The sequence below is a fragment of the Rhinatrema bivittatum genome, chromosome 12, assembly GCF_901001135.1.
Source record: "Rhinatrema bivittatum chromosome 12, aRhiBiv1.1, whole genome shotgun sequence".
NCBI classification, from domain to species: Eukaryota; Metazoa; Chordata; class Amphibia; order Gymnophiona; family Rhinatrematidae; genus Rhinatrema; species Rhinatrema bivittatum.
Genome location: NC_042626.1, coordinates 55,397,366 through 55,450,892, shown reverse-complemented (window position 1 = coordinate 55,450,892; position 53,527 = coordinate 55,397,366). Strand labels below are relative to the sequence as shown.

At 48.0% G+C, this 53,527-nt stretch overlaps 1 protein-coding gene across 1 annotated transcript; it reads left to right on the top strand.

The window, feature by feature from the left end:
• Positions 1-20,676: 20,676 nt before the first annotated feature.
• On the top strand, positions 20,677-49,180 carry LOC115074535 (all-trans-retinol 13,14-reductase-like). The gene is made up of 11 exons (XM_029574091.1): positions 20,677-20,956; positions 21,407-21,589; positions 23,012-23,241; positions 25,339-25,534; positions 28,657-28,854; positions 38,096-38,215; positions 41,594-41,732; positions 42,413-42,522; positions 45,004-45,170; positions 48,327-48,486; positions 48,754-49,180. The coding sequence occupies exons 1-11, from the start codon at positions 20,788-20,790 to the stop codon at positions 48,897-48,899; spliced, it is 1,818 nt and encodes a 605-aa protein (XP_029429951.1). The 5' UTR covers positions 20,677-20,787; the 3' UTR covers positions 48,900-49,180.
• The last annotated feature ends 4,347 nt before the right edge of the window (positions 49,181-53,527 follow it).

Below are 53,527 nucleotides of genomic sequence, written 5' to 3'. Positions count from 1 at the left end.
AATGGATAGAGGTTCAATTAAAGAGATTCACAAACCACAAAATACAAGCTAGCAGGGTATATTCAGTGGTACAGCCACTCCGCTGAATATACCCGGACATCTTAAAGTTAGCCAGGTATGTATAACTGTCTAAATTTAGGACAGTCCCATGGCCCGGCAGCCACAGAAGGTAAATCCGAATATCGGAATTAGCCAGTTAACTTACGCAGCTAATTCCACTCCTCCCCAGAACACCTGCCCGCCCCAGAATGCCCTCGTCTTATCCAGCTAAATTCAAACTAATTACCCAGCTAGAATTTAGCCGGATAAGCCATGTAGACAGATAATTATTAATATGGCTTTTGAATATGGACCTCGGTGTGCTTGTTGTGTTGTGACTGAGTGTGTGCATGGATCTGGTGCTTACAAATGGGGAAAGTGTCTCTAATGTCCAGGTAAGTGGCTGCCTGAACTCCAGTGATCCTCAGACGCTATGGTTTAATATAAGAGTCCAAGCAGAAGAGGGGTCGCTAGAAAGTCAGTGTCCTGGACAACAGGAACATTAAGGCCTAGATTCATGAAAAAGCTATAAATATAGCAAATACAGCGCCCACGATAAAAGGGGTGGTTGGAGTAATTTGCAGTCTCCCGCACAGGTAAATAATGCACGGCGCGTTGCGCATCGTGTGTTGCGTCACTGCGTGCCGCACCATTTTACACGGATAGTGTAAATTAGGGTATGGTGCGTGATTTTTTTCAGTTTATATATCCCGGCTTCCTGCAGCTGCCTCTTTGAGGGGTGTCAGGCGTGGGCGAGGGAGGAGAGGAGAGTTGGTGAGTGGTTTAGTGGGAGTAGGAGCTTTGTTTGATTCGATTACCTGAGTGCGTTGTCTGGTCTTCTGTTGCCATCTGTTTCCCTTTACCTTGGTCTTTTGTCTTCTTTCTTGGTCAAAGTTTTTGTTTGTCCAGTTTGTCTGTCTTTTGGTGTGGAGGAGTGGCAGAGTGAGGTGGAGTGGTGTGAGTGAAGGAGTAAGGAGTGGTGGTGGAGGAGTGATGAGTGGTGTTGGAGGAGGAGCGGTATGAGGAGGAGTGTGGAGGTTTGTGGTGAGGAGGTTGGAGCAGGAGAGGAGAGGCATGAGGAGGGGGAGGAGAGAAGGTGGGAAGACAAGGGCAGGAGTGCTAGGAGTAGGAGTAGGGACAGGAGTAGAGATAGGCAGGAAGGAAGGGCTAGGAGGAGGTGGGAGGAGGAAGGGGATAGGCAGGCAAGGACGGAGGGAGGAGGATGGCAGGCTAGGGATAGAGAGAGAGGGCAGAGGGGGAAGGGAGTTGGCAGGGGCAGAGAGGGGAGTGGGAGGGAGAGTGAGGAATGAAAGGACACCTCTCTGGAAATGGCACCCCCTTCTGGCAGCCAGGCAGCAGGATACCCTCGTCTCAGGGCTTTCAAGTTCAGTGTCCAGGATAATGAGATGGTCCTTGCAGGGGTCCTGGAGCATTATATGCCGCAGCCAAGGCCTCAAAGGCATCCAATATAGCCCTGGGCATCTCCAGGCACAGTGGAGTACAACGAAGCAGGGAACAGGTGGCCCACAGGCACCAGGACATCAAGGCACAGTTAAAAGCCAAGGTGGTGAGCAGAAATAAATATATACGACGGACCGGAGGAGGAGCCCCTTGTCCCATCATCCTCACCCCTATGGAGGAGCACCTCGTGCAAAGGCTGGGACCAGATGTCTTCGAGGGCGTGGCTGAGCGGCTGGAGCCGCAGCCGGTAAGTTCACGGGTGTACACATCATTTAGCATAAGATGCTCACAATGCTTAAGAAGCAAAGTGCACCTCTGATCCCAAATGAAAAAAGGATACTTTCCTAGCGTGTAGCAGATGGACTCAGGACCAATGGGTATAGTGTACTCCTGATAGCAGATGGGAGACGGAGTCAGATTTCAATGCTACATCAGCCTACATATACCCGGGCTGCATGCTTAGCTCTTCAGTATTTCTCCGTCTCCTAAAGCAGATAGGGAAACATCCACACACTAACATAGTGTTAGCAATTTTAAAACAAAGAAGAAAGAAAATTTACCTTAAGAAGACAAGCCCCACTCTCCTGCGGTGATACCTATGGGTCCCTCCCCTAGTCGAGAATTCCTGAGGGGATTTCCGAGACCCCTCAGAGGTGAGGCTCGGTCCAGTAGCCGGCTCCCGGCGTGGACTTAGCCCCTAGGGTGGCTTGGAGGCAGCTGGGGTTGAATCGAGCACGGCGGTGAAGGTAATTCCCTCTCCCCCCGCAGCCAGAGACCGCCCGGCATGAGACCAGGAAATGCCAAGACCAGGTAAGGTAGAAAACTTTTTCTAAGTCTCCGGTCTCCGAGGCTCGAATTGCCACACAGATCGTCCCTTCCAGAGTCTGTAAAATCAAGTTGAGCAGCCCCATCCGGGCTAGACCCCGATCCGCTGCGAGGGTCCACACACATGGAGACCCTCCGGGGGGGGGGGGGGGGTCACCATCTTGCCCGCATGGTTGTCGGTGCCATTTCCCCCCCTTGATCGCCATATTGTCTGCACAACTGAGCCATGCACACAGCAGCGAGCCGGGCGCACAACTGACTTGTGCGCACAGCGGCGTGCGCACCTAGGCCGTGCGCACAGTGACGCGCACAACAGTGCTGGGCGCATAGCGGCCCGCATAAATGTCCCGAGCACATAAATAGGTCCGTGCGCACATCTCGCCCAGGCGCACAAAGTGGTAGCCTGCGCACGCACCCCGCACGCACCCGGAACGCACAACTAAGCCTCCCGGTGCGCGCACCTATGCGCACAGACGAGTTTGAGCCACTCCACACGCAGAATCTCCTGCAGCAAAGATAGATTTAAGTCATCAATCATAGCATTGTCACTTACAGATCTGGCTTGCTAACCACAGCCTGTACCTTTCCCTGAACCTTAAAGGCCGATTTGCCTAGCCTAAGTGCATGTCATATTGTTCAGGGCCTGTATATGTGCAGGATAGCAGTAGCCAAAAGTAGCTCTCCTCTTCCGGACTACTAAATCGCATCTGGGTATTCCAACAATTGTGTGCCAGGCTCTCACAACAGAGCTAAGGCTACTGGTGTGTAGCAGTCTGCAAACCTTGAAGCAACACATAGGAGCTGCCATACCTGTGTTAGCTGAAAAAACAGTCTCTCTTGGTGTGATTGCGAATGTCCCTGCCAGCTCTGCAGTATGTCCTCCATAGAAACCAATTTGTGAGTCCTGACACAGGGAAAATGTCAGGCCACCAACACGCCTAGGACACTGCCTCTGGTTCAGCTGTGTGAGGGTCAAGAAAAACTGTGTCCGACAATCTGGATGATGCATCACTAACCAGCCACACAATAGCAGCAGTGTGGACATTTCAAGCTTGTGATTAAGCAGTGAGATTTAAATAGCTCCCAATGGCACGATAGGAACAGGGCCATTTTGAAAACCAAGCTTTAGGGTAGGTGCATTGTTTGCCCTCACAAGATTAGCAGGCCTCTGAGGCATGGGGAGAAAAAGCCAGGCCCTGGGGCCTGCAGATGTAACTGTACAAGCCACTTGTCATGGCAGCAATGCTGTTATATCCCTCCCAGCCCCCCACCCCCTCCATGTCGTGCCGTTAGCTACAAACACAAAGCCAGAGATGGAATATAGAAAGAAGTGTCTCTCTTACCTATGAACCAACCATCACCGTCTAGGCCATCCTCAAAATTTTCACACAGACCCGACTGCCCAAGCATAAAGGAATCGTGCGCGGCCACCATGTCAAGGAAGAGCATTCGAGCGTCACAGACCCCGTGCACATTGACGGAGTGGAAGAGCTTTCTGTTGTGGAAGATCTACTCCCTGTCACGGGGTGGGATGATGGCCACGTGAGTGCAATCGATAGCTCCCAGAACATTGGGAAAGTTTGCAAAGGCATAAAAGCCTGTCTTCAAGTCCATCAACTCCTGCCTATCTTGAGGAAATGCTTTGTAGCGATTATTACGGTCAGAGACAGCTGTTATGACCTGGTCCAGACAGCGGGAAAGGTGGTTTGGGACATTCTCCTTACGACCCCTACTGTCATTTGGAAGGAACCGGTGGCCATGAAATGCAGGGTGGCCATCAGTTTTGGTGAGGCCAGGCACAGCATGGGGACCTTTCGGTGACCGGATCCAGATCCCCTCGGATTTCTTCATATAATTCCAGGATAGCCCGAGAGCTGAGGCGATACCTGCAAACCACATAATCCTCTGGCACGCCCAGCAAGGATGTTCGTGGAGGAAAGATGTGCTCCCAGTATCTCCTCCGCTGTGACCGCCCTGTGGGGCCCGTGCCTCTGCCTCCGGTGCAGGGACTTCCCTAGGAGGGCTTGGAACAGGCCGTGCCTGTTCTTGCGGTTATTGTTGTTCCGTTTGTTGTCATCTGTGGCGAATCTCCTGAAGCACGCAGTATCCCCCAACAATTAAACTTGCCACAGACATTATGGCTTTATAAGTTAGGCCAAGTAAGAACAGGTGTTTTCATGGGGGCAGGAAGGCCTGGTAGGTGGGTCCATTATAATTCTTCTTTTTATCGCACGCGACAATACCCACGATCTGCAAAATTGGCCGCAGTAGCGCGATAAATATTTTTTTCACCGTACCGCAAAAAAAAAAAAAAGGTGTAGTTATTTTCGGCGTTAAATCCCATAATAACGTGCGTTACTCTATCGCACTTCGTGCTAGCAGACCCTCATTTCCATTTACTTCGCCCAAACGTTTGCTACTCGAATACTCAATTTTTAATTTGCACACGCATTTTGCATTGTGCTATTTATCGTGCTTGTTACGGCGTTATCGCGCGCAATAAGGCATAACGCGAAATGATAAATGACCCAGTAACTTTGTTAAAATGGGAGGATTCTAAATGAAACCAACTTGATGGCTGACTCTTCCTTTTCAATTTATGGAAGAAGGCTCTGCTAATTCTACTACATCTGTGTCAGCCGTGTGACTGCAAACCTCATTGAGACCATGTTCCAAGGCATCGGGTCGATGACAAAAAGATCCTAGAGTCAGCTTCCTGGTGGTTACATTTGCAAGAGCGCATTCCTGTGCTTTTATCATGTTTTTGTTTTGGGTTTTTTTTCCATCTCATAGTAGGGTTGCTAACTGGCTCCAGATTTTCAGGACAGACCAATCTGATCTTGATTTTACCCCATTGCGCGCATGGCCTTTTCTCAGGGTCATCAATAGGAGCAGTAGGACCTACCACTCTGTGCAAGCAGAACAGTAAAACCAGGATTGAATCAACCTGTCCTGAAAATCTGGAGTCAGCTGGCAACCCTATCTCACAGCCGTTTGTTAAAATCCCATGAGTGCCATCTAATAACCCACAGGAGGGAAAATAATTTGGTTTTGTTTAGATCATTTCTCTAGAAACCCTGCTGTTTAAAAAAAAAAAAAAGAGTTGTGCCCAGGCATAGTAATCTATTATCACAGGCAACGACGACTAGGATTTTCTGTTATACTTTTTAGTTTGACCTCCTATCTGCTTTCAGCTGGCTTTTGTCTAGAATGCTTTGTATATGATTTACAGAGGCTAATTGTTTATACTCATTTTTGGATTATGTTAATCCATTTTCCCCTGGCTGCTATCAATCAGCTTGAGTTTGCATTCCTTATCTGTCGTTCTGTTTATATGCGTTCTTGTTTTATGAACGTTTTAATTGTAACTCACCTTGATCATAAGTGGTAGAGGCGGGTAAGAAATCTGTAAGTCAAATCAAGCAAGCGAATGCCAGGGGGACAGAGAGATGGCACTGCTCAGATAGGGAAGAGAGAAGATGTAGATAGCCCTCATGCTGCAGGAACAGCAGCTTGGTAGGATGAATGGCTGAGGATTTCTTCTGCTCTCTGCAGTCTTACGAAGAAGAAAAAGCGATGTGTCCTCCAAATGTAAAGATTGGGTTATCCACTCTGTCAGCGTACGATAGCATAGATCATAACTTGTCTTGCACAACCACAGCTTGTAATTTCGTGGAGCCAGGATGTCTCTATTTCAGCTTCCCTACTCCATGTACTTACAGGACCGGCAGGATCTGCTCTTATGTGCGAATCTTTGTCCTCCAGATCAGTTTCCTGCAATGTCACGGCTCTTCTCTCTCATTTCCTCAAATTATCCACTCAAAGTAAAGGGATGCATTTTTGTTTTCTAACGAAATGAAAAGCACAACCTAAAACCTCGTTTTATTATAAAACTAAATTAAAAAAACAAAACTCTCCAGTTGCCAAAATCTGGAGGGGATTTTTTTTGTTTTCTTTCATTTTGTAAACAAACCCCCAGCCCTCCCTTCACCCCCAGTGCTGCTGCCATTTAAAAATTGAACTCTCTTCCCCTACCCCCCCCCCCCCCCCAGATGCCTCTTATTCCAACCCTCTAACAGGTCTATCCAGTACCGAGCGGTAGGAAGAGCTGCGTTAGTGCCTGCGGCACCCGCGGTTGCCGCACGCACAGTGCAGCTCACCTACCGCTCGATCCTGAACAATAATTTTATGCAAATGTAAACCGCGTCTAAGAAGGGTCCGTGAAGCGTTAGGCCCGCGCAACCCATTTTACTGGATAGAGCGCCTATACAGTATCCTGGGTGCGCGGGCCTAACGCTTCACGCCACGCTGGTATCTGTCATTTCAAATGTCATTTGAAATGACAGATACCAGGAAGTTGGGACTGCCAGTCGTCGTCCCCCCCCCCCTCCCGAAGCAGGGCGCGAAAAGCAGCCTTGCTCCGGGAGGAGGGGAGAAGGGACTGGCAGTACGAAGCGGCAAAGCGACTTACTTTTTGCACCCCCCTCCGGACATCGGCGGACCTCTCCTGCCTCCAGCTGCTCGCGAAGATGGACGCCTGCAAAAAGTAAGTCGCTTCGCCGCTTCACACTGTCAGTCTCTTCCCTCCTCCCGAAGCAGGGCGCGAAAAGCAGCCTTGCTCCGGGAGGAGGGAAGAAGAGACTGACAGTGTGAAGCGGCAAAGAGACTTACTTTTTGCTTTTACGTTTTTTTTGCTTTTTTTTTTTGCTTCGGGAGGAGGGGAGAGGACTGGGGCTGCCCCGGAGACCGGCACCCGTGATCGCGGCCGGGGCAGGTGAGCGGGGGCTGGGGGAAAGCTTGCCTCCTACCCTTACCCCTGCCTCTACCGCAGGGGTAAGGGTAGGCGGTAAGTTAGCAGGTTAAACGCGCGACAAAACGGCAGGGAAAGATAGCGATAGTCGGGGCGCGGGTTACGGGATGCTAGGGAATAGCTAATTCGCTCGTTTGCATGCAATATACATGCCGCGTGCGGAAGGGGTTGCCCGGGGAATTTAGGACGCGGTAGGAGAAGGTTAAAGGGGATTCGGGATCGCAGGAAGGGATAACGCGGCCGGAAAGTGAGTAGAATGCGGCTTAGGAGCAGGGTAAACGCGGCCGCACTTTACAGGATAGACCTGTAAATGAGGCTGGAGCAGTCCCCAGTTGCTCCTGCCCTGCTGGATCTCATTTTCAAAATGGCATCGGCCATCCTCAGGCGAGCACCATTTTTCTAGAGAAGAAATAAAAAATGGCGCTGGTTTCTGTCTACCAGCGCCATTTTTAATCACCGCACTGGCGAAATCACAGCAGTGCCCCATGATAAACATCAGCTTGGTAAGAGGGTTTGGGGGAACTGGGAGGAGAAGCCTGGGAGTGGGGAGGGTTTGGCTGCATTTTTTTTTTTTTATAACGAAAGGTATGAAAAAAAAATGTTTCTTTTGTTTTAAAAAAAAAATTGAAATGAAAGGTGAAATTTTGTTTCAAATGAACATTACATGTAATCGATTGACAAATGGTCAATGCTGGTTGAGGTGACCAAGCTGTATTGCTGCTGTTGCAGCTACACAATACTACGTCTACCAGAGATGACGGCGGTGGGTCTGTGGCTTATTCATGGCAGTGTGTCCGGAATTCTCCATTATAAGAATATTTACTGTTCCAACGGTTTTTATGAATGGGTTTGCAGTTATCACAGCTTCTTCATTGTAGCTGCCTCATGCAAAATGAATTGAATTACCCAATGGCCATTGTACTCACGGTCTGCTTATTCTGCAATCATGTCAGTAAAACCTGCCGAGATCTTTTTTTTCTTAAATGTGTTTGTGATTCAGGAATGCATTCAGGTACTCCACGCAGTGACGCCAGCTCCCGTATGCCTGAAGAGTAAAGGTCTCCCAACAACTGGCATTTGAAACACAGTGAGGGTCAATCTCCGTGCACGTCAGTGTAATTCAGAATCTCCGGCACGGCAATCCCTCGAAGGCCTGCAGACAAATCTCTTCCAGGAATGCAGGCTTTTGGACAGCAAGAGGTGTTCGGTGTGTTCAGACACTTCAAGTGATAATAGCATTCCCAGCCAAACTTATCATCTTCCATCGGCTTGCTTGCTAGAATATGATCACTGACATCAGCAACATACTTTCATACTGCAGGGATCCCAATATACCAATAGTGAGGGGAGAGCCATAATAGGAACCTTGTAGGTTTGCAGCTCCCCTATGTAGTCGCTAGCACTGGACGTGTTCCTCAGCTTTATATAGCCTGACCACCATTTTGCCTTGCGGATTCCTTTTTGATTTTTTTACAGAGACAGCAGGTCTCGGCTGTTCTTTGATTTTTCTATTAATTGAGCTCCTGTTAATTCGGATGGGGGTTTCTTTCCACCCCTCCTTCTTAAATTGATTACTTTTAAGTTTGCACTACACAGTAACTTGGGCCTCAGTAAAGCTAACTTAAATGTGCTTTATCATCAAACGCGAGAGAAATCTGTGATCATCAAGGTCTAGAAGAGAAGGATGACTTTCAGCCACCCTGTTGAGAGGAGGAGAAAGGAGAGAGGAGGTTCCCCCCCCCCCCCCATCCAGGGCCCATGTACATCTGTTGAAGATTTGGAGGAGAAAAAGGTATCACCCTCATACTGAAAAATGAGAGGAGGAGGAGGACTGTGAGAAGAAGGAGTGAGAGGAGACAACATGGAGAAGGTAGATAAATGAATCCCATCCTTAATATGGGAGGGAAGTCATTACCTTACCCTGTATCCAACGGGAGGGAAGAAAACGATGATTTAGAGTACTAAGTCAAGTGGCTATGACATCTGAACTTGAGAAGGACTGTAAGAAGTCACAGACTTCCTTAAAAGCACTTGTGACATCTGACAGTGAATTAAAGAACTTTAAATCATCCCTTTGCCCCTTATCAGTGAAGAGTAATTAGTTATTTATTTGTTTGCTTGTTTATTTAGTCATTTTACATACCGGCGTTCCAAATGAAGATCACAACGGTTTACGATATCAGCATTCATATTCTTGGTCAACAATCACATACAGTGTGTTCACATTCAACATTCTAGGTTAAAACCACAAGAAATAGATGTCCTAGTTCATATTCATATATATTCTAGGACATCATGACAGTAAGCATATAATCCAGTTCATATTTGTACATTTTTCGGTGGACGCAACAGTAAACACTGATTCTAATTCTACTTACAAAACACTTTCCGTCGTGCATTGCTTATCGCTCTCTCCACTAACATTATCTCTGGGACCGAGGTTGAGATTATCAGCATATTGGTATTTTAAGTTAAGTTGCACGCTTTTCTAAAGAGCCACATTTTCAGTTCTCCCTTGAAGCTCTTTCTTTCTGTTATCTGGCGTATTGATTCTGGAAGAGAGTCCCACAACTTGGGGCCCGCTACGGACAACACGCGGTCTCTTACTTGCGTTCGGTGTGTGTTCCGAGTAGAAGGAAGGATTAGGAGTCCTTTGTTTTTGTGATCTTAGGGCTCTCTGTGGTGTGTAAAGTTGGAGTGTAACTCCCTAATAAACATGGGTTAATATTGTTGATGATATTGAAAATTAGCGTTAATACTTTATAATGAATTCTGGATTGTACAGGAAGCCAGTGCAGTGCACTCAGCAAGGAGGTGATGTGGTCAAATTTCTTTGTCCCTAGTAAGAGTCTAGCTGAGGCATTTTCTAGTAACTGTAGTGGTTTTAATAGTCCTGAGGGTAGGCCTGTTAATAGGGAGTTGCAGTAGTCCAAGTTCAAGAATATTAGTGTTTGTAAGACAGTGCGAAAGTCCTGTATTGTTAGCAGTGGTCTCAGCCGATGTAATATTCTCAGCTTGGCGTATCCTGTTTTGATTAATTTGCTTATTTGATTTTTCATAGTGAAGTTCTCATCGATCTGCATTCCTAGGTCTCATAATTGATCTGAGGGAATAATATTAATTATTCCTAGGTCTAGGGTTGGTGCTGTGATTATTATGTTATATCTTTTTAACCATACAATTTCAGTTTTTTAGGGTTTAGAGTTGGTTTCAGTTGAGAAAGGTTTTGTTGTATGTCCTTCCTGTATGTTGTCAGAGATGATGCAGATTTTTCAAATGTTTTGTCCAAAGGGATGTAGAATTGTATGTCTTCTGCATATAGGAAGAAGTTGATTCCTAGATTTGCTAGTAATGTGCATACAGGCCATTTCACTAGTAGCAGATTTCACATCAGGAAAAAACCTCCCGCTTCTCTCACATCCCTTATTCTCATAAACAAGATAAAAAATATAAGAAAAAAAATTCCCCAAAACAAACCCAACCCTGCTTTTGCTGAAGAGTTTCAATTCCACGTTTTCATTTCTCTCCCCGTGCCGGCTGTTTTAACATGGTGCTTTGTGCACCGGATACACCGCCAGTTCTCTCGGTTTCCTTCAGTCATCTGACCTTCCAACAGAGTCAAGGAACTTCCGAGCCTCCGCCTCAAAAGCGAGCCCGGCCATTCGCCATTACTTTCAGGCGAGCCGGATACATAAGAGCACAAGAATATCCCTTGTTGCGGAGTTGCCTTTTTGACGTCAATAAATGCCGCTCTTTTCTTCTGCACCAGTTGAGAGTAATCAGGAAAGAAAAATATTTTTTGGTTTCCAAACAGGATCTCCTTTTGACGGTCTCGCTTGTTCCAAAATCCGAGCCTTGTCATGATAATAATGAAATTTAATAATGATCGCTCGAGGCCGGGCTCCAGATGATGGAGGGGGTGCCAGCGCCCTATGGGGTAGATTTTAAAATCCGCGCAAGCATGTGCAGGTGGTGTGCGCAGGGGGGGGGGGGGGGGGGCGTGAATTTTAGTAAATTATGAGCAGTGATACAATCAAGCCCTCCCCAGTTCCCTCCCAGTCCGCTCCAATTTAGGAATGGACTGGGAGGGAACTTTCCTATCTCTAACTCTACTCTTCCTACCTCTTCCCCTCTCCACCCCGACCCCTAACCTAACTCTACCTATCCCCATTTTTTTTTGTTTTTTTACTTACTGCTCTGTTGGAGCAGAAGCAACTTCCGTGCGCTGGCCGGCTGCTGGCGTGAGCTTCCCCGGAACAGTGGCTAATGGTCGCTGTCCAGGCCGGTCTCCGTCCCGCCCCACCCCTCTCCACCCAGACCATGCCCCTCCGGCTCACCCCTATTTCAGGGCCCGGCACTTGTGCGCATATCGGGACTTACGCGCATGGCCGGGCTCTTTTGAAAATGTGTGCAGCGCGCGCAGAGCCCGGCCACGCTCTTAAGTCCCAATTTTTACACGCGCGGCCGTTTAAAAATTGGCCCGTAAGCTCTCTCTCGATTTTAATGAATCCATGCTTAGTTTGTAGGCCTAGAACCTCTGGCAGCCATTTTGCAAGGAATCCAGCAGGGTCTTTATCCTCTGCCGCCTCTGGGAGCCCGACTATCCGAATATTTTTTTGACTCCCCCGATTCTCCAGATCATCTAATTTCTCCGTTGCAGTGGGAAGCTTTCTCTCTAACATATGTATTTTTGAGCGCGCACTCATCAGAGAGAGTTCTAACCCTCTTCTCGATGTCTCCTCCAGCCGGGCCGCGTTTTCTTGCACGGAGGAGACTAATTGCACCGCTTTTTCTACCACTACTCCCAACTTAGAGTTTATACTTGCTGTTATTCTGTCCAAGAATTTCTCAATCATTGCTCATAGCAATTTTGTGGTATCTACTGGTGGCGTCTGAAGCTCCGGCTATTCATCTGAGGCTGAGTTTTCCTCGTGCATCACCCGCTCCTCCTCCATCTCTTTGGATGTTTGCATTTTTGCGGCTCAGATATCCAGAAGAGATTTTCTGGACATCTTTGAATGATAGAGCTCTGACAATTTTCGGGTGCAGAACCAGGATGATAATGGATTATTGGAGCCCAGCACAGGGAACTCTTCAAATGTGTGTCCTTTCTCTAGGCTGCCATCTCATGTCCCATCAAGATGGCACAATTTTTAAATCTCTACATTACTGAATAAGAACATAAGAACATAAGAAAATGCCATACTGGGTCAGACCAAGGGTCCATCAAGCCCAGCATCCTGTTTCCAACAGTGGTCAATCCATTAAGTGGCTGCGGGCTGTGCTGTGCTGTATCTGGGTCCCTCAGCCAGCTGTGAGTCCACCTTGAGAAGAGCTCAGTGAAAGGTGTGGATGACTGATACACTCATATTTCCATAACACTGGGAAAAATGCGCCTTGCGCCCAGAATACATGTGCATACACAATTAATGGAATGCGTGCATCTGTGCAGATTATGTTCCGTCATTCTTATGGTGCTTGCGATAGATTCATGAGTGCATCACGCATCACTGATAGCTCTGTTGGTTCTGTTGATTCATTAGTAGGCTGTCCATCGCCACTGTCCTGGGGATACTAGAATAGAATGAAGGGATGAGGAAAAGCAGGCAGGTTCAGGGGCAGTGGTGGCACATTTATGCAAATTTATGCAATTGAGGACTAGGTCAGGTGTCTCTCTTCATCCCAGTCCTTAAGTGTCCTGGCCTGTGTAAATGTTGGCCACCCAGGGGTATGGGGGCGGGGAGAGAAGGAAAGGACCTATGGGCCTTTGCCCCAGATCTCTGAAGTACCTAGCAATACCCTTGCTGTAAATACTCTTGGCAAAAGTTAACTACACCTCTTGAGGGTAATTTACATTTTTTTTTGAGTTAAGGCAAATTGTGAAGCTTTAATATTAATGAACTGATTTGCAAGCAATGCAGCTCAATGTTTTCCTGCATAACTGGATATTTTTGGCATTAATGGTGATGCAACATTTTAGCATGCATTAGATGCCAACACAAACATTTAACATGCGTTAAAGCCATACCGCTCTTCAGCGTTACATTTGGCGGCTCATGGGACTGCCCCATGTGCCTCCGCACTCATCCCAGCTGCTGCCAACGCTGCCGGAGGCCTCCTGTCGCAGCAGAGAGCCGCCATCGCTGCTCGCCGCTGATGCTACCATCCCAGCAAGGCTGCTGCTGCCTCTCCTTAGGTGCACGCAAGCGTGCACATAATATAGGCCCCGCAATGAGAAACTCAAGAGCGGCGCCTCCCGATGATGTCAGCCCTATCGGGCTATTTAAGCAAAGGCCAGGCAGCACTGCCTCACCAAGCAACAGGTCTCCTGCCTTGAGCAGTGTGTGTTGCTCCTGCATTCCTGGTTCCTTGTTCCTGCGTTCCTGTCCTCCAGCCTTGTCCTGGCCTGCCTGCCTCATCCAATGTATCTTGTGTGTCTTCATCCATCCTTGACCTGACTTTCTGATATTGGCTTATTGCTTTATACCTGACCAGGATTGTCTGCCGCTAGGACCTGACCCCTTGCCTTGCATCTGACTATGCTTGCTTACCGCCTGCCCCAACCCTTGGCCTGTCTCAGTATCTCCAGCCTGCTACCTGTCCTGACCCCGGCGTGCCTTTGCTCTCTATACCACCCTTGGGACCCACCTAAATCCTGCTGGATGCCAGAATCCAAGGGCTCAACCTGCGGAGGGAGACGGCTGATACGGGCAAAGCTCCAGCCTGTCCCGCAACAGGGCGCGCTCGCCAGCTGTCGGCATAGGCCTCATAGGTTTGACTATGAGGCTGCGTCAACTACACCACAGCATAAAGGGCTCTCACCCACGCCGGTCGTCACATTCAGTCAGTAGGGGCCACAGTCAATAGGGGCCACAGTAATATAGTAGATGATAGCAGAAAAAAAACAATGTGCCCATTCAACTTGCCCAGTTAATCCTGTCCACATTACTAATGATATCTGCCATTGCCAGCTGTAGGAGCTTGACCACTTACAGGATATCCCTCTGTGGTCTGTAACTCCCCATAGGACAGGCACACACTGGACTCTTCTTATATAAACTTTATTTACAAAAAGTGGCTTAACCCTTCAGCCACAGTCCCACTCGGCATTTGTCTTCAGTATTCACTTCTCAGCCTTTACGTTAAGCATTCCCATTCATTCTTTACCTTTAGTGTTCACCTTCTTGCACCAGCCACCTTCTCCTGGGGGGCCCGGGCTTGGCCCAAACTCTTACTCCTGCTCTCCGGGGATCCGCCCGTCGAGCTACCTATCTCTCTAGCTTTTAAGGTGGACCAGGCTAAATGCCTGCTCCAGCCCTGGTTAAGGAGGGTTCCCAGGGACACTCCTTCACGCGCTCTTTATTCAAGTCATTTTATGTTTGCTTCCTCATTGGTTTTCTAATATCTTGAACAGATAACCATACAAGATCAGATATTTAATCCAAGATCCAGTACCCTCCCGGGTCTTAACACCAAGCTTTGTAATAATTTAGACTAGGACTCGGGTAAACGCATGAAGAAAGCCTCTTTCAACAAAACTTCCCCGATCCCCCAGTGCAGGGGTCAGGCCTGGGGTAACACCAGGGCCAATCCGACAAAGCAAGCACAGGGAGTTCATTTATAATTCCATGCATACAGATCCTGGTGGGCAGTTTGCCCCTGCAAACTCTGGCACGCATTTAAGGACCCACGGCTCCTGCTGGGCACGGGACTTGTACTTGCACATGCTGTAGGGCATCTAAAAATCAGTCCCTTCGCTAGCCAGCACTATTGTATCGTGGCCCACCACAGGAAGGGGGAGCTGAGCCCGAGACCTGCTGGAGCCATGGGGACTGAGACTGAGATTTATCAATTGCTTTTCAGGTACAAAAAAAAAATTGCTCATAGCAACGCACAACAATTCAAGTATACAAAATGACATCATATTACAAAACATGCGTAACACCGCAAACAAACAATGGCAATATTTAAAACTCTGCCCTTGGCTCTACCCACTGCTTGTCTGGCAAACCCTGGGTGATCCTTGGCTCTCCCATCACTTCTTTGCCGTCAGGTATCCTCTGTGCTTATTTCATTTTTTTTAAATTCTGTTAACGTTTTTTTGTCTCCACTGTCACCGCTGCAAAGCTGTTCCACCATCCTTTCAGGAAAAAAAACATTTTCTGATGTTCCTCCTGAGTCAAACACCACCGCCCCCTACAGCCTCCTACTTTGATCACTTGTTCTAGAACATTCTCTCCTTTGAAAAAGGTTTGCTTTTTTGTGTCTGATTTATTTATTTGACGTTTTTTAATGTCTCTAATATATCTCCAGACTCTCTTCTTCTCTTGGGTGCACTTACTTAAGTCCTTCAATGTCTCTCATATGGCTTTTGGTGCACGCCCTTAACCATTTTGGTAGCCTTTCTGTGGATTGCCTCCAGCCTGTCTATATCCTTTCAACAGTGCAGCCTCCAGAATTCGACATAATATTCTAGGAAAGGTCTCGCCAATGCCCTGTACAGCAGCACAATTGCTTCTTTGTTCTCTGTACACCTCAGCCTTCCTCTAGCTTCGCCACCAACTTATCACATTGCTTCGCTATTTTGAGATCCATCAGACCTGATTGTTGCAAGGTCTCTCTCCTGGTCGGTGTGCCTGAGTTTTACCACCACCATCACCACCACCACGCTGGTGTACGTCTCCTCTGCATTTCTGAATCTCAGATGCAAGTCTCTGCACATTTTTTGCACTGAATCTCAACTGCCAAGAATTCAGCCACACCTTGAGCTTTCTTGAACCACTTCTCATTCTGTCTGCTCCTTCAGGGACATTCCCTAGGTTGCAAATCTCATGTGTCATCTGCATAAAGGCAAACTTCTACTTCTAACTCCTCTTCAATATTGCTCACAAGAATATTGAACACAACTGGCCCTAGGACCAATCCCTATGGCGCTTCATAATCACCTTTCTTTCCTCAGAGTAGATTCCATTTCATCACCACCTTCTGTTGCCTATCCCTCAACCAATTTCTAATCCACTTCACCACTTTGGGACCCACCCCCACGGCTGCTCAGTTTATTTATGAGCTTTCTATGTCTGGCAGTGTCAAAAGCTTTGTTGCATTGCAAGCACATCCGATGCACATCCTTGACCTAATTCTCTAGTCACTCAATCAAATAAACCATGCAGCTGCACATCCTGCAACCTACTAAATTTGAGATACTTCACTCTCCTTTCCTTTGGTAGAGTCTCCATTAATTTTCCACCGCTGAAATGAGACTAACAGGCTTATAGTTTCCAGCCTCTTTTCTGTTATCACTTTTATGAAGAGTGGCAACAAATGCCCTTCTCCAGTCACACGGGACCGCTCCTATCTCTATAAATCTATTCTGCAGATCATGGAGTGGATCTGCCAGAACCTTTCAAGGATATATCTCATTGGGTTCCGTGTGCTAGTCCTGCACAACCCTTTCATCCATAAATGATGTGCCATCTAACCCACTACTATATGCCCCCCCCCCCCCCCCCGCCATCAATCATCAGTCCAACTCCAACCCCTTCCTCGGTAAATGCTAAACAAATTGTTCACCTTCCATACAATCTTCTTTTCTACTCTCAGTCTTATAATCCTACCTCTGGTCTTCATTCTTTTACTGGCATTCCTGAAAAAAGCCTTGTCACTTCACTTTACTGTCTTAGCTATCATTTCTTCTGCTCTCACCTTTGTTGTACTGACTACCTTCCCTGCTTCTTCCAGTCTCAGCACCCTATGCTCTTCTTTTTGAGGTCCCTTGTACTATTTGAATGCTAACTTTTTGTTCTTATTTTTCAGTCACCTCTTTGGACAACCATATTGGTTTATTTTTTTCTCTTGCTTGTATTTACTTTCCTCACAGCTAATCAGCAATCCCAAGGAAACCTGCACTTTTCAAAACAAGCATGTGCTTTAGCAATTGTATAGGTAATATGGCACTGATGAAATGAGGATATGTAAACACTTCCATTTTGGCCCAGAAATTCAAAATGGCCACCAATTCCAATATGGCTGGCTGTGCAGCTGCTATTTTGTTTTTATTTTTCATCTGAGGTAAAGATATGGTTGATCTGTTTAAAAATGGTTTTGTAATTACAATTTAATTTTGAAAGAGTCCCACAATATTTGTATGCATCAGTGAGGGTATGATTCCCTGAACTCTGTCACACTTCTGTTTGCATAACAGGCAATGTACATTTTTAACTCTGTTATGGTTCGCACTGAAAAAGGAAATCAGTATGACTTTTTTTGTTTTACTTCATATCTTCAGAATTAACTTAGCTGTGTGATAAACTTGTATGGTTGTCTATGTATTTCAAAGCATTTTTCAGGGAGTCCAATAATTCTAGTTTGTTGCATTTATACTTAGACCAGTTCTTGCTTGTCACAGTCACTTTGTACATATCTTGTCTTAAGCATTTGTATTCTTTGTGTTTTTCAATGATATTAATGCATCTATCCCCTGTCACAGCTCTGGGATGAAAGTGAAACAATTACGTGAACTGCAAAAAAGTTCAAACTTGCACAGGAGGAAGACAGCTCAGGTCAATTAATCGAACCCTTGAGGAGGAGTAGCCTAGTGGTTAGAGCAGTGGGCTATGAACCAGGAGACCAGCATTCAAGTCCTGCTGTTGCTCCTTGTGACCTTGGGCAAGTCACTTTACCCTCCATTGCCTCAGGTACAAACTTAGATTGTAAGCCCTCTGGGGATAGAGAACTACGTACAGTACCTGAATGTAAACTGATGTGATATCTCAGATTGAATGGTGGTATATAATAATAATATGCCAAGAGAAGAGCCTCGGAAGAACCTTGCTATGTCCTGCTTTAAATAAAAACATTGACAGGAATGCCAGGTATGGAAAACTGGCAACAAATCTTGTGATGTTTCAAGAGCTTCAAATCCTTAAAAGTAACATTACTGCCACTTTAGTTCAAAACAATGCAAAAGAGTAAAAATCTTGCTATTTGATGATCAACAGCACTTGATTACAGAAGCTTCAGCATCGCAAAGAGCACATAAGCTTAAGCTGCTGAAAATGGGAGATCACAGCAGTGGGCAGCAGCCTAAGTGTAAGAGGTCAGAAACTCAATTTCCAAATGTATGTTCAGGGTGATCACTTGAGGAATGTTGAAACAAAAAATACTGTAACCCCTGTGATGGCTGAACCTGGATATTAGCTCCAGAGGTCTTATCTCAAATTTTATCTTTTAGATGGAGCACTATTATGCAACAAGATGTAATTCCAGGGTTTCCTGCATGGCGGGAAGGCTTTCTTTCAAGGCTCTTCACAATGCTATTGGATTCTTCCATATTAAAGTCTTTGCACTTAGCATAGATGACAACAGCATAAACGAACATTGTAATCATAATGAAATGAAACAACTATGAGTCTTTGATGGTTTCCAAAAGGAAAACAACACAACTAAACAAAAGAAACCTTGGTATAGCGAGGAGCTAAGACACAATAAACATTAGAGATGTGAATCGGAACCAGTATCGGTTCGGATTCCGGTTCCGATTCACATCGTGAAATTTTTATCTTGCAGTCCGATCGGATTTTTTTTATCGGCTGTGCCCGAGCCGATAACCAAAAAATACAGCCGACTCTTTAAAATGAGTTTGTTAGTATCCCCCCACCCTCCGGACCTCCCCAAAAATTTTTTAAATACCTGGTGGTCCAGCGGGGGTCCCGGGAGCATTCTCCCGCGCTCGGGCCGTCTGCTGCTAGTAAACAAAATGGCGCCAATGGCCCTTTGCCCTTAGCATGTGACAGGGTATCCGTGCCCTTCGCCGGTCCCTGTCACATGGTAAGAGCAATGGGCGGCCGGCGCCATCTTTAAAAATGGTGCGGGCCATCCAGTGCACCCACCATGTGACAGGGGCCGACCAATGGCACCGATGGCACCGATAGCCCCTGTCACATGGTAAGAGCAAAGGGCCATTGGCGCCATTTTGATTAGGGGCAGCCGACAGCCCGAGCGCCAGAGAATGCTCCCAGGACCCCCGCTGGACCACCAGGTATTTAAAAATTTTTTGGGGAGGTCCGGAGGGTGGGAGGATACTAACAAACTCATTTTAAAGGGTCAGGTTGTGTTTTTAGGTTGTGTCCTTTCTTCCCGCCCACCCCCCATAACAATAAGAAAACTCACTAAATTAATCGTGGGGTTTCCTATCGCTATCGGGGACCCCCCCGATATCTGACGATATTGAAAATATCGGACGATATTTTCAATCGTCAGATAACGATTCACATACCTAATAAACAGACCCTGAGAAAATCTGAAAAGCAATGGTAGAAATGTTAATCTATGATCTGTCTAAAAAATACAAATCCTATTAACAAAATCAATAAAGCAAAAAAAGAATACTATGCAAAACAGATTCATGATGTCATTTTTAATTCCAAATTGCTCTTCGAAACAGTTAAAAACCTAATCAAGGACCTATCCTCCTCCATCTCAAATAACTATGAATTAGAAAAAAACCTCATGCAACGAATATGCTACCTCGCTATTAAACAAAATAAATATACTAAAATCACAATTCTCCACCTGCTTACCAACAAAAGAGCCTGAAGATAAATTTGGACAAGTGAAATGGAACTCGTTTGACCCAGTTTCTAAATTTGAAATAAACCAAATCATCACAAAAATGAGGCCTGCTTCCCACTCACTAGATCCCATCCTTGCAAGAACCCTGAAAACAGTAAACAGCGTAATAACGCCAATATTTAAAACCATAATAAACCACTCGTTAGCTGAGGGACTAGTCCCTGAAAAGGCCAAACAAGCAGTGATTAAACCAATCCTAAAAAATACAAATGGCAGAATCGATGATTGGGACAACTACTGACTAATATTCAACCTACCTTTCATCGCTAAAGTCCTAGAAAAAGCACAAATAGAGAACCACCTCGAAGACAACAAACTACTATACCCAAACCAATTTGGATTCAGAAAAAATCACTCAACAGAAACCCTACTCATCTCCTTAGCCAACCCTGTCCTACAAGGGTTTGGCAACAATGAATCTTATATCCTGGTATTAATTGATCTAACAGCAGCATTTAATATAGTTGACCATTCCCTGCTATGCCACCAGCTAAGAGAAATTGGAATAGATGGAAATGTTAACAAATGGTTCTCTGCCTTCCCAAAACAGGTCATTCCAAGTCAAACTGGGTAACCACATTTCTGACACCTTCCCAATCGATACAGGTGTCCCCAAGGTTCAGCACTCTCGGCCACACTGTTCAACATCAGCTGTGTGATACCATGGCCAATAATCTACACACATTGCAAGCCTTTAGGAACGGCTTTAACTCTTCTGTAAATACCGAGTTAAGGGTTCTGTGACTGTGTGCATGTGAGTGTGGTTAAATATGTGAGTGTGTGCTCTCTGTGTCTATTGTTTATTACTCTCTGTGGCTGAATGCGTGCGTGCGTGCATGTCTCGTGACTGTCTTTATTGCTATGTAACGGTGTCCTGTGTGTGTGTGCTTGCAGGTGGGTATTATCTCGGGCGCTCTTTCAGGATTAGCTCAGAAGTAACTGCTCTCTCTCCTTGCCGTTGTACTTTGCCTCTGTTTGTATATTACTTGTAGGGTTCGTGCAGCTGCTGAGCTGCTTGGGCCATGGGATCCCTACCACTTGCACTCCTCTTCCTCCTCCTCCTGCTCCTCCTCGCTCTGCTGTACGCCAAACTCTTCGGCAGCACCGGGAACCCTTTTGCTGTGGACTGCAAAGGACCCCCCAGGCCCTTGGTCCTGGACCAGCAGGTCAGAGATAAAGTTCTGAAGCAAGGTAAGAGGTGAACAGATGGGACATGAGACAGGGACCCGAGTCTGCAAGAGAAGACCAGAAAGTGGCAAGGAGAATGAGAGAGAACAGGAGGATATGTATGTTACAGAAAGGGAGGATAGGCACAAGGAAAGGAGAGAATGTGACTCACTGAATATGTGTGTGTGTGTGTAAAACTTTCACTGCTTGCACAGAATGATATTTAAACATATTTTGTACCAGTGTCTGCAGAGCATGTAAAGCATTTAAAATAAGCTTTTCTTTTTCTCACCCCTTCTTGCTCTACTCTGTCTCCTCTTTCCTCTGGTCAGGCACTGTGTCTATCTCTACCGATTTACACTTTCTTGGACCAGGTGTGTTTCCTGTATTATCTGCCTCTCGTTGCCACTTTTTAATGTTTTTTTTTAATGTGTTGGATGGTTTCTTTTTCCTCCTGGGTGGATGCTGCTTCAGGTTTCACCCAAGATAAAGTGCCTGCACGTCTGGATGCGGTGGTGGTTGGCAGCGGGATCGGAGGCCTGGCCGTGGCATCGGTCCTGGCCAAAGCGGGCAGACGGGTGCTGGTGCTGGAGCAGCACGACCAGGCGGGCGGCTGCTGTCACAGCTTCCGGGAGGGAGGCTTCGAGTTTGACGTTGGTAAGGGAGCTTCGAGGAGGGAGGGGCTAGCGCTCAGCTCCCAGAGGCAGGGCCGAGACCCTCATCACCCTCTTCGGCCCGAGCTGATGGGAAGACCTTCCAGGGAGAGAAATGGTCAGAGAAGAGTCCATTCAAAAGCACCACAAATAAGAGTGCAGAACAGGCCCAGATTTAGGCATAAGCAACACACAGGCCCATACAGTAAAGTGTGCGGGAGAGCCGGCGCTCCGAGGCGAGCGCTCGCTCTTCCAACGCGCTCCCAGGCACCTCTCCTGGGCACGCGATTCACTATTTAAATTAGGGCCAGCGCTAATAAGGAGGCACTAGGGACACTAGCGCGTCCCTAGCACCTCCTTATTGGCAGAAGCAGCGGCAGCGGGTTTGACAGCCGACGCTTAATTTTACCGGCATCGGTTGTTGAACCTGCTGACAGCCATGGGTTCAGAAAATGGATGCTGGCAAAATTGAGTGTCCGTCTTCCAACCCGCGGGCTGTGGGCAGATTTTTTTTTTTTAAAGATTTTAATTTTTTTTATTTTTGGGGCCTCCGACTTAATATCGCTATGATATTAAGTCAGAGGGTGTACAGAAAAGCAGTTTTTTCTGCTTTTCTGTGCACTTGCCCGGTGCTGTCTGAAATTAAAATGTGCAGCTTGGCCGTACATTTTGCTTTCTGTATTGCGGGTGAATACTGACTAGGCTCATCAGCATGCATTTGCATGTTGCGGGCGCTATTAGTTTCAGGGGGGGGGGAGTTGGACGCACGTTTTCCACGCGCTATCTCCCCTTACTGTATAAGGGGTAATAATAGCGCGTAAAAAATGCGCGTCCAAACGGGGGCTAACGGTGCGCTTGGCTGAGCGCACCGCTCTGTATTGGCCTGACAGACATTACATAGGGTGCTGAATTTTGAAGGCAGCAATTAACCAGGCCAAGGCTGAGCCCTTTTCTGCTTGCTTAGGGCTATGTGCACTCTGCCCTGTGAGCGGCAAAGTCTTAAACTCACCCTGGTGGAGAATGTTTCTCTATAAACAGAGGAGACGATGAGGATCACCCGGGGAAAGGCAGAAGACTGAGAAGGAAAGGTGAAGGCAGCGAATGAGCAGTGATGTCTGTCCCACAGAAGCAGAAATGTGCACCGAGACCGGGGCAAAGAAACAAAATCAGTGCAAAAAAATTAAAATATACGGACAGACCCCCCCCTCCCAGGCAGAGCTCATAGGGGCCTTGGAGCGGGGGTGCTTCCTCTTCCTCCCGAGAGTTACAAGGGCTCCTACAAGGGAATTATTTGTCATTGGGTGTTCTCAAGCTCAGGAAGGCATTCCTCATTCGCCATCTCTGCTAGCGCCCTGTCTGGATTACCCTCGTTGTACCTCTTGCCTCACTGGGGATCTTTTTGCTGCTTTTCTCTTGTGTGTTGCAGGCATTCACTATGTGGGCCAGATGCACGAGAACAGTTTGCTGCGCGTTACCCTGGACCAGCTCACCGACGGGCAGCTGGACTGGAGCAGGCTCGATGACCACCACGAGGCCTTGCTGCTGGGGGACAAGGAGTACCACCTTCGGGCTGGGAGAGAGAACTTCGTCCAGGGCTTAGAGTTCCAGTTTCCCCAGGAAAAGGACGCCATCCGGAAGGTCATGAGGTTAATGAAAGTAAGACAGGGGGGCACCAGCTACTCCCAATAACTCTCATTTGCACGTATCTGATGGGATTACAGATTTTAATGTCTGTCGTACCTTTTCGTTTTCTTAATCAGGTCCCCTGCCCTTTTGCTTTAATACGTCCTGAGCAGGGATTTCCTGCAAAACCTTCCTGAAGAGCAAAGGCCCCCCCCCCCCCCCCCCGCCAGGGCTGCACCATCTCTGTGCCCTGCACGTCGACAGGCACCTGAGTACCTTCGAGTCCATGCAAGGCCCTCCCGGCCTCGTGCGGGAATTCCTGAAAATCTAACCGGGCTTGGAATTACGAGACCGACCCGAGGTGCTGAAATCAGTGGAAACTCGCAGCGAAGCGGTTGTGAAGGGGAAGGAGATGGCCAGGCCCGGTCCCAACCGGAGGCCCGCAAACAGGCCTTTGTTTTCAAGGCATTCAGCAGCGCTGGCTGTGGCCAGCTCCTCCCGTTTCATTTTGCGCAGTCCCTGTTCTTCTCTCGCATCGTTACCCGAAAGCTGCAGGCGGTGGCTGATAGACTGACCCAGTCCTGGATTGCTTTGGGTTTGTTCTGAATTCCCTAGGAAAACCCGGGACGACAGGACCAGCGCAAACCAGACCAGACCTTTATTTCCCATCCCCATCCCCTCCCTCCCCGAACTGGAACAGAACCTGAACCGTTCCTGTATTTGACAGACTCTGTTGAACCTGAATCGGAAGAGGCCCTCGAAAAAGAAAATTTCAGGTTTGCTGGTTCAGAACAAGGGTTTGACACACAAATCCCGATGTGGTGCACTGGCTGACTCCAGAACCAGAATGAGCAGATAACTCCAACATCTGGGAGGTGTTGTGTTTTGGGTTTGACCGTTTGAATCAAATTAAGCATTTCAAATGTATCGAGTACCTGGCAATGCTTTCTGTCTTCACGCATGTTTCTTAGTAATTATGGCCGACACTGGCTGCAAGAAAGTTGAGACTTCTTAGCCTGCTGCTCTCCACTTTGCAAATGATCCTTACAATGTGTTTTGCGGTTACATTTTCTCATGTCATTTATTTATTTATTTATTTTTGTGGCCCTTCAGAGCGGGTTACACTCAGGTACTGGTGTTTCCCTGTCCCCAGAGTCCTCACAAACTAAGTTTGTACCCGAGGCACTGGAGGGTGACATGACGTGCCCAAGGTCACAAGGCGGGTCACAGGGATTTGAACTCCAGCTTGCAGCTCGGCTGCTCCACTCTAGACCTGAGCTGGTTACTGAGCCGGAACCAAACCAGAACGACTTCACGCGCAGCTGAACCCGAACTGGAAACAAACCCCGAAAAATGTGTTGGTTTGCCTCCGTGGTCCAGAAATGCAATGGGGACGAAACCAGGGCTAACTTGGCCTGTCCCAGATAACCTGGATCTGTGGCTGGCTTACCCGAGCCCCGAGCCTGGAAAGAGAGTAACATGAGAACAGCTAGATGTGCCGTGCTGAGTCACACCACAGCTCCTTCATGCCCAGCGTCCTGTCTCCGGCAGTGGCCAGTTCGGGTCACTAGGAAGTACCCCAGCAGATCCCAAAGGGTTGATCTAACTCCCAGGGAGAAGCGCTGGCTTTCCCAAGCCTACCTGGCTAATAACGGTTTATGGACTTTTCCCTCCAGGGACTTGTCCAAACCCCCTTTAAACTCAGCTATGTCAGATGCCTGGGCCCGCCTACTCTGGCAACAAGCTCAACAGCTCAATTGTGTATTGAATGAAAAAGTAGTTTCTCCAATTTGTTTTAAATCTGCTGCTTGCTAGTTTCAGGAAGTGTCCCCTAGTCCTCCTACTATGTGAGAGGGTAAATATCCATTCCTGATTTTATGAATTTCTATCATATCCCCTTCTCAATCTAAGCAAATATGTAAGCATCACATTTAGGTAAAATTGTGTGTGTGAGCAGCAGTAATCCTCAAGGAGGTCCATATTCAGCAGCACAGGGAGCAGGCAGTTATCCAAAGCAGTGTGACTTATCTGGGTAACTGTAGGACAGCATTTTAAAAACATTTTTTTTACCAGACTTATCTGGGTAAAGTTTGCGAGATAGCACTCAATATCCTTGCCATCTCTTCACAGACTGTGGCCACCCATGTTCCGCTGATCGCCATGTTGAAAATGGTGCCCCTTTGGCTGGCCTTGGCGCTGATCCGCTCTGGCCTTGTTAACTGGATCTCCCCCATCTTTAAGCTGGCGGCTTCCAGTCACAGTGAGGTCCTGGGTCAACTCACCAGCAACAAGGACCTCCAGGCGGTCTTCAGCTACCTCTTCTACGGTGAGAAGGGAACGCTCACTGTAATAAGGACAGTTCTTGAAGTTTTTTTATTGTGTCTTTACTGGGAGCTTATGCGTATCTGTACAGCGCTGCAAACGTTTAGTAACGCGAAAGAAACGAGATGCAGAAGGGTTTGGTGGATAGGGGGCCGCAAAGCTGTGTATCACGTCTCTGCTCGCTGGGCGACCCATGGGCTGAGGGTAGACCGTGCGTGCTGTGCAAGGGGTGGATGAGGCTGGCAGCGATGGGACATGGCACAGGCCTAGGCAGCATGGACTCGGGGAATAGGCAGCTTCTTGGAAGGTCTTTCAGAGAAAGGGCTCACTTTGCCTCCGTCCTGCTGACTTGGTCTCTTTTCCTGAGGTCTCCTGTACTCTCTGGGTTCACGTGGCAGAATGATGGACGAGGGGGGGCGGTGACTCATTAACTCACCTCTCCTAATAAGCGCAGTGCCGGAGTGATTAGAGAGCTGATAAACCAATTAGCTGCAGACTCCGGCTACATTTTATGAGTCCAAACTGCAGGGCTGGCATTACTCAGCTGGGGTGTAATAGAGGCTTGGGGCAGGGCAGAGCAGCGCAGGCACTTTAATGTTTCTGTCAGCTCAGCTCTGTATCTCTTCCCGTCTGCCTCTGTCTGTATCTATTTCTCTTTTTGCTCTCTCCTTGTCCCCGTTCATGCATTTTTATTTTTGCTGTCACTGTTTCCCTAGAAACTTTCTTGGCCTGACAGTTTTGTACAAAAGTAAAACTGGTGGAAGGAAAGAAATAAAAAAAACACCAGGCTGGGGGCCTAACCCTCTCTGCTCTCCCCCCCCCCCCCCCAAAGACTTTGGATTTGTGGACCCCCAAGCCCTGGGATGGACCCGGAATGGCTGCTGGCGGCGGGGGTGGGTTGGAGCACCCAAGGGTCCAAAGAGTGAAGGTGGAGGGGTGGCTGCTCTCACAGAATTGCTAGGTTGGCTGAAGGGCATCTGAAGGGCAGGCGGGCTCCACGAGCCTGAGAGGGTGTTGAAGCAGAGGTCACGTTCCGATTTGGATAACTTTATTGGCATGACAGTTTTACGGATGCTGACAAAGTAATATGCAGGACGATTAAATCAAAGGGACAAGGAAAGAAAAAAAATGGCAACACGGTTAATAAGTTAAGGAGGGGTACAGGTCCCCCTCACCCCCCCCTCGCTGAGCGAATGCCTGGGGAGCAAAGGTCCTTGTTCTGGTGTAACCCAGTGAGAATGGGGAGGAGTTGCAGAAGGGTGGGTCGTTGATCGGAGGCACGGGGCGTGTGCTGGGTTTAGCTGCCTCGTTAAGGGGGCAGCCTGGCCTTCAAGGCAGGAGCCCGAACTGTGGCAGAGATGACAGCAGCCTAGCTGGGTCCTACAGCAGGTGGCAAATCGATCAAAAAGTCATAAAATCGTTGCTGAGGATGTCATTGCTTGAGTGTGGTTTTGGTATTATATGTTTTGGTGGGGACCGCCTGGTCACCCACCAGATGGCCCTAGTCCCCTGCCCTTGAGGTAACAGCTAGGTGGGATGAACCTAATCCTATAGCACCTCCCCCTGAGGTTGTCTGCGGTGGTTTAACCTCTGCCCAGAAGAGGGGGGCTTGGCTAGGAGCAGGTGTGGTCTTTTGAGTTAGCTCTCGAAGAGTAGGGAGCTCGGTTAGTTTTCTTTCTTGAGTGAGGCCCGTCCCCAAAGAGCAAGAGGCTACCCAAAGATACTTTGGTTAGAGTTTGATCCATTTTCTACTGGAGGTGATAACCTGGAGCCCAGTGTGAAAGCTGTCCCCCAGATCTGGAGGCCCGGGCACTGAAGACCTGTGAGCATTCCCCTAAGTGACCGCAATCTTCCAGAAGAGGTTTTGACAGAGAGCTTTAGGACCTTTTTCACCAGCCCTCCTTGTCTGGGGCTGGGGCTATAATAGCTCAGTTCGGAAAATTCTGTACATCCGACCTTTCCCTCAGAGAGGTCAAAGACATGAGGAAGAAGGAGAAAGACACTGGAGACTCACAGAGGGATCTCCATTCACAGGGACTGGGCCCAGGCTAGGGACACAGAAGAGAAAGCCTTGGACTCGGGTAGGACCTTTCTATACTGAAGGGGATTCCCTTACTGCAGGATCTCCCAAGTTGCAGCTGGGACACTTATACAGTCCAGAGCCAGGGGACCTGAGCCTAGCAACACATGACACAGACGTGGACCAACCTGCAGCTGTACGATAACTCCATTTTGGACGATTAGACATTGAGTTAATTTTGAGAAAGACCAGTAAAATTTCACTTGACTACCCAGCAGGGTCTCCTGCCTGTTTGTCCTCAGCAATGTTGTACTGTTAACCATCAGAGTGACTAGGGGAACCATAGACCCACTTCAGAGAAAAGCACACCCCTGTCTGTCCCCATAGAAAGGACCCGCACCTTTGGGAACAAGGGAGGAGGGGAAGAGAGGTAGTGAAGACAGCCCCCAGAGACATAGTTTCTTTTGTGTGCCCTTTGAAACTTGAATTTCCAAGAATAAAGGTATTATCCATAACTTATTTAACATTCTTATAGTCGCGATTCCAAACATGTGCAATGTGTGCTTTTCCACATGATGGGGTTGGCGCTGGTGTGTTGTCCATTGTGTCTGTATTGAGTGCAGGGGTAAAAGGGCTGCCTGGGTTGTTACAAATAACATAGACAGTCCCCCATGTTCCGGGATGCTCAGTCTTGCCTCCGCTCTTATTACGTTTCTCTGGCCTGGTGGAAGGTTGGCTTTGGTGTCTTGTGCTGCTGTGGCTGCTGTTTCTCTCTTCCTTTTGGGGTTGCCACCTGGCTTCATGTCATAAGGATCAAACTAATCCAGAACTGGCTTTACCTCAATGCATGCATGAACCTGTAAATCCTGCTTTTTTCTTTTCGGGAAATCAACGGGACAAAACCTGAACTACAACTCCATGCATGTAGTGGGTCCAAACCACAACTGGATCAGCAGTTTATTGTAACCTAGGACCAGGTATCAGCCCTACTTGCTCACACTATCTAAGCCTCTCTTGTTCCCCTAATTCCCCTCCTTCCCCCATTTCTGCCTCTCCTGCCTCTTGACTACAGACGCACAGACCTTTGTCCTTCTCTTTCCTCTCAGGGGTTCCCCCTAGGGACTCTAGTTTCATGGTGAACGCCCTCCTGATGCATCACTACAAGCGTGGCAGCTGGTATCCAAGAGGGGGCACCAGTGAGATTGCCTTCCACATCATCCCCATCATCCAGCGAGCGGGTGGTGCCGTGCTGGTCAGGGCGCCCGTGGTGCGTATCCTAGTGGGCAAGGACGGCAACGCCACAGGTGAGCACTAGATTTTCTACCTGGCAGCTTTGGATAGGGAATTGCATTAAACAAGACGATTAACATGGGAGGGCGGCATCCACCCATGCCATGTGGCGGGGAAGGAAAAGAAGTCATGGGGACTGAGATCACGGAGTTTTTGCAGCATGACCCTTTTGTTTCAGCATATTCAAGAACAAAATGCAGGAAGAAACTGAAACAGGACTTTATTTAGTTTGTAGGGCTTTGCATCTTGCTTCAGTTTCAGAAAGTTATTCCAGGGTGTGGATGCCTGGAATGTCCTCCTGGAGAAGACAGCGATGACAAAGACAGTGCAGACTTCAAAAAAGGAATGGGATAAATACAGAGGATCCCTGGTGGCAAGAGAATGCTATTGAAGGCACTGGGCAACCTTCACTGAGGGACAGCTGTAGCCCAGGGCAGCAGTGATATGGTTGGGTGGTGCCTCCTGGAAGGCATGGGGAAGCCTGCTCAGAGCAGCACTTGCCACCCTAAAGGGGGCACAAGGGGATTGGGGGTTGGATTTCAGGTGCAGCTGGGCCCTTTTGGTCTTTATCTGCCCTCATGCACAGTATTTTACTATGTGTCTTAGCATTTCCTCAATGAAGGATCAGTGAGAACACTAAGATAACACACAACACTTGATCCCCTGGAACAGAACACTGCCACCTAGTGGTATTACAATTGACTGCAATCTCCAATAATATTACACTTTAACTTAATGGCTAATGAATATCTTAACACCTTTAACTCTTTGAAATATTTATTTTGGCAAGATGAAGCCTGACTAGGAAGTCAATACCCAACACTCAGATAATCTACATGTGTGTAATCTTTTTTTTTGTTTTTGCAATTAATGATTATTATTGAGTATCCAACACCTCATGTACAGTGACATTAAACATATACAAATACAAAAAAACAGATATTTCAGATTTCAGAACAGATATCAGTTACTGTACATACAGTAAGGATAACATGTATAGCATATATACATATATATATATATATATATATATATATATATATATATATATATAGCCCTCTGACAGTATTCCATGTCCCTTACATTATAGCCACGGAATTTTTCAAAATAGATAAAATCATATCTCTTAATCAGTAGTTGGATCATTTTCTTCTCCTTTCCCTACCTCCTCCTCCCTGATACCTTCTCTTCACATATTGGAACGTGCAATAACTAGGAGCATTACCAATACTAATAGAACTACACAACAAGCAGCTACATATGCTTCTAGCCCCTGTAAGTCCATGATATATTCTACCTCTCATTCCTGTAGTGCGACCCTATGACCAACATTTATTTGGGCCCCAACTATCTTTAAAGTTTGCCAACTTATTACTTTTCTGTGCTGCAAGTTTACTCATCTATATCCATTCTCAAGTCGAATGCATACTTTCTGTTCTGATGGGACAATTTTCTTTCTCCAGCAGCCCGCCAGCTCACACCGTGCTGCAGTCGCCACCTACCCCAGTAGAGACAACATTACAGCCCTCGCAATTATTTTTCCTCTGACCACTGCCCTGAAGCAGTCCCAAACTACAACAGGTGAAACCTCCCCTGTATCATTCAAATTTAAGTATTCCTGAATGTCAGCTCTCAACCGGTCATAGAACTCCAAATCACTCAAGAAACTTCATTCAATTTACAAAATCATCTTTCCAGGTCCTCTCCTAATAGTGCAATGCTTATCCAAATTGGAAAGTGATCAGACCATGTCATTGATCCAATATCTGCATCAATGACCTTTAGCAAAGAGATGCATCCACCAAAATATAGTCTATCCTGGAATTAACCTCATGAGCATTAGAGTAAAAAGTATAATTTTGTATTGTGGGGTTGATTGCCTCCAAACTTCTACTGGCCTCCAATCCGACATCAAGGCTTTCAATGGGGGAATGCTAGGAGAGCGATCCCAATTTGAGGGGATTGTGTGCCCTTGGGCCTCGGCATGATCCCAGAAGAATCCAAGACAGCACCGAGGGTTGGCGAGACATGTCCAAGCATGGATGAAGACAAAGTCTGACCCTCTGCTGGACCTGCATGTTTCTGGAAGCCAACAACACTATGTTGGTTAGTGAACAGTCCTCCGACCGTTCCCAGCCCTTTCAGACCTGCTGCTGGGTATTGGCAAGAAGCAGCAGGCCGGACTGAAGATGAGGGCAGACGGAGGCCTTGTGACACAGAAGACTCAAGACATGGCTGAGAAGACTCTGGAGCTTGGAAGACTCTAGAGAAGACGAGGAGCTTGGAAGACTCTTGATGAGACGAGGAGCTTGGAAGACTCTCGACGAGATGAGGAGCTGGGAAGGTTCAGACAGTGGCACTGTCTCTCAGGGATCCCTACACAGTCCACCGACACGGGCGGACCCAATGGGCTGATCACGGACCACCCTGTCCCTGTAGCGCGCCCTACACAACCTGAAGAGGCTGGTCACGGACCACGCAGAGAGCGGGACAAGCGCAGGAAGGGAATCCAGCTGAGACGAAACTCCAATGACGAGAACAGGAACCGAAGAGATGGATTTACCCCAACAAGGTGTCATCTGGAGAACCAAAGGAGCTGGAGGGTCAGGAGGACTTGGAACGAGCGAAGGACGAGCGGAACCTCAGAACATCAGGAAGTGGAACATCAGGAAGCCTGGAACATCAGGAAGTGAAACCTCAGGAAGCCTGGACTAGGAACCTCAGAACATGAAGACATGGAACATCAGGAAACCACGAAGACTCAGGAAGCAAGACGAGACATGGAGCCCCAACGAAAAATGAAGACCTGACGGAGTGCTGGAAGACGAGACTTCCAGGAGCAGGAAACTCCAATGCAAGGGAGAAGTGTTGGAGAAGTCCTTTTATAGGGCTGAGACAGGAAACAGTCATCACGTGTGGCCCGGGGCACATCCGGCCGTGGGCCCTTTAAATCTTGTGAAGAGGTGTGGCCCGTACCTTAGGAACAGTAAGTTGTGCAGGACCATGGCCAGCGGCCATGCTGCTGCTAACGCCGAAGAGGGTGGGGCCAAGGAACAGGCCCAGCGTTGTCGGCAGCTCTCAAGCTGCGAGGGCAGACTGTAGAGCGGCTCCAGCCGCAAGGAAGACCGGAGACTGTGGCCTCCAGGCCATGGGGCAGGCAGAGAGGAGGTAAGAGGCTGCCCATGAGGGCAGAATCACAACAGTATCTAGTCAGACTGAAGTGTTCTCCATTTACCACGACAGCCCAATTTTCAAGAATCTTAGATAGTCTAAAAAAGGTCCCTGAGCTGAATTTGGTGCATATATATTCAGTAAAGTGAAAATGTACTTATTCAATCTCAGTTTTATGATAACATGGCAACCTTCCAGGTCTCTGATCACTGACTTAATATCTAGGACAAGATCTTTAGCTAACAATATCCCCACACCACAGTCCTTATTCTTCACAGTTGCTTTCAAAGTATTGTTGCGGAAAATGCCTAGATATAAGCAATCACTTATGCCATTACAAAAATAAACATCTGCCTTGGACTGCACTGCCTCTTTAATAAGTGACCCCAGTCCTTGCCGAGTTACATTGGTTACCAATTGAATTTAGAATTCAATATAAAACTTTATGTCTAATGCATAAAGCGGTCTATGCTGAACAAGTAGACTGGATGAATGCGGTCATTCGCATTCACACTCCCCAACGAAATTTACGATCAGCAGGCAAAAGTCTTCTCATAATTCCCTCTGTTTCTACAGCCAGACTTGCATCTGTTAGGGAAAGGGCTGTGTCATTAGCGGGACCAGGTCTTTGGAATTCACTACCCGAACTAAGGCTCCAAGGTAACTTATTTATTTATTTATTTAAAAACTTTTATATACCGGTATTAGTATGCATACCAGAGTTCAAGAAAGCTCTAAAAACCTGGTTATACGTGCAAGCTTTTCAAGTAGTAGCCAGTTAGAAGCATTATTTTACTTTAGTTGTTTTACAATTTTGGTTTTAAATGTGAGCATTTTATGAATTAATTTTATCTACGTATTACAATTTTTATGATTGTTTTTCTTGTTTTTTGTAATTGAAATTTAATGTATTTTATTTTCTTTTTATGTTTTTTTATGTTATTATTTTAAGAAACATTGTTAACCAGTGTGAAGGTATGTACCAACACCGGTATAGAAATAAATAAATAAATAAATAAATAAATGACCTTTTTTTTGAGTATTAAGCCCCTTAGTATTCAATGAAACAATTTTTAAATGATTCATGTTTATGTAGTAAAAACATATCAGCCAATGAGCTTGTGCCTACTACCCACCACTTTCCTGCCCCTGAACTCCACTTCGATCTCCCTTTATGTAAATTCCATCAACATTGAGCTAGACATATAACATCCCAAAAATATCTCTTCCCATCCAATGCAAACCCCTTTATGTCACCCTCCCTCCTACCTCTCCCCTCCCCCCTATTCCTCTTTTTCTTGGAGGAATGATGTCACCACTCCGAATTTCTCCAGTCGTTATCCCAAACTCCTCTCTACAATAAAACAGATAATTAACAAGAAGAAAAACTTCATACCATAACGTTAGTAATAATGTATGCAATCTTAAGCATTAGCAGGCTCAAACCTAAAAAGAACCTCATTTAAGGCTCTCAAACTTTCCTTAGTTTATAGTTATCAATTCTCCTCAACTTGTTAGCCAGGCATTTTCGATTTCCAGTCCATCATCCTTTGAAGAAGAGGAACCTTCAGATTGCATCCTGAGCTGTCTACCTCTGGTCAGGACCTGTTGCCACTTAGGAGGCCCCTCTTTTGTTGTGGATGACAAAGCAGCCATTTTCTGACAAGTCTGCCGAAATGACCCTCCTGTTGCCCGGAAAATCTTCTCTGCTCCCTCCACTGACTTTGCTGTTGTAGACGCTCCATTATTAGTAAAGGTGAGTCAAAAAGGAAATAGCCAATAGGAGGTGGAGATGATGAGCGGTGTACGTTAGTGGTAATTTACCCTTAGAAATGGTACAGCGCTGAAAGATCACAGATCCCTATGGTAAATTAATCAAAAAATGAAAATGAAGACTTAAGGCAAACGTTGCCACCTTTATTCAAGGATATTTAGAGTAGAGTTTCGGTCCCCCAACACGGGCCGTGTTTCGCCACATGGGCTGCATCGGGAGGGACAGGGGCCCAGAGGACACTGTCAGCAAAATCCAAAAGAAATAATTAAAGAGACAAACAAATGAGCATAAGGCAATAAATATGATCAAGAATCCACATGACAAAAAAAGACACTGAATAGCAGACAATGCTAAATTGAAACTTAATAAAATAAAATTTAAATGAAAATAATAATAACTTAAAAGGACCAAAACTTGGCATCTATTAGAAAAAGATCAGAGAACATCAAAAAGGAAATAGCCATCTGCACTTAATATTCTCCTTTCTGCAGCACTTCTCGAAAAGCTCTTCTTTTTCGTATGGCAATTGATGTGATATCATGAAAGATCTCTAAGCAGTGACCCCTTCCACGTTAGCGGTTCTGTTTTCCTCACTTACGTCAGCATTTGCAGTTATGTCCCTTGACCAGTTGCCTCTAGGTTGAGCCAAGGATCTGGGTGCTCTGTCCAGCTCATCATAGCCTAAAAATGCTGTACACACATTAATCGCCACCTGTGTACAGTTTGCAAAGTCTGGGTTCTCCGGCACTCCTCGGATTCTCAAATCGCCCCTTCTTGACTTGTTCTTCGGGTCTTCAAGGTGTTCGGATAGCAGCTACGGTTCTTCCTCAGACTCAGATCAACTTTTGATTTTGTGTAAAAGCTGGGACCCTGCTCATGCAGCCTTGCCATCGTCTCCACCACTCTTCGACCCCATTTCATTGCGCTCTCTCCGTAGCTCCGCAACATTTTCCAACGTTTCTTTCTTCTCGGCTCCCATATCGCAGCGGAGCTCACTAAATCAATTTTGGAGGTCCGTTCTGGTTAGTCCTTCAGCGCTGCCCGATCGTGACGCAGCTGTGTTATTATCGCGGTCTACCTTGCCGTCACTCTCCATTTCCACTTCTCCCTCAGCTAGGCCCTCTGCCATCAGCGACATACTGGAGAGGTAGGAAAACTGTTTTAAATCAACAGATTTTTTTCCGAGCCGACATCTTTAGCCTTTATACTAAAAAATCTGCTCCACTGAGCACTTACAAATCCAGGATTGCTAGAGATGTAAGAGGATTACATGCGAGTTCGTCGGAAGCTCCATGATCAGGCGGCCATTTGCTAGCGTAACCTACACATATGTAATCTTATTCTCTTTTTTTCTTTCATCCATGCTCCTGTTTTTGTTTCAGTACAGTCCGTTTCTTTGCTGCTTATTTGGATAATGCTCTGGTGGGTTGTTTTCAGCAGGAGGGAGAGGGTATGGCTGTCAGCCTCTTTGTGACTTTGTTAATTGTACGATTATTTGTCTCGTGTTTATGTAACATACTCTGTATGTTCCGTACTTGTGTACATATTGATGCACTGCTAATAGTAGAAAGATTTAAATATAAATATACAGTATGTAATCCTGCCTAAGGTCACCAGAAAGAGAGTTAAAGCTGTTCTTCCTGCAAAGGGAGTTTATGAAGAGCTCTGTGCGAACGGTGCTCGGTTTCTTCCCTTGCTTGCCTTTGAAGGATGGCTGGATGGTGGTATAAACAGTGCTTCAGCAGGTGGCAGAGGAGGAGCTGTTGGATGATGGGCTGAGTGGAGTGTGAAGGCAGAAGGGGAGTCAGGGGACCCCTAGCTCAGGATTCCACCTACAGTGCAAAGTGAATGAGCGAGTTGAGATTCTAGCTGCCTGCAGCCTCCCCGGTGTGAGGCGCTGGGATGGCTAAGAATACTTTGCACCTGATCACTGAGAGCCGTCCAGAGGACCTGTCCTAAACTCAAGAGAAGAAAGAGTTAAATCCTGCTGGGGAAGCCCAAAGTAGAGTTGCTGTTTGGGGAGTTTGTTCACAAGAATTTATATACGTCCTTCCTGAAAAGATCAGGGCGGTTTACGAGGATAAAAGCGTCCCTGGTATATGTGTATACACACAACACCACATACAGTACATAAACAGTGGCACAGTCACTTCTCTGATTCATCATATGCAGTGCGAGATTATTTTATCACAAATGCTCTTGTAAAAAGCCACGTTTTTAAGGCTTTTGTGAAGGACTTGATGTCACTTGTTGTTCTTAGTGATTCAGGCATTTCATTTCAAAGCCTTGGGCCAGCTATGGAGATTGCTCTATCATGGACTTCTCCAAGATGGGCACGATGTATCGAGGGAACTTCTAATAGTCCCTTATTCGCTGATCTCAGCATTCTTGGTGGAACGTAAAAGTGTAGACTTGCTCCTAGCCATCCTCATTGGTGAGAATTCAATGGTTCAGTGTTGGTATTTCAGTTTACCCTGAAACCCTTGGGGTTAACATTGAAGCTTTGACCTAACATCTGAAGAGAAGTTTGCTTCTGCCAGATTCTATCTGCCTTCTTACTGGGACTGTATCTCAATAATTTTGCTGTGCTCCTTGCTCTTGGATACGTTTCTGGACTCTTTAAATAAAATCTTTTTTCTTTGGAACTACAAACTGAGGTGTGGACCCTTTGCTTAGCATAAGTTTCCCCTTGGGCCTCCCAGAATTTTTCTGGTCACCACTGGTGAAGTCTGCTGGACTGTACCCCATTCCGGGGCTGCAGAAGTGTCACTTACCACTCCTGCAGCCCCTGAAGGTGACGCCAGTGAAAGGAGGTTACATATATTTATGTATATCCATTTGATTTTCTGCCTTATTCCTCCTAGGTAAGGCAGACTACATATAGTCAAGTAACACAGGAAGCAATCAAGTGACACAGGAAGCAGTCAGGTAGTACAGGAAGAGATGGGGAAACTAAATTTGTAATGGGTGAGTCAAGGGAGGTAGAGTGTGGAGGGGGAGAATGAGGTATAAATATGCAAAATTAAGAGAAGAGCAACTGAGATCGACAGGGCAGTAATGAAGGGAAAAGTCCCAATTTCAACCGATGGGGAGCAACAGGATAGTAAGGCAAAGAAAGATCCCTTATACAGAGACTAAGAGAAGGTCTGATTACTCAGCCAAGTTTTAGCATTTCTTATGGAAGGCGAGGGAATGGGTCTCCATGCGTGTGTCTTGTGGAGTTTTATTGCAAAGCATTTGAGTAGTTCGCACATCTGAAGTGACAAAATGGCGGTGAGGTGGGAGATAGAGTTTGTTTTTCCTGATAAACTAAGAGAAAAGAGTAAAGACAGACACATTATGTCACCATTTGCTGTGGAAAGATGCTGTTGCAGAACTTAAGCAATAAAGACGCGCAGAATCCGATAAGGAAGCGTAAGTCCCAACCAGTCTCTGCTCAGTTTACTTCTGGCTGCGTTAACAGCGGTGCATCGGGGTAAACCTCACAGGGCGGCAGTTACAACCCTAAACAGCACTGGGCAGGCTGGATGAACCATTCTGATCTTTATCTGCCCTCATACGCTATGAGGTGAATTTTAGAAGTTCAAGGCACACATTAATTGGGGGATGGGCGAAGAAGTTGGGCTCGCGGGCACTTGTAGGGGTTTTGAAAGCCGCCGACATACGCGCGTCTCTGCCGCAGTGCGCACATCTCAAAAGTGTTCAAAAGGGGCGGTCCCTGGGTGTGGTCGGGGCGGGGCGGGGCATGGGCGTTTCGGGGTGTGAGCCAAAGATGGGCGCGTAGATACTCACGTGACGCAGCACGTGCTGAGGCCGCCTGCTGTGTAACTTCACTTCTGCTATGGATGTCCAGATCTGTGGGGTTTTAAGGGCCGGGACTAACCGGGGGGGGGGGGGGGGGGGGGGGGAGTGAAGGCTATCAAACCAGGAGTTTGGAGAACCTAACTCTTAATTGGGTGAACTGGGGACGAACTGGTAAAACTGGGAATGGTGGTAAAAATGGGAACGGTGCAAGCGAGATTTGTGCGCACGCGCGCGTGCCCAGGTAAAACTTGGCGCCCATGCATGCGTGCGTGGCTGGGCTACTTTATAACACGCCTGTGTGTGTTTTTAAGATGGCCGCTCACCTGGGCACAGGCCAACGTATGCGCACAATTGTGCAGGCGTGCGCCGGTCTGAAAGTTACCGTCCCCGCTACTTGTTGCTGTGATGCCGCGCTCCCTAGTGGGAGAAGCATAAGCTGGCCGGACATCGGTGGCACAGCCTCCTCCTCGTGAGTCAAATGACCTTAATCTGTATCTGTCGGACAGGGGTGGCTGTGCGCAAAGGCTGCGAGGAAGTGGACGTTTTTGCTCCCACGGTGATCTCAGATGCTGGGATATTTAACACCTACCAGCGGTTGCTGCCTCCCAAGCTCCGAACCCTTCCAGGTATGTAGTACTGACTCCTCCTCTGTTTTTCTTGCCCCCATCCCACCACTATTTTTTTTTTTTGTGCCTTTTCGGAAACTGGAGGGGAAAAGGAGAGGTAGCATTGTGTCGTGAGTGCCACGCTCCAGCTGCCCGGCACCGTGTCACCAGCTGCTGCTTCCCCTCTAAATCTGCCCTGAGCTGTCCCAGTGGCCTTGTGATTTCGGCAATGGGCTGAAAACCAGGAAAGGCAAGGTTCAGGTCTCGATTTGCCTCCTGATCTTGGGCAGGTCACTTTGCCTCAGGCTCACCCACTTACAGACCGTTGCGTTATATGGGGCGCGCTAAATACGGGGCGCTGATCTCGAGCACCCGTTTCCCTAACGTGCGCCTGTCCGCTTCTCCCGGGCGGGCCATGCCATAGGGAATTAGCTGCCGCGTTAAAAAGGAGGCGCTAAGGGACATTGTGCGTCCCCAGCGCCTCCTTTGGTGTTGGGCGCCAAGAGAGGTGGCTGTCGGTGCGGGTTAGGGAAACGGACGCTCAACACGAGCATCCATTTTCCCCTGCTACCAGCACAATATACATGCATGGTATACACGAAATGGACCCTGGATATTGGTCATGTATGTACTGCAACCTGAAAATTTTGTTTTTCGCTGTCAAGCCTTTTTTTTTTTTTTTTTTGGTCTTTGTGGTTCCTCCTGCTTAGTATCACGATGGTACGTTCTAGGAGGAACCAAAGAAAGCATTTTTTTTTTTTGTTGAACCCTTAAGTGTGGACTGACTCTACACCGGCTCAGGGCTGGCATTATATTTTCCATGTTAAACAGGGCGAGTTGGGCGCATGGTCATTTTTTTGGTATCCTGGGGTAATGGCTAATAGCCTCACCTACATGAATTTAACATGCGATGAGCACTATTAGTCGCGTGCTTCGATTGGACGCACGTTTCGGACGCGCTGATCCTGTTACTGCATCGGGCATTAGCTTAGCGCGTCCAAACCGCGTGTCCAACGCAGAGTCAGCCGGTGCGCTGGCCTAAGCACCCAATATCGCATCAGCCTCTAGGATTGTAAACTCTTTGCGACGGGGACTTATCGTACCTGAATACTTATCACCCCTGTACTGCGCTCACTGTGAGTGTTACAATATCTTACTATTAACCCTCACTTGCAGCAGCTGCTACACAGGCCAGGCTGCCTCTTGGGTAACGTTGGCCATGGAAGGGATAATGACAGCGTACAAGATCTCAGGCTAGGACTCCTGTTGTGGTTTAGATGCTGAGCATGAAGCTGAAAGGTCAGTGTGTGATACAGTCAGGCCACTGGATCTATAATGGGTAATAAGAAACAAACAGGATGTTCGTTCATTAACACCACAACAGAATAACATTATGGTTATGCAGGAAGCAAGCTACAGCCACAGTGGAAACCTGCAGCCGCATTATCTGCCTTTCTTTACGATCACACTGAAACCATAAGATTCTGCTGACATGGGGGCCGATGTGATTAGCTGAGCATTAAAACGGTGCTCTGGAATTCAGCGCAGTTTCTTAAGGCACAAGCTAATTTTTTTTTTAACCCCCCGATGTAATAAAGCTAACGGTACGCGAATGCATCGAGAGTTAAAAACTAAAATGCATATAAACCAGAAAATGTGAGCAAGGAAAAGGCTTAGGGCTGGATTTTCAAAGGGTTACGCGCGCCGGGCCTATTTTCAAAAGCCCCGGGGACGCACGTAAGTCCCGGGGCTTGCAAAAAAGGGGCGGTCCGGGTGGGGAGGGGGCGGAGGGCATGGCCGGAGGCCTCCGCACGGCCGCTGTGCCGGGGATCGCGTGCCGGCAGTCGGCCCCAGGGCTGAAGTAAGTTTGGAAAACAAAAGAAAAACAAAGAAAAAGGTAGGGGGGAAAGGGCGGGGGAGGTAGGGGAAGGGAAGGGAAGGTGGGGTGGGGGGAGGTAGGGAACGGGGTGGGGGGGGGAAGGCAGTGCGGCTCGGCGCGCGCAAGGTGCACAATTGTGCGCCCCCTTGCGCGCGCATGTTATAAAATCGGGCGTACATGTGTGCACGCATGCACGCCCGCACGCAGGTTGGAAAATCTAACCCCATAGTGCGCAGCAAAACCCGATTTATCCACAGAAAGCATTGTTTCTTCCTGTGTGCAGAAATCCCATTTTATATGCTGACACCATCATTGGTGCACAGAAACCATGCTTTCTGTGCGCTACGTCTTCTCCTTGCGCACATTTTCTGGTGTGCTTGTGTTTTTGTTCATTCCTGATGCAGCGGCAGACCCAGCGTGTTTTCTGTGCATAGAATCCCGACACCCGAACTCTTCCTTCTGCCCGCAGACCGACACTCGCGGCCGGAGACTTTACGCCACCTCGGACCGGGAGTAAAAATTTCAACACAGGACAGCAGGAGTGAAGCTGGCGCAGCTCTCTGCGAGGGGGGAGGGGCGCGGGGGTAATAGCCGATGTCTTCATTTACATGGGGTTTCCATGCGAGGGTGCTAAGCAGCGCGGGCAGTTCTCCTCGCACGTTCTGTTTCGTGAGCGCTAAACGTCTTGCTGCATGGGGAGGAAAGTTTGCACACAGCAGCGGGTAAAACTGTGCAGAAAGCTGAGGGCAGCTTCTTATCTTGGGTCCGTGGTTGTTGCCCCTCCCCTCTGGAGTCCCTGAGAAGAGCCCTGCCTCAGGGTGGATGACTGGGAGTGGCAAGCCTCAGGGGGGCTCTCTGCTTTGGGAGCCACTGGGGGAGGTGGTGCCTCTTAGTAATTATTTGGGGACAGGGAGTGGAACAGGTTATGAGGGTGGTGGATACTAATTATTTAATGGATTTTGGCCTTCACCACCCTAGCAAGACTGTATGGAAGTATTGACCGCACTTGCTACTATTTTACATATGTAATGGATGAATTTGAACATCTTATTTTATATATTATTGTGCTGCATTTCTTATCTCAGTTTTAATGCTAATGTTTTGTGACAGGGCGTTGAGGATGGATTCCCCCCCCCCCCCCTCCGTCGAAAGATTAGATTAGATAAATGACTCTCTGGGGCTCTTTTTCTTTCCTTTGTCCAAGCCTGTTCCACATCAGTGCTGTCAGTCTGGAAACCACAGACACTTAGGAGCTAGGGAAAAAACCTCAGACATCCCTTCCACAAACACGCAGACACCCGCAGCCCCCTCCATGAAACAATAAACCATATGAACTGTGAGTGGAGGGAGGGAAAAGGGGCACGGAAAATATCCAGAATCACCGGCCCTGCACTGTGCTAGCCTCCCCCTCCCTCACCGTCCACCTATGCTTCCCTGGACATGCATTTATAACCCATTCGCTCTCCTTCCATTCGCAGCTCATTCCTGCTTTTCTTTTTAATTCTCTTCCTTTCTGACAGCAATTCAGTCCCAGCTCAGTAACATTCAGCAGGGAATGGGCTCTTTCCTGGTCTTTGTGGGCTTGCGTGGGACGACTGAAGAACTGGGATTGACGTCCACCAATCACTGGCTGTACAAGGACAGCGATTTGAATGGTCTGTGAGTAGGCAACGTCCGCCGAGCCAGGCGATGTGCCAGGTTGTTGGCACCCAGCAGCGGGAGGAGCCGGTGACCCTTTTAGTAATCAAGGTCTGGGTCAGTACCTGCCCATTAGCAGATCTCTTGACTTGGGAGCACCCTGGGGATCTCGCTGCTCTGGCGCAGGTGATCGAAGAATAAAGAGGGTCCTGCAAAGCAACACAGATGACACAGGGAATAGGCAAAATGGAGACCACCCCATTACACAGCTGGAAGTTAACAGCTGGGTCTGAGCTCCCAGCCCCAGCCTCCTGGATGACAACTATTGTTAAAATCTAACATCAAGGCGGAGCTACGGCAAGGACAGGCGGGGGCCAGCTGCCAAATGCAGATTTAAGATCTTGTGTTGGGTAGCAGAATATACGGGCTTAAAGCTCTCTGTACCAGTCCTTGGCATGACAGTCAAAAGGTGTTAATCGCAGGTACTGGTGATACGGTACCAGAATCCAGGAGGTCTCTGAAGGCTTGCCTTGAACTTCCTGGGGGTGGAGGGGGGTCCTGGGCCCTGCACTAGTGCATAGAGATCTCTCTAGGCCTTTGATGTGTCCAGGCGGGAGAGGGGGGGAAGGAGGAGGGAGACCTTCTCTCTCATACAACACCGCGGTCTCTAGGTGTGCTGCTGGTTTTGTTTTTTTTTCCAGGATGCTCCGCTTTGCAGCTTTGGATAGAAATGAGGTGGCTGCCAACATCCCCATGATGTTTGTCACCTTCCCGTCTGCCAAGGATCCCACCTATCACCAGAGGCACCCAGGTAATTTCTCTCTGGTCTACATCTGGGGGTGGGATAGGGATAGGAATCTGTAGAACATCAGAAACACAAAAGTCCAAAGGCTAATATAGTAAAAATAAATAAATAAATAAAATGATAGGTTGATTATGTTTCAGCCCTTGGTGATTTTATGTCCCCATGGTCACTCTGGCTGTACTTCAAGTCCCTGTAAAACTTATCACAAAGACATGTGGTATCCTGAAACAAGCCTGCGATTCAAAGAACATATTGAGAAATAAACAGTTTCTTCTCCTTTGGAAGGGTTTAATATGCTGCATTTTAGTCTTCGAGCCCCCTGGGGAGCCTTCTGCAAACCTGCTAAACCTCCCCTGCTGCCTTTGACTTTGCTTGCAGCCTGGCCCAGGGCATTATCTATACTGTATTCCCTACAGCTGTGAGCAGTCTCTCTGCAGGGCTCTTTAAAGGGAGCCATAGGCAGTGAGAAATACATTCCTGTAACATTATTTTCCTAGTGTGTAGCCAGCTGGACTCAGCACCAGTGGGTTATGTGCTCCCCTGCTAGCAGATGGAGACGGAGTCAGGTTTCAAAGCTGACGTCACCTTAGATATACCCCTGCAGCGACCTCAGTCCCTTCAGTATCTCTCCGTCTCCTAGCAGATGTGGACGCGCTATCCCCACACCTGCATTGGTGTTTAGTGAGATTGCAGTACTAGTTTGAAGAAAAAAATGTACCTTTAAATTGCAGAAAGATCAAGCCCCGCTCTCCTGCAGTGAATTCTCCCCCAGTTGAGAATTCCTGAGGTGATTTCCGAGATCCCTCAGATGAGTGCCTTGGTCCGGTAATTGGTTTTTAGCCACTGTGGACTTAGCTACTTAAGCAGCTGAAAGGCAGCGGGTGCAGGAAGCCGAGCACAGCGGTGATGGCCTAAGCCCTCTCCCCCCGCAGCCGGAGACCGTCTCTGTACTCAGCCGGTAAGCGCTGAGTCCAGGTAAGTAAAAGAAGGACTCCTCCGATCCAGAGACGTGGAAGGGCTTCGGTCTTTCCTCTGGTCTCCTTGCTCGGCGCGCCGTACCGACGACATTCCCGATCCCGTTCGGGCGAGGGAAGGGGGCTTCCGTGTGGGTTGAACGGCCCCCCCGATGGGCTAGGCCCCGCTTCAGGCTCGGTGGGCACTCCAGGTGGCAGGCCGCGGCAGTGCCATCTTGCGGGCGGTTTGGTGCGGCGCCATTTTCCCCCATCGACCGTCGGTACGCGCGGTGCGGGCCAGCCCCGTTGCGCGCCTAACGCGCACATAAGCGCACGCATACATTCAGGCTACAACCAGGCGCTTATGCTTGCGCGTGTCGAGGTGGATTTGTGCGAGCTCGAGCTCGGGCGCTAACCGGTTGAACGCACAAGCTACAGTGTACCATGGCTCCGGCAACAAAGAAGCACAAGCGACACTCCCTTTGTGCTGCCTGCCATATCAGGGCTGCACAGTCTGACCTGGAATCCTTCCTGTGCCAGCAGTGTGAGGAAGCCCGGGGAGGGCTGGACTCTCAGAACCTCCCCAAGCCCGGCCCCTCCCAGGCGGAGGACGGGTCAGCCAGCCAAGACCCTATCTGGTAGCACCACGGATCTGAGCAATCCCAGGGCTGCGTCCTCCCCAGGAGAGGGCAGATCAGGGCCCCCTACCCCAGCTCCTCCTGGGCTAGGTGTGGACCTGGAGTCCTTTTCTTGCGTGGAATTCTTTCAGGGCCTTCAAGCCTTTGTTCAGGCGCAGTCAGCAGCTACCCCTGCCTGGTCTGAGCCCCTCGGGACATGCCTCACCTCATGCAGGGAGTGTTCCTGACAGGGGCCCAGACACCACGGATGAGGAAGGGGATGCAGACTCATTGGAGGACAGGGAAATCCCTGCAGGCCTGGAGCCATACCGGACCATGCTACGGTTTTTCCACAGAGATGAATTGCCGGCCCTGGTCTCCCAGACTGCAGGAATCTGTAGAACATCAGAAACTCAAAAGTCCAAAGGCTAATATAGTAAAAAAAATAAATAAATAAATAAAATCGATAGGTTGATTATGTTTCAGCCCTTGGTGATTTTATGTCCCCATGGTCACTCTGGCTGTACTTCAAGTCCCTGTAAAACTTATCACAAAGACATGTGGTATCCTGAAACAAGCCCGCGATTCAAAGAACATATTGAGGAATAAACAGTTTCTTCTCCTTTGGAAGGGTTTAATATGCTGCATTTTAGTGTTCGAGCCCCCTGGGGAGCCTTCTGCAAACCTGCTAAACCTCCCCTGCTGCCTTTGACTTGCTTGCAGCCTGGCCCAGGGCATTATCTATACTGTATTCCCTACAGCTGTGAGCAGTCTCTCCATAGGGCACTTTAAAGGGAGCCATAGTTAGTGAGAAATACATTCCTGTAATATTATTTTGCCTTGCTTCTCCCCACCCCTTCTATTCTGCTTTTGTCTCCACGCTCCCCACTATCCCTCCTTTTGGATTCTCTTTCTAGGTCACTCTTCCATGACGTTGTTTACCATGATGCGCTATGAGTGGTTTGAAGAATGGAAGGAAAGTCACGTGAAGAAGAGAGGAGCAGAGTATTTCCGCTATAAGATGGAGATTGCTCAGAAACTGCTGGACTGGGCCATGGAGAGGTTTCCGCAGCTGCAGGATAAGGTACTGCGAAGCGCAGTGCTTCGCAATCTTTCTATGCCAGTGATAGGCCAATGATATGCCAGTATAAGCATGGAACAGCCTCCCTGTCGAGGTGGTCGAGACAAGGACAGTATCTAAATTCAAGAAGGTGTGGGATAACTGAGGGAGTGGTAGGTATTGCAAACATGAGTAGTTGGGGTGGATGGGTAAAACTAGATAGGCTGTAATGCTCTTTTTCTGCTGTCATGTTTCTATAAATTATCTGGACTAGTTGCAGCTCTGATGGGGGGAGGGATACCCCTGAAAGTGGGGAATAGGGGATATACACCCTCCCCACCACATCTTTAATCTCATAAGTCAGCCCTGCAGCTAGTCCATGTCCATTTAAGAAGATTAAAAACCAATTTAAAAAAAATTTCTAAAAAAAAAAAAAAATCATCTCTCTCTTTTCCTTCCTTTCCCTGTCAGCCAACAGTATTTTAATCAGAAAAGATAAAAGAATACCTCTCTCTCTTTTCCTCTCAGCCTGTCACCAGTTTATTATTGAAAAAAAAAAATCCCTCCCTCTGCCCCCTTCCGCCAGCCAAGCGATACCTGGGAGGGGAGGAGCTGCAGCTGAGTGTTAATGAGCTGGCATTTGTTCTGCTGTCAGGCCATGCCCCCTCCTGGATTCTGTATGGGGGGCGGGGCCAGAAAGCAGAGCAGATGCTGACTCCGTCTCACCCTGACTCGTTGGCATTCACTTTCCTCCCAGAGGTTGGACCTCGGACATGGCCCCAACTGGAAAAAAAAAAAAAAGGTCTCTAGGCAGGGCAGGGGCATTGGAAGAAGATCTGTTGGCAGCAATGCAGGATGCATCGTCCTCCGGCAACCCCCATCACTTTGCACACCGGCACAAATGCTAGCAGAGCCTGGTGCTGGTCCATGGATCAGGGGTTGAGAAACACTGGTGTAGCGAGCACATTTGCTGAAACACACCCCCCCCCCCCCTCCAACACATTATACTGCCCCTTCTCTGAATTTGCATTTTTAGATTTAGAAACATAGGGCCCATCCATGACGTCTGCTTATCTTTGTGCAGTCCCTTTCTACGCTGCTTTTCCCATATTTTCTTGACTTCAGATGCTGTCTTTGACCCCCATAATCTCCACTGGGTTCCATGCATCCACTACCTTCTCTATAAAGAAAGATTTCCTTACATTACTCCAGTGTTTCCTCATCCCATGAGTCCTCCTCATTCCAGAGCCTTCTTTTCACTAAAATAGGCCTGCCTCCTGTGCATTCCCTGGAGATATTATTTACATGTCTCCATCCTATCTCCCCTTTTCCTCTAGGGTATACATTGTTTAGATCTGTAAGACTGTCCTCAGACGCTTTATTATGAAGACCACTGACCATTTTAGTAGCTGCCTTCTGGACCAACTGTATTGTGTTTATATCCTTTCGAAGGCCTGGTCTTCAGAACTGTACCCAGTTCTCCACATGAGGTCTCACCGTATCTAACTGTTTGGCCATGTTTAAATCATTAGATATGATCACCCTCAGATCCTGCTCTTGTTTTGTGCACAGAAGAGTTTCACCCCATATTTTCTGCTCCTTAGGGTTTTTTTTTTGCAAACCAAATGCATTACCCTGCATTTTTTAATCATTAAATCTTATTTGCTAGAATCTTTCTAGACCATTCCTTGAGCTTCGCTAGATCCTTCCTCATGTTTTCCACACCTTCCTGGCTGTCTACCCTGTTGCAAATATCGGTATCATCCACAAAAAGGCAAACCTTTCCTGATGGTCTGTTCACGATATCACTTTTGAAAATATTAAACAGAACTGAGGACCAATCCCTGTGGCACACCACTGGTGACCTACTTTTCCTTGACATGAACTCTGTTTACAACTGTGCTTTGTTGCATTTCCACACCCAAACTTAAAATGAGTTACAGTCAGATACAGGAGCTAGGTCCCTGCCCAAGGGGGCTCATAATTATAATCTAAATTTGCATGTGAGGCAATGGAGAGTGAAGTCACTCACCCAAGGTTACAAGGAGCACCAGTGAGATTTGAACCCCTGGCTTTCCCAGGTTCTCATCCCACAGCTATAACCTCTAGGCCACTAAGCAGCTTACTTCCAGCCGCCAACACACACACCCCACACCCCTGTAGTGTACCCCTGCCACACATACAGTACAATCTCCCATCCCCCCACCCCCTCGCCTGAACACACAGTAATGCCCTACCCTGTCCTTGTTCTGTATCTCTCCCCATCCCCATCCTGCATCATCTCCAGTTCTGTAAATTCCTCCAACTCCGCCCGGCCCCCTCATGCCTAGGATGTACTGTACCCTGTGCGGACTAAATCAACAACCCAGGGCCACCCATCCCACTCGGAAGCTTGTGCCCAAGTGGAGGCAAGAGTCTGTCATGCCCGGCTCGGCCTCCCATCTTTGGACCCACAGACCAGATGATGGCGGAAGACAGTGATCTTGGATCGTGAGAAAATGCCAAGGACGAGGGCACAGGCCCTTGCCAGCTTTAGCGTGTCTTCTTGATGAATTTTCCAGCCTGCTCCATCACTGCTAGTGTAGGTCCTTCAGGGTTTTTCTCGGAGGTGAGGGTAACATTGCAGGCTGCTCCGGTTTTGCAATCCATGTTCATGCAGTACAATTAAAGGAGACGCTCTGCCCCCTAGTGTCCCTGCCCTGTAATAGCAAGAGCCTCTTGGCAGCGAAAGTTGCTGCTGCTCCATTTCCTCTTGGCTGTTTCAAAGGTTTTGGGGTTTTTTTTGTTTGTTTGTTTTGTTTTGTTTTGTTGTTATGGTTCTGTCTGCTACTTCCCCACCCTCTTGTCTGCCTCCTGCATGTCATCTCCGGCTTCCCAGCACTTTTAATCTCTGCTGCAGAATAGTTTACGTTCACACAAACGTGGCATTATGGAACACATCTCGGGCACCGGGGGCAGGCCGAGCCTGGCTCTGGCCGTGTTGCCTCTCGTCATTTCAGAAGAAAAATCCGCACTGTTTTGCAGCCGTTGCTGCTGTTAGCATTGCCGGTGAAAAAAAAATGTGGTTTAGAAATAACGAAAGCTGGGGCTGGTGTGGAACGGGCTCACCTCTCCTCCCACCCGTTGATGCACTCGCTCAAGTGACTTTCCCCCCAATCCTGATTTCACCTTTGCACACAGGTGGCGTTCGTGGAAGCTGCGACCCCTCTCACTAACCAGCATTATCTCTCAGCCCCCCTGGGAGCCATGTACGGAGCCGAACATAACCTGAAGCGTTTCCAGGCAGAGGCCATTGCTACCATGCGGGCGAGGACTCCCGTCAAAAACCTCTACTTGACCGGTAAAGCTGCAGGGGGAGGGGATTTCTTAGCGTGGGGGGGGGGGGTGTCTGTGCGTGCCTGTTTTGGGGTTTGTGTACGCGCGGACTGCATACATGAAACACCGGCAGGTGTAGACTTTGGCCTAAGATTTGCGCCTGCACTGCACTTGTGTGTTTATGAATCTGGTTTCACAGGTTGTGATGCATTTGACTGTCACTTGATCTTGTGTTTCTCTGCCTCCGGGCCTGGCAAGGAGACTCTCACCTCCTCCTTCTCTTACTGCACAGGCCAAGATGTGTTCTCTTGTGGCTTGGCCGGGGCCTTGCATGGCGGCCTGATTTGCGCCTGCGCGGTCCTGAATCGCATTCTCTACCTGGACCTGCTTCGGCTGAAGAAGAGACTCAAAGGCCAGAGCAGCAAGAAAAAAGCCTGAAACCGTGCTCCGCAGTACAGAGCGCTGCAGGGGGGGGACTGGCTCTTGCTCTGGCACGGCCTGCAATGCAGCGCTGGCTGAAAGGAGCCAGAACCAGGCGCCTCTGCCCCCTGGCATGGACCCTGGTTAGCAAAGTGGCTAACGTCCTGTTAATTCACCACCGATACCCTCATTCTCTTCATTGTGCTTGATGCCCCATCTCCTCTCGGGCTGGGTTTTTGTTCTCCTCTGCGGGAGGCACAATGGGAAATTCGTTTGAGAAATAAAGTGTTAGAATGTGCCCACAAGTCTGCCTCTGCTTCTTTCTTGGGCCTTTTACCGTCCGTCCTTCAGATGGCTGTGCTTCCCCATCCCTTCCGGGCTCATCGGGTTCTTTTAATACCCCCACCCTTAGGAATAAGAAAACCAAGGTCGGCCTAGCTGGTGCCGCTGCCCTATAGAAACCGTGGGCTCTCTTCAGCGGATCTTGAGGGCGAGGTGCTTGTTCCTGCCCCCCGGGTTGGAAAGAGAGATCTTCCTACACGGTGACGTGATCGATCCTGGCAAGAGAAAGAAGCAAGCGACAACTGAAGCCCGCGCACTACGAAAGGGCCATGGAAAAGGGCGGATAGGAAGCTCTGGTTCCGTTTGCCTATCCTATTGCTGCACCAGGGCTGCGCTCTTAAGGACGAGGTGAGAGGTTGCAGGCTGTGATGCCTTTTTTTTTTTTTTTTTTTAATTGGACCGACATAAGAATAGGCCAACGATGATGTTTGAAGACCACACGCTGGTTCCTTCCTCATCCTCCTCTTTCCACGCCGTTCATCTGGAAGACGGGACCCGTCTGGTCTCCAGCGCTCACGTACCTCCCCCTCTCCAGATGACGCTCACGTTCGTTCAATGAGGGGTCAGCCTGAGAAGAATTTATTTTCCTTTTTGCCAGGAGCAACAGGGGCTGTTGGAGCCGAGAGCCCCAGCCTGTTGAGTCACGCCGGCCCTGCTGCCCAGGAGATGGGAAGGCTCCACTCATAATAATGGTGCGAGTGAAAGCTCAGGCCTAGGCCCCGGTGCTTAGCTCTGCGCGTTTGACCCACGGACTTTTGGCTTCCATCCCTGGGCTCACCGGAGCCTGGAGGCCGTCTTCCTCAACAGCCACTTCCCTCGCTCTAGTTTTTGGGTAAGAGGGAGGTGTTTCGCTGAGATTGCTAAAGAATTCTGATAAGGGGGTAGTGGAGCACAGAGATAAGGGGCCAAGGCCAGGCTGGCAGGAACAAGCAGGGCCAGATAAGATAAGAAGAATTGTGAAATTAAACAATGGAATTGGTCTTATCGAAACACCACTGGCCAACTGCACTAGGGCTGGCGGGAGGGGTAACCGAGCCGGTCCTGCTTCCCTTCCCCCCATCCCATTAAATAGAATTGCAGGTCCAATTTCTCTTCAGAAAAGCTGCATTACAGCGAAGGGGGGAGCCAAAACCAGGGCTAGCTCAGCCTGGTCCTGCTGACCTGGAGGCAGCTGCTAACCCCAGCCGAGAGGAAACTGAGCAGTGCCGCTCCTCCTACCAGCACAGGGGCCATGCGCAGTGCTGCAGCGGCACCCTGGGCAAGGTGAGTGGAAGGAGGGGGAAGCTGCTGATCTTTTAAGCACTCTTGCCCAATGCTGTAAAGTTTTATTACCTACTGCTAACCATTAACAGCGGCAGAAGGCAGATCTCTCCCGAGGGGGGGGATTAGGAAATCAACTGGGTCAGATTTAAAAAGCGACACCACTGTGCAGGCCTGGATTTGCCAATAGGCACACTAGGCCTGTACCTAGGGGGGGAAAATGTCTGTGGGTTGGGGGTTTGCTACCTACCAGCTGTGCTTAATATTGCTTGCAGAGAACAGCCTTCTCCATCCTGCTCCAGCTCCGGGGAGGGGTGAGGCTGGAAGGGCCAGAGCAAATAAAATCTGCTCTACTGCTAGAGCAGAGCAAAGAAGGCTGTGCCTTCGATTTTTTTTGCTCTCTTGTCCTTTGTCCAGGAAGGGACTGGGGAGGACAGGACCAGTATTGCCTTAAGGGCAACAAAATCCTCTCTCTGCCACTGCTGTTATGGATTCATTGATGGGAGACCAGCAGCTTGTCTTGTCATTAGAATAATCTATGTATTTATCCAGGATTACTACAGAAATGTACAAACCTCCCTCCCAGGAAGGTGGCAGAAACACACCCAAGTTACTCCAACTTTCAAAGCTGCAAATAGAGTGAAATAATTTGGGGTGGGGTGTCCTGACAGTATCTTATTTTACATCTATGATTTAAAGCTCTAATTTCCTTATTAAGGATTCTCCAGCCCATTTCACAGCAAATGCCAGACAAAACAGCGCCCCGGCTAAGGATTGCTTTTAACATAGTAACAATGGCTGAAAAAGACCAAATGGTCCTGTCTGCCCAGCAAGCTTCTTATGGTAGTAACTGCCACTCCGTGCAGGTTACCCCCATGCTTTCTGTTAAGGGCGGTATCTGCGCTCCGTGCAGGTTACCCCCATGCTTTCTGTTAAGGGCGGTAACTGCCGCTCCGTGCAGGTTACCCCCATGCTTTCTGTTAAGGGCGGTAACTGCCGCTCCGTGCAGGTTACCCCCATGCTTTCTGTTAAGGGTGGTAACTGCCGCTCCGTGCAGGTTACCCCCATGCTTTCTGTTAAGGGTGGTAACTGCCGCTCCGTGCAGGTTACCCCCATGCTTTCTGTTAAGGGTAGTAATTGCCGCTCCGTGCAGGTTACCCTCATGCTTTCTGTTAAGGGGAGTAACTGTTGCTCCCCTTTCCCTTTTGGGCTTGCAGACAAACTCAAGAGTGGCCCGAGGCAGTTGCCTTTCTTGCCCACCTCTTGCAATAGCTCCAAATCCCTCCTACGGTGATGGCCTTTTCCTTTCATGTTCAGATTGGTACATGCTATGAAAATGTCTTCTAATTTTCAGTGTTTGGATGTAGCTGATCAATGAAGAATAAAACAGACTATTTGTTCTTGCTTAGGCATCGAAGGGAGGCTGGAGTTAGAGATGAGGCTCAGGACTAGTTCATGCCTTCTATTTCAGGCAGCTCCCAGCGAGCACAGCATTCAAGCCCCTTTAAATTCAGACTTAGCCAGACAAATGGCAGGATTTGATCAAGCTGCCATGCAGACTGGCCCCGAGTTAATCTGGCTAACTTTGGGCCGGGGCAGGGGTGTATGGGGGCAGATTTGCCAATTTTCAATGTTAGCTGGCTCACATAGCCAGATAGCACTAGGGCTTATCTGGCTAACTTTATAAGAGCAGGGGATATTCAGAGGCACAGCCGCACCACTAAATTTCCATGCAAAATTAGCAAGATATGTTTATCCTGATAACTCAGCTAGCCAGCCAGCAGCTAAATGTGGACCATTCAGCAATCCACTGGTTAGCTAGTAAGCTGAATAAACTTATCAGGTTAACTTTGCAGGGATAGTCAGTATGTGTCGTTCGGGATTATGGTAATTCTTTTTGGTGTCTGATATTCAGATGAGGCCATGGACACAAGGGGGCAATGCCTAGCTGCAATGTCAGCCTGGATGCTTATGAGCATGCTCAGATGAAATTCTATTAACACAAAAGGTGCTTTGGGTTTCAAGGAAAGAGATGCAATTCATCAAACCCGCTTTGTGGCCTAGGGGATACCTATTACAGCCAGATGATGAAGTTATGAGTTTGGGTATCAAGACCGTCGGTGGCTTAACGATAGATCCTAGTAACGACAGCAGACAAAAGACCAAATGGTCCATCCACTCTGCCCAGCAAGTTGCTTATCGTAGTAATTACGTTTCAATGGTTTTCCATTTATTTGGGATACTTGACAACCTGGTAGATAACCATGTAGGGAAGACATTGGATTCCACTTATACGCCACAATTTACTAAGTAATGAAAGGAGCTCGTGATGAAGGCTTGAATGAGGAGATGCATGGTTAGGATGTGGTTGCTTGATGGATGAAGGGATGGACCAGGGAGTTTTAATGTGATGGAAAATGATGAGGCTTCCGCTGGGGTTAATTACGCATTATAAAGGATGCTGACGTATTTTCTATTATCATTCCTCATGTGGATCTCTACATGCTGTTCATTGTTTATTACTTTTTTTGTATTATGCCGTTGCCTTGTCTCAACAAAAATGACTTATATAAATGGTCTTACATTTAAAATTCTTTGGCAAGGAGTTGCTAGTTTTGTTTAAGACTATTGTGCCTACTGGGGCCATTGTTTGATCAAAAGAGTTTCGCGATACTTATGCTCGCGACACCACCATGACAGTTTATTGCAAGTTGTTGACCATGGCCTGTAAAAGCTTACACGACGCGGGCCTTCGCTATTGGACAGAAGCTGGTAGATTTTGTCTCAAACCAAAGAGGGAAAATCTGCTGGAGGTGCCTTCTGTGAAAAAAAAGAAAAGGATCAGTCAAACTAATTAAACAAATCTTTTATGGGAGCCATTCTGACTTTGTGGAAGACGCAACCAAGCAAATTGTGCCTTTCTGAGAATCTAAGATCTTTAAGACGTGGGCTTAAGACTTGGCCAGTTCTAGCTCAGCAGGCAGCGTAAGCATCTTTCCTCCTTTATTGAAATTCCTCAGGGTTTTTGCACTTGAATTTGCCCT

Coding starts and splice junctions, on each gene's coding strand:
- LOC115074535 (XM_029574091.1), top strand. CDS start 20,788: ATGGGATCCCTACCACTTGCACTCCTCTTCCTCCTCCTCCTGCTCCTC. Junction 20,957..21,406: donor AGATAAAGTTCTGAAGCAAG/GTAAGAGGTGAA, acceptor ATGCTGCTTCAG/GTTTCACCCAAGATAAAGTG. Junction 23,242..25,338: donor AGGTCATGAGGTTAATGAAA/GTAAGACAGGGG, acceptor ATCTCTTCACAG/ACTGTGGCCACCCATGTTCC.